Source organism: Lygodium microphyllum, chromosome 5, assembly GCF_053477565.2.
Source record: "Lygodium microphyllum isolate KBCC chromosome 5, Lygodium_microphyllum_v1.1.10, whole genome shotgun sequence".
Classification (NCBI taxonomy): Eukaryota; Viridiplantae; Streptophyta; class Polypodiopsida; order Schizaeales; family Lygodiaceae; genus Lygodium; species Lygodium microphyllum.
This window is the reverse complement of record NC_141139.1, coordinates 171,475,533-171,547,621: the sequence shown is the minus strand read 5'-3', so window position 1 is coordinate 171,547,621 and position 72,089 is coordinate 171,475,533. Positions and strand designations below refer to the sequence as shown.

General features: G+C 40.1%; 2 protein-coding genes across 3 annotated transcripts; both read right to left on the bottom strand.

Annotated features, from left to right (window-relative positions):
• Positions 1-20,297: 20,297 nt before the first annotated feature.
• Positions 20,298-40,607, bottom strand: LOC148036693 (aldo-keto reductase family 4 member C10-like). Of its 2 annotated transcripts, none has more exons than XM_087678746.1 (3): positions 39,554-40,603; positions 39,206-39,469; positions 20,298-20,988 (listed from the first exon to the last, which is right to left on the bottom strand). In XM_087678746.1, exons 1-3 carry the CDS (start codon positions 40,118-40,120, stop codon positions 20,752-20,754), a joined length of 1,068 nt encoding a protein of 355 aa, XP_087534872.1. In that variant the 5' UTR covers positions 40,121-40,603; the 3' UTR covers positions 20,298-20,751. The 2 variants fall into 2 exon arrangements, with proteins under 2 accessions (XP_087534872.1, XP_087534873.1); XM_087678747.1 differs by lacking the exon at positions 20,298-20,988 and adding an exon at positions 21,036-21,227 and having other exon boundaries at positions 39,554-40,607.
• Positions 21,234-39,199, bottom strand: LOC148036694 (uncharacterized). Its single transcript, XM_087678744.1, has 2 exons — positions 26,715-39,199; positions 21,234-26,610 (listed from the first exon to the last, which is right to left on the bottom strand). The coding sequence occupies exon 1, from the start codon at positions 31,883-31,885 to the stop codon at positions 29,708-29,710; it is 2,178 nt and encodes a 725-aa protein (XP_087534870.1). The 5' UTR covers positions 31,886-39,199; the 3' UTR covers positions 21,234-26,610; positions 26,715-29,707.
• Positions 40,608-72,089: the final 31,482 nt, after the last annotated feature.

The following is a 72,089-nucleotide window of genomic DNA, read 5'->3' as shown; positions in this document are numbered from 1 at the left end:
TGTTGTCGCCGCTGCCGTTAAATTTTTGGAGATTAAGCTTTATAAAAAGTTTATTAAGCTTCATAGTCACACTAATTGAAAATTTCTTCTCTTTCTTCTGAAAATAGAAGTCTTAATGAAGAAGCTTCCCGCGTGGTCCTTCACCTGTAGAGGCTGGTCCTTCGCGATCCAACAGCGTAGCAGGGGGTTTTCTGCTAGGAACGCGCTGGTATTGATGGATTGCCGCGAGACTGACTGTAGAGGTCGATTGTTCTAGGAGCTTTGCCTTCGTGCGAGATGGTAAGCGATTGGAAGCCCTTCAATCCCAGCTTCGCTCTGATACCACTAGTGCACAAATCGGATACTGCATGCGTACATAGCAAGCGCCGAAAGGTCCCCAAGAACAAAAGAACTCTACTTTTGCACAAAAAACAAGAGAGAAGACTTGTATGACATGAAGAAAAAGACTAATTGGGTACAATCTCCCCCCATGCCTTGTGTGAGCGCTCCACAAAGTATGTATTTGATATATTATTCATCTCCAAGCTCAAAAAATAGCCCAATTTACAATTAGCACGCTTTAGCTTTTGTGTTTGCTTTTGTCCAACTAAAAAATAAAGCGGTTGGGCGTCCAAAGAGTCAGGTTGTGCCCAAATACAATGTCCAATAACAAATATTTAAATCCTGCACCCATGCGCATATAAAATCATAAATAAATGTCAGGCACTTCAATAAATAAGCGCGTCAAAATAAATATTAGCGCCACGCCTAAGATACGAGTCCATCAAAATGATAATTTCTTCTAAATAACTTGAATACATGCTATCGCCCAGTGCTTCCCAACGCCACCGCTGCCTACTCTACACATCAACTAAAGCATTCACAATTGTTAGAAAATAATAAAATTAAACCAACAAAAGTGAATACCTAGCAGTCTTCAACTACAAAATAAATAAATTGGTTAGAACTCAATCCTAACCTTAATTTATTACGAGTGCGCACTCTAAACTCATAAACGTCCATTAATTTAAATATGCATTTTGCGGAATCACCCGCTATGGAATCACCCACTTGCACATTAAATTAACAAGACGCCTGAAAAGAACAGGCATCCTCATCGACTTTTCGCACAAGGAATCCACCTTGTGTATGAGCTCCGGCAACAAATATACTTTTACGGAATCCACTACAAAACCTCACAGAATCCACCGTGGAATATGCCTCCTAGCATCACTCTTTGTCATGGCGTTCTTGCAACTCCTCCTCATTTACTTCCATGAGTGAATCAACTTCCCATGGATCTATATAATCAAGTGACAATGATGCCACTCTTGGTGGTTAGGCGTATGTGGAAACCTCCTCATGTGGATCAGGATGGGTGCTTAATATTGAAGGTGTTTGAGAGGATGTAGTCATTTGAAATCCCATACCTTAAGTTCCTAGTTCCCATGACCTATTAATTTGAGTTCTCCACCACATTTACTTAGGCTTGTTCATATATGGGCACTTTAACTTCTTGGTCAAAATCATTGAGAATGATGTGGCCAATGATAGTTTGGAATTTATCTCCTCCACATATTTAGAAGATGGTGCAGTGGAAAATGAGGATGGCCTTTATATAAAGCTCTTGTTGCAAGGAGATAATGTGACTAGGCAACTTGCCAAGTTAGAGGCCAACTTTTTAACGAATTCATCCTTGACCTCTTGCCTTTTTTGTGCTTCTTCCTCACAACTTTTTGGTACTTCCACCACGGCAATGCCTACGATGGTTTGTAACCTTGAGAAGGTTCTGTTTCAATTTTTCATGTGCTTGGAAGGTTTCCTTTAACTCTCTTCTCAAGGTGGTTGCTTTGGCATTCTCTTGTTTTATTGAGACTGAGAGATCCACTGTTGTATTTCTTGCTACTTCATTTCACATTTGTAGCTCTTTCATCCCCTCCATGGTGGTTTTCGTTTCCTCCATGGCAGCTGTCATAACCTATCTTCTCTTGTGCTCTCTGGATGATGCAAGGAGCATAGTTGCATTGTGAAGTGCGTGGTAAGAAGAGAACGACTACAATGAAGAGGTAAGCCTATACTCACTATTGACATCAGTTTGCATCTATCTTTTTTGGGATAGGAATGGTACGTGCTAGATTGTTTTTGAAGAGAGTATGTGTCGTGGTTATGTGAGAGGTAGTCACATAATGTATGTGATCCCTTAGCCTCCGCTCTAGCTAGACTTACATGGTAACCTAGGAACACTAGAGCCATGTGGCTTTAGAAGTCACAATAAGCTTGAGTAGAAGCCTCATGTCTACAACTTAGCACATATCCAATCCTAGCCATTTGGGCAACTAGGGTGATGCCTCTTTTACTCTCTTAGAACCCTTATGATTCTCCAACTATACCATAACTCCTAGCAATACATCATTTAGGTTAAAACTACTCTCATAGCAATAACCATATCATGCATTAAGTTAACATAGGCACAAGCCTCTCATCACATAGTCCACTTAGCATCTTGGCATTCTAAATCATTACCACAATATCACCATAGCTAGAGCACCATCACATTTACACTACTCACCATAATGCACTGTAAGGAGCACATAACCTAAGATGAAATTTCTTAGGCTGAAGTGAGATCAATCACTCACCGCCTATAGAATGAGGATGCACACTGAAGGAGCCAACATCAACTAGGTTCACAACCTTAAGACTGCATTGACTTGCATAGGCACTAAGCATAAGATCCAATATCAACTAGGTTCAAAGCCCTAAGTACATTGACTCACATAGGCATTGAGTATAAGAGCACCCACGTTAAGGCATAAAGAGTACTAGGTCAAGGTTACACGTAGAAATCTTCCCATCCAAAAGAAGTGGAGACCAAGAAAAAGATGCCACGACAACAACTCTATGCAAAGGTTGCATTGCATTCAATTGAAAATGTCACTTGAATATCACATTTTCTTGAAAGGAGAAATCTTGATTGTGCACTATCATACCTTCAAGCACTCTTATGCAAATCTTTGTCTTATAAGAAGTATAATGATTGAGTAGAAAGAGAACCATTGCACACAATGTCACTAAGAAAAAATTTGTTTGATCAACTAGATTTGCAACCCTAAGTGCATCGACTTACATAGGTGTTGAGTATAAGAGCACCCACTTTAAGGCATAAAGAGTCTTAGTTCAAGATTACATGTAGAAACAACCTTGTCCAAAAAGAATTGGATACTATGAAAAAGATGCCACGATTGCAACTCCATGCAAAAATTACTTTGTATTCAATTGAAAAGTGAAGGGAGAAGCCCGAGGGGGAGCACAAGCAAGCAGAAGCAATGGAGGTGTGAGATATGGCAAATGGAGCAATTGAGAGAGAGAGAGAGAGAGAGAGAGAGACTCAAAATATGGGAACTCCAATAGTCACAAATGTGCGACCGACCTTTCTAATTATGTTAGTCCACTAAAAGAATAAAGAATGAAGCGATAATGATGGGCGCCTGCCACTTGTAGTGTACAACACTAATACCAAGGTCTATGATGAGACAACCTAATCAAAGAGCCTTCTTGCAAGCCTCAGTGTGGTTGTAACATACTCGACCTCTATAATAGATAGGGCTGTGCATTTTTGCACCCTAGACATCCAAGAAATAGCACCTCCAGCAAAGGTGAAGACATAGCCAAAGGTGGACTTCCCACTTTCTGCATGTCCTTCATAATCAGAGTTGATGTACCCCACGACTCCTATATCCTGGCCACCATAACATATGCACATATCTTTAGCATCCCTAAGGTACCTCATGATACCGTTCACAACATCTAATGTTGCCAACCAAGTGTATCCATATCGTGTGCTGCAACTTCCACTGCAAATGCTATGTCACGATGCATGGCTATCATTGCATATATCAAATTGCCCACCACGGATGCATAAGGAATCTTGGCTATCTCAACCTTTTGCTCATCAGACTACGAACAATCGGCCTAAGTAACCTTCACATGAGAAGGTAAAGGACAACTAATCGCTTAACATCCTACATATAAAACAACTCAAGGACCTTCTGGATGTGTGTTAGTAAAGGAGCCCTTGAGAATGATCACATGTAATACCCGTCCCAAGAATATGTGAGGCTTGTTGTCCCATGTTCTTCATCTCAAAGCTCTTATTGAGCTCACTTTTCAAGGCATCTAGCTCATCATGAGCATTCCCTAGCTACCACATGGTCCTTCTTCATGTATAAACATGGTTTCGTATCACTTTGGGTATATCCTTGTGAATTCATGAAAGTATCAAACTTGTGGTACCATTCCCTAGGTGCTTTCTTAAGGCTATACATGATCTTTATCAACTTTCACACTAGGTGTTCCTTGCCTTTTTCTTAAAGCCCTTAGGTTACTGTATATAAATCTCATCATGCAAGTCCTCATGTAGGAGAGCCGTCTTGACATCCATCTAATAAAGGTCCAAATCTAATTGCACAACCAAGGCCAAAACTAATCATAGTGTAGTCATCTTGACTACAAGAGAGAAGTGTTCATCAAAGTCAACACCATGTTCTTACTTAAAACCCTTACCAACCAATTTGGCCTTATACACTCGCTTGGTGTGTCCAAGGGTACTCTTTAACTTGTACACCCACTTGCATGGCAAAGTACGCTTTCCACTAGGCAAAGGAACATTAGGGGAGATTTGAGATCAATTTTTGGACCTATAAGAAATTGAGGAGAGAAAAAGTGGTGTAATTTTTAAAATACACCATTGGAAAAAAAATCACAATCCAAGAGAAAATTGGCCCTTGTTGGCGGGTGAAAGCATGGTTTGGTGGTATAAGAAAAGGGCAAATTTTTTATGTCCACGGTTGGTGCTTCCATTTAATTCTTAATTTGGGTTTTGGAGGGAGATCCCTAGATAAGAAAATTTTAAGATTTAAAGAATTCTAGGCATGTTGATGGCCCAAATGATGTCAAGTTGTGATGTACATGTATGGTGTTACTATGATCGTGCATGGATGGAGTTCTGTTGAGTAGACTTCAGTTTGAACTACTGAGAAACGCCCTATCCTACAAATGAATCTCATAATCATCCAATTGTGGGGCACAAGAGACATGCTAAAGCTCATTTCCCCCCCCAGATACAACATGAGCCCCTCTAGCTAGTATGCTCTCAATGCAGCCCCCATGACTCTTTGTTGTACTATTGAAACTTTCTTCCCTGGTGCCTTGCACCTAGTTTGCCAGGTTGCCTATTGCCATGAGGACTCTGTCAAGGAAGGGGGCTGTTAAATCCACCCCAATGAAGTCCCCGCAAGACAAAGTGTCAAGAGGGGATGGAATCCCCTTGTAGAATCAATAAGACATTGTGTTCTCAACATCTTGGAGAAGACATGGACCCCAAACATTGGTGCAAGCAAGGATAGTTGCTCCATGGAGCAATTCGAGAAAACGTTAGTGTCATGTTTGGTGATGAAGACAAGTCCTCAACGAAACCTAGATGTGAGCTTCCATGTATTACTTTGTTTGGGATTCACTTTTTTTGTTATGTGTTTTTTCACATTTAGATAATGATATGGTGAATTGTGACATCAAAGCAACATTATTTCTTGATCTCACTTTTTCAATTCCTAAGAGCTTGTTGCTTGGAAAGTGTCATGTGGTTTAAACCCACAATGGGTTACCATGAAGCAAAAGTTGCCCTTGCCAAGGGCAGAGAGTACCATATCGCTCGGTGGTGATCCTTTTGTGAGGTGAGCCTTGCATGGGTCACCACAAGCAAGAGATACCCATGTCAATGGGCAGAAGGCCCTCATATCGCATGGTCACGACCCTTGTATGTGGTGAGGGTGAATATTGTGTTCAGGAGGTGAGAAAATCCTATAGATTGGAGACCTCCTTTTGATCATGAATTTCAAAAAATCTTACGATAGGCTCTCATGATTCTTTCTACTAGGAACCCTCCAAGTGATGGAGTTTGGGGTAACCTTCTACAAAGTGATGGTTTTTGGGGCAACCTTCTACAAAGTGATGGGTTTTGGAGCAACCTTCCATGAAAAAACTACTTCAGACATATGAATACTTGCTATCCCACCTAGCTCTAAAATTAGTAGGGAAAAAACAAAGATAATATTGCTCTAATGGGACCCTCTCTCGAGCTAGCTCATAGAGACCAACTTTAAGGTAGTATAGCCTGAGGAACCATAAGATACCTCGGCTATTCAATGATTGGGGCCAGGCTCATGCTAAAGTAGAAATTTTATTGGTTGTACAATAAGGTTAAACTCAAGATGCAAAGATGGTTCAAGGGTCTCCAACTAGTCCTAAGGATAGCAAAATAATATGGAACTTTCCATTGGACTGTCAACATAAAAAATTACCAATCTATATGGAACTCTAAAGTTTTTGGAAAAATGTTTATGGATGGACAATAACAAGGAATGCTCATCCAAAATAAAAAACAATCTAAAGCACATAATTTATGCTCGATAAATATCTAATATTTTTACTCTTAAGGGTTAAAGTGGGTTCTCTATTGTAACTTTGAACTTCAAGTGGTAAGAGGCACAAATTTACTATGCTTGCCATAGTTCATGTGTACCAATCATTGTATGGGTCAACATCAAGCAAGGGAGGTCCCTCACTATAGCAAAAGGGCCCCCCACCACTTGGTGTATGGGTCACCACCAAGAAAAGGAGGCCCCTCGTTGAGGTGGAGGACCCCCCATCACTTGGTGGACTCTTATGGGACTTTTCAGAGGACCCCCCATCGCTTGGCAAAGAACTCCTCGTTATTTCGTACTTTTTTTAGTATTTTTGGTACTATTTACTAATTTTTATTTTTGAATATCAAATATAGTTTGGTACTCCCCATCTCTTAGCAGAGGATCCCCAGGACCCTCATGACTTGGTACGTTTTTGGTATTTTTAGTACTATTTGATACTTCTTGATATTTTTGAATGTTAAATATTATTAAGTACTCCCCATCGCTTGGCATAGGACCCCCCGTTCCTTGGCGGAGGGCTCTTCATCTCTTGGTGGTGACCCTCATGTGAACTTTTTCGAAGGGGCCCCATTGCTTTGCGGAGGAACCCCCATTGCTAGTACTTTCTAGTATTTTTTATACTATTTGGTTCTTTTTATTTTGAATATTAAATATTAATTGGTACTCCATGGTACTATTTGGTACTTTTGCACATTTTTATTGTCTGTATTATAGTGCATTTTGCACCCAACTATTTGTGCATTTTTATACATTCTAAAATATTTTGATATTTTTAAATGTATTTTTGTGATTTACCTTTTGGTGCTTTTTGATCATATTGATATTGTTTGGTACTCTTTACTGATGACATTTTCATGTTTTTCTTGCAAATGGAATGTGATTTACTCATAGTTGAGAGTCAATACATTGAGTCCCAAAGCAATTTTCTTAAAATGTTGATTACAAAATTGATAGGAGGGGCAGAAAGTTCACATTGTTTCCCAGACCCCAAGTTGTGGATGAAGGCAACACAATCCATGTTTCGGGGACTTGTGTTGCTCATGGGGATTCTTTAGAGTGATTTTCTTAAAATCTTGATTGCAAAATTGGCAGGAGGTAGAAGGCTCACATGGTTTCCTAGACCCTAGGTTGTGGATGAAGGCAACACAATCCATGTTTTGGGGACTTGTCTTGCTCATGGGGAGTCTTTAGACTCCACCAATGTGGTGGGTTCTTTCATGCTGGCCTACATGCACTAGTAGCGTCCCTATGTTTTGCTACCACTCTCACGATAAACGACACTTGTGTAAAAGTTTGATGCAATCATCAAATCTCGAAAGTGGCCAAGAGTTGATGGATATATTCAAGAGAGTAACTATTTGCTTCTTTTTCATAATTTCTACCTTATTCTTTTTTCCTTATTTGTTATGGATCATCTTGCTCAACTTTGTAGATTGTGGGGCTAATATGGCATATGTAGAGAACCATGTTGTAGACAAGGACCTGAAAGGTCTTAGATATGACTCTAGTGATGTCAAGAAAGAGGTGATGGGAGACCCTAAACCCAGCAATGATCGGGCCCCCTCTCGACCATTCAGTAGTCCCCTACCCACTTTTGGTATCAATAGCATCCGGATCCCCCTCGCCTTTTGAATGTGCTTTGGCCATTATGAGTTTTTGGTTATACCCTTTGTCCTGACTAATGCTCTTACCACATTCATGACAATTATGGATAGTGTCTTGTATTCATATCTCAAAAAATTTGATGTTTTTTTTTTCTTGATGATATCGTTATATAGAGTTATTCTAAAGAAGAACATTGGGAACATCTTTGCTTAGTCTTTGAGTTGCTCAAGAAGCACAAACTTTATGCTAAGGAAAGTAAATGTGGATTTTTAAAGATAGAGGCTCACTGCCTTGGCCATATCATATCTAAAGAAGATATTAGACTGAATCCAAAAAAGGTCCAAACTATCCTACAATGGCCTCATCCTACAAATCTAGAGAAGTTACAAATATTCCTTGGTTTGGTAGGATTTTATTGTAAGTTTATTAAAGAGTATGCTAAGATAGATGTTCCTATGAAAAATCAATTGAAAGCTCAAGGTTGTACTTTCTCTTGGGGTGAGGAACAACAATGCAATTTTGATAAACTTAAAGTGGCCATGTGTAGACCCCCCAAACATCTATATGCACAACATCAAGTATATTTCTTCTCACATCTCTGTCATATGAAAAAGGTTGTCGTGCCTACTTACCAAACTGACATGCTTCACACACTTTGTGAAATTATGCAACTCTAAAAGTAGCCAACCTTGTAACTAATCCTTTTTGGACTACATTAATTTCAATCTTTGCACATTTTCATGTCCAATATGTTTGTGCCATATTTCAATATCTACAATTTCTCCTTTTCCTTTAGCATACATGGAAGCATTCATTGCAAGAATTCTAGCATCTAAAGTGAATATGTGGCCAACTCTACTTCCTTTTACAACCAACTTGCACTTATCATTAAATTCTTCTACAAAACAATCTTTTGGATTAAATCACACTTACAACCCTTGCTCTACCATTTGGCCAACAGACACTAAATTCTTTGTTGATTGATTGATGGCACATATAATACATCTAATAGACTCTTTGTCTGGCCATCATGCAAGGACAAGTGAACCTTTTCATGTGTGAGATTAGGTGGCATGAATCATCACTTTTTTGCACATAACTTGGATTTTGTAAATCCCGCATCTCTCTAAACCATTCAACATGACTGGTCGTATGATTAGATGCACCTGAGTAGACATACCATACATCATCATGTATCCCCTTTCCTATAACAATATTCATCATATACTACATAACAACGAGGCACTCATTTTTTTCTTCATTCTATCATGAAGACGATACATAGTTTCCTTGCTACAATTTATACTATGGATATCATCCTTCTTAGCATAGCAATGGACTGCAATATAACTAGTTTTGCCACAATAATGACAAGAAATACTAGAATTGCCAAAACCTTTGTTCTGTCGTCAACCACCTCTTCCTCTAGACCTCCCCCTACCTCTAAAGTTTCCATGGCCTCTTGAAACCTCCATTTTATCGAATTGTTGATTTAACCTATTTTACTAGCTATCACCAGCATGTCCCATACCATGGCTTTTCGAAGAGGATCTATTGTGTCCCCTTCCTGAACTTGAGTAAAATACTTGGACATGTTCACCATTTCTTTTAGATGAGTCACCTTGCATATTGATCTTTCTGGTAATCATAAGAGAAACCAACTCATCAAAATCTAGAAATGGCTTCCATAGAAGTGACAAATGATTTTCAAGCCTTCTCATTATTAAGGCCAATCAAAGTAGATAAAGCCAAATCATCATCATCAGGCATTGCATCAATCACTATCAAAGAATTTGCAATGCTCCTCACCTGCAAAACATACTCATTGACAGACATTTTTCCTTTCTTCAAAGTATTCAACTCTTACTTGAGTTGAATCTTCCGTACCTTTATATTTACTACATGTTCTCAAAAATTATCCAAGCTGCATGTGAAGTTTCTACATTCTTAACATGTCCCAATATAGTATTATCAATAACTGCAAATAGCTAATACATCACATTTTTGTCCTTTGTATTCCATTCTTTCCACACCTTTAATTCATCTGTAGACACATGGTTACTCAGTTATGGTTCCTTTTCTTCACTTGAAATAAACTCATTAAGGCCTTTTCCAATAAGGAAGTTCATCACATAGAACTTCCATGATGGGTAGTTGTTCTTATCCTGCTTCTCAATGATGGGTTTTTCATTGTTCTCTTCCATTATCACAAAAATAATGCAAAACAGTAAGCACGTCTTCTGCAACCTTTCACAACAAGTGCACAGCAATATACCAAGCAGTCTTTTTCATTGAGTCTGCTCAATAGTACAAAAGATTTGCAATGTGTTTGCAAATAAAACTTATGTTTTATTCCTATCAAACACCTCAAAACTTAAAAATTTGAAATCTATAACATATGCACCCACTTTCAGTTGACACAGCCAAAATTGCAGTATGCCCCAAAATTGTTGTTTGCAACCTTGTTGTTCAAAACAGAGCTCCAAATAGGCTTAGATGCCCAAAAAAATTAATGGAAAATCCCTAAAGAGCTTATCTGTAGAATATATAGTTCTCTACTCGCACACCAAATCTCATAGCAATCTGAGATTTTCACTCTACCCTACTTCCAGTGCCTCCACAAGCACTATCGAAGAGAAAGAGTGAAAGAATGGAAAAGCTTCTTACCCATTTCTTGCTTGCTCTAATCCTTTCTTCTTCTCCTTCACTACAGCCTTCAAAATCAACCCCTCTCAATGGCACCGGTTTGATACCATGTTAAGAATCGTATGGTGGGAGGGCTTGCTTGAGTTGTTACACTAAACACACACCATACACATAAGAGGAAGCTCACTCAAGAACACAAGAAGAGAGATGGAGGCCAAAACATTTTCTTGCTGGTTTATTTTTCTTCTTTCACCCACAATACAATGTCCACAAAGGATAGAGAAAGATACAACATAAAGGAAAGTGGCCTACTAAGTCAAATAATGTATAACTGACTATACTAATCAACTATAATTACGGTAGCTTTAGGTAGGTACAACAAACTAAATATAATAAGTGATAAGTCAATGGCCATGTGATGATCATAATAACCATCAACGTACTAACTATAGACGTGCAGACCCATCTAGCTAGGCGGTCCATCATCAATGTCCGCACATGTTGAGCTTGCTATCTCAACACTACCTTCAAGCACTCGATTTTGTTCACTTGACACTTTTGGTATTGAATAACATATTACTCTTGCCTTATGCATTTCAAACCAATAAAAGTGTTTAAGTACACATGCATAGGTATTTCTTATCCCTAGATGACCTGCAGTAGAACTATCATGATACTCATAAAGAATTTGGCATCCTGTGTCCAATGTTACACATACTCTACCTTTATGAAGCAAGTACCCATCATCAATGGTAAAATTCTTCCATCGATTAAGCTCATCACTTGTAAAAGAGGATACCTATGTGGAATTCACATGTTGTGCATGAATTGGTGAATAATCTCTTCTTTTAATCATGTTCCATACATTTTCATAAGATTGATCATGCTCACATTTTCTTTGAAACTTTCAAAGCTTCATTGCACCCAACGTCTTTGTGAAGTTGTCAGTTATCTAATCATGTGTGCTAACATATACCAAGTCAATCTCTCCTGCAAGTACCTTCTCTCTTAGTGCACCTCAATGTGTTTTGTCATAGCATGGAACATGGGGTTCCTAACTAGTTGTATGCTACTCATGTCGTCATAGTGGATGGATAACAATTGCACCATCTCCCTGCACATCTAAATCAACCAATAACTTTTGCAATCATACCACCTCACATGCTTCCATAGCATCACCTCTATACTCAGCATCTGTACTTGATAAAGCAACTGTATGTTGCTTTTTGCTACTCCATATAATTGTTGCACTACCAAGGGAAAACATGAATCCACTGGTAGATCTTCTGTCTGACATGCTACCATCCCAATCTGCATTTGTGTATCTAAACACATGTATATCCTTATCTACCTCATAAAAAAGTCCATAATGTAAAGTGGACTTCACATACTTAAATATGTGTCTAACTATATCCAAATGAGGCTTTCTAAGCATGTGCATAAACTGATTGACAAGGCCAACAACATAACTCAAGTCTAGCCTTGTGATAGTCATGTAAATCAAACTCTCTATTATCCTTTTGAACATAGTAGGGTCTTCTATCTCATTCCCAATATGAGCACTTAACTTTAATTTTTGCTCCAATGGCATTGAAATAGGCTTACATTTTATCACCTCAATACCAAGAAAGTACCTCAGCTCACCCAAATTCTTCATCTCAAACTTCTTCTTCAAAAAGTCCTTAACTTCAACAATCCCACTGTCACTATCACCTGTAATAATCAAGTCATCCACATAGATGACTATGATGACCAATCCTGCATTTCTCTTTCTCACATAAAGTGAGTGGTCACCATCAGAAACATAAAAGCCAATGTTGACAAGATACTCTCTTATCTTGTCAAACCATGCTTTAGGTGCTTGCTTCAACCCATAGAGTACTTTCTTTAACTTGCACACATATGTGGGATGCTCCAAATCCTCATAACCTGATGGCTACTCAATATATACCTCTTCTTGCAATTCACCATGCACGAAGGTATTCTTGATATCCATTTGCTATAAATTCCAACTTGATTGCTGCCAAAGCAATCACACATCTAACAGTTTCCATTCTAGCCAACCGGACTGAATGTCTCTTCATAATCTATGCCATATGTTTGACCATAGCCTTTTGCAACCAACCTAGCCTCATACCTACTAACTAAACCATCTGCATTATGCTTGATTTTGTAAACCCACTTAATTAAAGCCAATAGCTTTCTTTCCCTTAGGCAAGGGTACCAAATTCCAAGCCTTATTGGCTTCTAATGCATCCATCTCCTCATCCATTGTCGTATCCCAATAAACATGACCAACAGCATCCTCAAAACAAGTGTGCTCAACATTCTTGACCACCTTTGCCATATAAGTATAATGGCGAGTTGCATAACCTTAAAAACCAAATCTTTTAACAAGGTATATGACCCTACTAGACTTGCATATCACTCGATCACTCAGTGGAGCCTTTACATTACCATGTGCTCTCTATTCACCTAGTGTCTAGACTGAAGGAATACCAAGCTTATCATCCAAACTCTCTGAACCACTGGGATCTCCATCAAATCTCAAATGACTAGTACATGCATCATTACCATCCAACACTTTTCCCTTTGTCTTTACCTACAACACTTGTAGATGCACATGAAGATGTGGGGCTACTCCTTAGTCTCCCAAAACTATAGATGTTGTACCAGATGATGTTTTTAGTCTACTAAGGCTCTGTGATTCTTGCTTTTATTTTTGCATATAACTATCATGATAATCACATCATCCAATGCATCACCACTAGATGCATACCAACTGCTCATCTCATAAAAAATAATATCCCTGCTCACTCTGAACTCACTTGTGATAGGGTTATAACAACAATATCCTTTCTGCTCTAAAGAGTATCCAATACAAATACATTTTTCAGCCTTTGGATCAAGCTTCTTTCACAGCTCATCTACCACATGAACATATGCAATACATCCAAACACTTTCAAGTGTGACACATCAAGCTTCTTGCCTGTAAAGCATTCTTCGGATGTCATCTCTTGAATTGTAGCTGTGGAAGTTCTATTTATAATATAGACAGTAATATAAACAGCTTCAAACCAAAAATATTTTGCATATTCTTCTCAGTCATCAAGGCCTGTGCAACTTCTGCAATATGTATATTTTTTCTTTCTATAACCCCATTTTGGTATGGGGTATACCTGCAAGTAAACTGTCTCTTTATCCCATGAGACCTCAAGAAGCCACTAAACTCATTAGAGAGGTGCTCTCCCCCTCCATCTGATATCAAGCACTTAACTTTCAAGCTTGTTTCTATTTCAACAGTAGCCTTGAAAGTTTTAAAGTGCTCAAATACATCACTCTTTTCTTTAATGAAATATATACATAGCTTCCTTGAACAATCAGCAATAAACGTGACAAAGTATTTGCTACCACCAAGAGAAAGGCCATTAGTACTAATGATTTCTAGGATGATACATGCAAATGATGTGTACCACATGAGATTATGTAAATAGAGCTAGTTGCTAGCCCCATATTAGTTAAGGCTCTCTTCCAAACTACAAGAGTTCTAATACTCTATGAGAGATGGCATCGAAAGAAGGAAAATAACACTTGAGAAAGGTGAGAATGAAAGTAAGAAGACGATCTCAATTGAATGATAAAGAAACCTAATACAAGGCTGACCCTTGCACATGCTACTGTATGTAGCTATAGTAAGAGCACTGGAATGAAAAGGGAGGAAATGATAATGGCTAATTGACAAGTGTGTTGTAAATGGGCAAGAAAATCTAAAGAAGCCCTACAATACTCTTAGGTGGTGTAACCCTAAAGAAAATCAAAATATTCTTAGGTGGCATCCTAGGCCCAAAATAAGGACAAAATCCAATAAGACCAAAAGTGGTCAAAAGGAATGGACCCAAATAGAGCTCTAATGTCTCTCATCAACTCAATCCTAGGAGATGGCAATGACCATTCACACCCTCTCTCGAATCCTGGCTCTGCCTAAACTCCCAAGACATAAAGGGCAATGGAAGGGCCTTCATTGAAGATATCTACCACATTGTCCATTCTTGAGCAATAAACCAGCTCTAACTTCCTCTCCTCGATACGTTCTTAAGCATAATGATATTGGATCTCAATGTGCTTCATGTGTGAGTGGAATGTTAGATTTTTGGCTATGGCCAAGTAACTCTAACTATCCTTATTAATCATTGTGGATTGTGACAATGAAAATTCAATCACACTTATCATTCTCCTCATAGATTGCATGGCTACACAAGTGGTTTGATATTGTGCCTCTATGGAAGAAAAATCAATATAGGTTTTCACTTTGCTACTCTACCAAGAAATGGAAAATGATCCCAAGGTAAAACAAAAAATGGTAATAAATCTCTGAGAGTCTATGCCATTGACCCAATCTAAATATATCCAATCCATTCAACATCCAATGGATCAATGTGTCCCACAAGTACCATAAAACCTTGTGAATGGGGCTAAAGAGGCCTTTGCATGAATGCAAGATGGTAATGGATGGTAATAGCAAAAGCCATATATAATCATGTATGAATAAGCCATATCAAGGACCTGATACATGGTGATGTTCCTCACATTGCAACTGAGGAATAATGGGACAACTTGGACCCTAGTTCCATGGGGCATATCGGTCTATAATGAATCATATTAAGGTTGTTGAAAACTTAGCTACATGTCTCTATTGTGAATATGAAAATCCCAATGAAGTCTGAAACACCTCTAGCCCAAGAAAAAAGTGAAGAAGTCTAAGATCTATCATCACAAGCTCAATGTTGAGTAACGTGTGCAATATGCTCACAAATAACTCTTAATAATTTCAAATCATTGGGATAGAAAGTGACATATGTGGCAACCCATTAGGAAATAAAAAATAGAGTTTGGGAACTACCAAAATCCATTGTCAAGAAAGAAGTGGTCTATCTGCTAATACTAAGCTCTAGGAACTTGGTTCGGTCCATGGAGGGCCTTCCACAAGTGGTCAACCTAATCCTCTAATCTTGGGACATGGAAATTGGGTGGCTACTCCACATAAATTTCCTCTTGAAGATCACCATTCAGAAGGAAAATTTTACATCCATAACAAGTCATCTATGATGAGTTGCCAATACCAAATTTTACATTGTCCAAGCCAAGCTTTTGAGCAAAACCCTTGGCAAACAAACCTAGCCTTGTGCTTGTCCAAGGTGCCATTAGCCCGATACTTGGTCTTGGAGACCCAACTAACCACAACCGCCTTCCTTGGAAGAGGACGTCGAACCAACTACCATATGTAATCCTTCTCAATGGAGTCAATCTCATCTTGCATGTCATAGCAACAAGTATTTTGTCTCGAAGCCTCCTCAATAGAAGTAGGCTCACTATACTCCATAATACTACGCATCAATTGCAAATGTTTAATCCTCAACAAAATTAGGATGAATATGCTCCAACATATCATTGCTCTGCAAATGTTGAATCCTTTGAGATGTGCAAAGCCCATCTTGACTAGTCTGAGGAAAGACATAAACACTAGACTCCAACAGATGACTAGTAAGGGACTTGAAATTCTAACTATGTGAATAGTGTAGCTCTTTGTGGGCACATGAAACATGTATCTCAATTTCACTCTCCTCAACATCCCCCTTTGGCATTAAGAAATTTATAACTAGTGATTAAGGCTCAAGCCTCAATGGAGAGGGACATGAAACCTAAGGGGATCCTTGCTAGCTAACTTGAGGGGAAGCCTAGGAAGAAACTAGTGGATTAACTTGGCCTATAGGTGGAAGTGGGATAGGATGCCTCTATCAAGTAAGAAGCAAGGGCAGAAGGTGAGGCTAATGGGGTGGCTCTTGAATAGTTAGAGGTTGTGCCTCCATACTAGTAAAACTAGAGGTAGAATGATCACCTAGTGTAATGCTACCATGGAGATTATCCTCAAGAGAGAGAACATTCGGACCAATTAGACCTTATTGGATACACAATCATAGAGGAAATGGCCTCTATGGTGGTTTCGCTATAGCCAATGAAGATGTCAAGCTTGGAGTTAAGACTATCTCCTTAGGTACATGCAAATAAGCATCATAGCCAAAAACACAAAATGAGAAACATCATGTTCACCCATCAAAAGCCTCATATGGAGTCATGCCATAAACAATTGTGGTCAAATGATTCTCCTTAGGTACATGCAAATAAGCATCATAGCCAAAAACACAAAATGAGAAACTTTGTGCTTTCACCCATCAAAAGTCTCATATGGAGTCATGCTAGAAACAATTGTGGTCAAAGAACAGCAATGGATGCAAACCACAAGTACTTATGCACTTAGTAGGGCTAGAGAGGAAGCAAAAATAGAGACGATTGCTAGAAATAGTAAGAAGATTGAATATGGTGCCAAAGAAATAATGACCGAATCACAAGAGAAGATATAGATGGAAGTCGAAACAAACAAGGAAGCAATCAAATAAGGTAGGTATTGTACACACTATCTTTTCAATGGTTACTAAAGCTGCATTGCAAAAGATCTCTCTCCTTGCATGTTTGGGAAGCATTCTTTATGGAGGGTATGAAGAAACACAAGAACTACTAGATGATGAAGACACCAAGAATGTTCAAAGACATACATGCTATAGAACAAACTAAGATCTAGTAGCAAAAGCGTTCAAGTACCATGGAAAATTGTCAAGCAAGGGAAAAAACAACCAACTTAAGATTTTGGAAGTGTGCAAGATACAACCAAAGTATGGAAGCAATCAAATTGTTTCAAGGGAACCAATCAAAATGTTTCAAGGAAACCAAAACTATGGATCAAATGAGCTTACACAAGCTCTACTCTAAGCATTACCAAGTGAAATCGCCAACTTGAAGGCAGTTAGAAAGGAGGCCAATGGGTAGTTTATCAAATTAGCAAAGACATCATAGAGGAGTTCATAAAGTCTAAGCATTATGTTGCTTTTAGGTCGTTATGTATCCAATAACTTTTATAGCTTTAGCAATAGGTTCTATTTTTGTCAATGGCACCCTAAAGTGTGTTTATCTGTCCTAATGGCAACTTGAAGTGGCTTGTAGCTAAAATTTTAATGCGTAAACTTATCATGTACACCTTTAAGGCATCTAAAAGGATGTTAATGCAACTCCTCTCTCTCTCTCTCTCTCTCTCTCTCTCTCTCTCTCTCTCTCTCGTTATCAAGTGGCTACCTTAGTAATAAGCCACTCGTTTTTCCTAACCCACTAACCCAAGTTCAATTCTTCCAATCTATAACACATATACTAAATGACTGTGCAAAATGTGGGAGTTGAATCGAAGACCTTCGGTCATCACCTTGTTCAACTTAACGAATTGTGCTCTCTCTCTCTCTCTCTCTCTCTCTCTCTCATTGAGAAAGTTATTATTTTGCAAAATAAAAAGTGTAGGCCTACAAATTTCTCTTATTAAGATAAAAAGAGTAGGCCTACAAACACTTGTACACTTCTAGAGCATTCACCTAGATGTATGTAGGGTAAAAATCAAGGACCAATTTTAGCCCAATGGCTATTGTTGGGAGGCTTTTTGGGCAACAAGGCTAATTTTAGGGACTTAAAAACTCATAAAACATTCACTCACATGCAAGCTTTCAGTCAAAATGTCTAACATGCAAATATATACTAAAATATTTAGAATATAGATTTTTCAAGAACATTTTTCCCCATTTTCTAAATGATGGGCCTTTGATTGACAAAACATTCACTCACTTTTATAAAGTTGAGAAATCATATGGATCCCTTATTTTTTGCCCCAACTGTATGGTGGCCATGATATAAATTGACCTTTCTATAATTTATAACAACCAAGCAACAAGTGTTTTATATCTAAAATTGATATAAAAATGCAACATGCTCCTCGACAATGTGTTTCATTAGCATTAGACTTTTCTTTCGCTTGTGTTCTATGCACATCTATTTGAGACTACTAGCTAACCTAATAGTTTGAAATGAATTCTTTTGCTTGGGTTCTATGCACACCTATTTGAGAATCCTAGCTAGCTTAATAGTTTGAAATGATCTTATGCTTTCTAATCACCTTGACCTACATTTATCATTTTGGTTCATCTCACTCTCATATCTTATGCATGGCCATCACTACCTTGCTCATTCCATGGTATCTAGTAGGTGCTTCCTAATATCACCTTACCTAGCTCATCCCATGGTATTTAACAAGAGCCTCCTTTTAGGGAGGTGAGGATCCCCCACATTCATCTCTCCCAATCTTGTGCTCTCTTCAATTATTCATACATACAAACTAAGCCTAACAAATTGCACTTGGGAGTATTAACCTATAAGGTTTTGTATATTCTCAAAAAAATTGGAAATTTGATCCAATCTTACATGCACATGCAAATATATACTAAAGTCAATTTCTAAATTACTTGGCCATTGTTATAAACTCAATTGTTGTTAGATTGCATTTTCAAGACCATTCAACCTGTCTTAATGTCAAGAAAAGGCCAAGACAACGGTATTTCTTCAATATTTCTTAAGTCCCCAATAAAATCATTTTTAAAAGATTGATAAAACAAGCCAACTAGCTTGTTTAGGATTTAAGGATCACTTTACGGCAACCTTTACCATGCATAAGTTCAAGTAACAACAGGTGTCTATCATATTTCGTGCATCCAAAAATTTCTCAATAGGAGAGTTTTCTATTTGTACCCTTTATTGCACCATTTGGGCACATTTGTAAAGCCTCATCAAATTTCACAACATATGCACAAACATACTTGAACAAAGCTTGCACCACACTACATACTACAATAGGACTTGTTTATCGAATACCTGTGAAAATATTTCACGAGGATCTCATGTAAATGCCTTACAGACTGCACACCCACAGTCCAATGGTAATTTTTCACCAACCTACAACAATCCAATACAATCAACTACATTCCATTTAGGCACATCTTAACTCTTGAACATTACCTAATGAGATGTCAATATTCCAGTGATATATACACCAAAGGTCATTGAAAATATTAAGGCAAGATGGTTTTGCTACAACTTATTCGTATGGGGACATCTACATCAATCAAAATCCACTAGTACCTCCTCACCTAACTCACAACATCAGCCTAGAGGGAGGCAGACCAACTTACCAGAATGAGATAAAATCATGGTTATATTGCAATACTTAACATTATGAATTGTAACTTGCGATCTAAAAACAAGCAGTCGTTAGATGACCTGGAAAGGCCACCATGGCCCCAAAACCCCCCCCCCCCCCCCCCAAAAAAAAAAAAAAAACAGCCTGGAATTCTGAGCACCTACTAGAGTCCTGGTATACAGCTAGCATACAAAACCCATAAAACTATGGAGATCATCTACTAATGTTGCTTCATCAGTCTTGCCAGAAAAAAAACACGTGACAAGGCTTGGATGCTTATGGCATACTCCTGGGACCGATGCATGCTTAAGCTATATCACTGAACCACTGGACAAATGAACATCATTGCTGTGAAAGATCATTCAGCGTGATTGGGTGTTGAGCTCACGATAGACATTGTTTGTCAAACTTCCACATAACATGATAACTATTATTAAATCATGTGCCCTCATAGGTTCTCTATAAAGCTCTACACCTTGCAACCAAAGGGAGTGATCACGTATGAGTGAATCCACCACCTTAAATTAGTCAAAACCTTACAAAACACAAGATGCCATTGTTATTGTGCCCCAAAAAGACAAGGTCAGTACTACTTTTCTGGAGACAGCATTGCAGTTACAAAGGAGCACATAAGAAAGTTACTTGTATGTTGCTAGTAACAGTGAATTGAAAAGGTTGCAGTAAGACTGACTGTTCACCTATGTACTAATGCAAAAAGTACAGTGGATTACTTTCACACTCAAAACTTTGATGTGTGAACTCAACTGCAAAATACTCCAGAAAGTGAAGATGCTTGGAGCTCAAGAAAACCAAAACAAGCTGACAGTTGTGTACTGATCATTTTTATAGACTAAAAATCTTCCAAATAATGTACAAATTCATTGGAATTCCTTCTGACTGTTGGCAAGGAGTCAGTCACAATGCTCATTATCATCAGTTTCTTCAACTGCTTGTAACAGTGCTGTGCCAGGAAGAAAAGTCTCTCTGCTGTCAATAAGTGGGACCTGTGGCCCCATTGAGTTTATTTCATTCCAATCATCTTCAGACAGTGACCAATTTAAAATATCAAAATTGGATCTAATCCTTTCTGGGTGAAGACTCCGGGGAAGTACACTAGTGCCACGTTGTACTCCCCACCTTAATATCACCTGCATCAAATTATGTTAAGCAGATATCATGATCTTTCCCTTTCTCCCTCCCTCGTTCCTCTCTCTTGCTCATCCTTTCACTCCAACAGAAGAACTTGCTTGATGGCTCATAAGATGAATTTGCAAACCCACTGTGAACAAAATTCGATAGGTGGCAATAAGTTGAACTTTGAATTCTGACTATATCAGCTTTCAGCTTCTGGTCAGGACTTGTCAATTTGTCTTTCTTTCCCTTGTTCCTAGAACCATGGACTACTTAGTATAGAACAGGTGATAGTCAATATAAGGTAAAATGAAAGGCAGCCTGAAACACTTGTAAAAGAAGATAAGCAACGCCACAAAGTGTAGTGAGTGTACACAAGGCGTCTTAATACTGACAGAAATTCAAGCCGTGTTAGTGACCAGGTGCCAACCACTGAAGAGGTAGTCACATCCTTAAGTGGTGGCCCACAGGTGGAGATCCAAGTGCCAACCATTAGGATGTTACATCTTTAACTGGCCCACAAGTGGAGATCCCTAGAAACCTGGTTTCTAAAAACCCCCTGCAGCTCCACAATAATATGTTGTTCTGGAATCTGTGTGAGCTGAGCTGGAGCTGAGAGTGAAGGTGCAGAGAGATGAGAGTAGTAGAGTGAGTGGGTGAGCACTACACAATGGGTATTCGGTACAATGAAGAATGTACCACATTTAAGGTTTTGAATATATATGAAGTACAAAGTGTAAGGGTGTGTTCACACCTGAACACGGTAAAAGGCATGGTGAGCCTTTATTCCCAACAACCTCCAACCTAAAGGCAACGTGCCTGAAGGTAGAGGAAAGAATCAGCTAAGTGTATGTTCCAATAGTTATTTTGAATTTGAGCAAAGCTTTGGGTTTATATAGTTGAGCTTACTTGAGTGAGACTGTGGAACTTAGTTGAGTTATGTCTATGCTCTTTGGATGCTATTTGGATGTAGTTGTTGCCTAATGGGCTGTTTTGATTTATGCTTTGAGCCAATACCTATCTTTGTTAAATTGTTGTGTCAATGATATATTCATCCTACTTGGCTATCTATTATATATCTAGCAGTTCTCTTCTGTTATCTTGAGACCTACTATATGCATAACAATTATGTGTATTGGACGTATCCCACTCTAATTCATTGAGTTTGACAGTTCTCAATATCAATTACATGATCGGTGACTACTAGTGGTTTATGCATCATCTATGAAGGTAGATGTTTTGACTTGACCATCATTCTTTGATAGTTTGATAGTTCGTGGACAACCCTCATCTTTGCTGATTTTATCTATTTAGATACTATCTTGGCCTTGATTTTGGCTTATTTTACTATCATTTAAAGGAACCTATTTGTTACATTAATAAGGTAAATTACGGGAAACAAGCGCGAGGGATGACCGTCCGGGGGCCTTGGGCACCCGAACGGGGTTTAGGGGAGCCTTGAATGGAAGAGAGTCCAAGAATAGTAGGACTCACTAAGAGTTGACGGCTGGCAATCGGATCACGATGGGAGTTGCCAGCAACTATCTAGGCAAGGTTGGGAGGAGAAACAAGTCTCATGCCTTTGTATTCAAGTTCGACTCGTGAGACGTTCTCAATGAGTGAAGTCGAATCTAACTGAGCTTGTTTTCATTTCTGCCCATCGTAGCACTATTTCTCTTGGATTGTGCTTTCATTCATTGCATTATGGCTAGTGGGTCAAATGATAGTACTCTCTTCAACATTGACAACTTAGATGGCACAAATTATAACTATTGGAAAGCACAAATCTGGAAGATTCTAGTGCAAAAATTGCATATTAAGCCATTGAGATATGAGGGTGAAAAGCATGCACGCTTTGATGTAGAGGATTGGGTTGAATTAGATGAGTTATACAAATACATGATCAACAAACCGCTCGGCTGGAAGACCTTTCGTGAGAAGGTCTACAAGATTATCATCTGTATGTACCTTTACAAACTCAATGCCTTTGCTGTCAGGTACATCCCTAATGAGGTGATACTTCACTTGTATGTGCTTTGTCTTTGCGTGAAAGACAGGATTCCGTGCTAGCATGATAGCACTCTGACTGTCACATTGGAGGATAGGAACCTCTGTAATCCCAAGCTCTCTCACCAGACGTGAAAGCCGTAAAGCCTATTTGCATGCCTCTGTGGCAACCACATATTCTACCTCTATGGTAGACACTACAACACACTTATGCAACCTAGATATCCAAGAGATTGCTCCTCCTGTGAGCATAAACACATATCCTAAGTTAGACTTCCTGCATTCAAGATGGCTGGCATAGTCTACATTCGTGAAACCAACAATAGATGACTTCTGCTTACCAAAGCAGATACACAAATCCTTTGTGCCCTTAAGGTATCTCATGATAACCTTCACTACTTCCCAATGCTTTTTGCCAAGAGATGCCATGTATCTGCCAACTCCTCCCACCGCAAATGCAATGTCAAGACGTATAGCAACCATAGCATACATCAACCACCGCAAATGCAATGTCAAGACATGTAGCAACCATAGCATACATCAAGCTGCCAACAACTGAAGCATAAGGTATCTTGGCCATTTTAGCCTTACTATCATCTGATGTAGGATTGTCATCTGCACTAAGTGTCACAAGACTGTGACAACTATTACCTTTTTTGTTGATTTCTTTATTACATATTTTATTTGGTTTTTCTTTTTGGAAGGATCCCTCTTGAAATCTAAACGCCTGAGTTGCATGGCCAGTATGTGAAACAGAAGGAATGTCTAGTGAGTCAAGACTAGACAGTTAAGGTCCAGTACAAGTCTAGAAGAGACCGATGGCACTGTAGATTGACAAGTCTGGAAGAGACTTGTGAAAGTGTATATGGACAAGCGTGTTGAAGAACTAGCCTGGAAGAGACTAGTTCAAAGGAAAGATAGACAAATCTGCAAGAGATTAGCCCATGTGGGGTCATCAGTGGAATTCACTTTCAGTTGAGCTACATTACAGATTTGGATGTAGCCATAGTCTGCAAAGATGGTTAGAAGACTAGTGGGGATGCAATGGAAGCAACCCCTAAACTTTAGGGAGTTACTATTTTTGGACCCCAAAATCTGTTCGCGTCATTATCTTCGTTTTTGTACGAGGATTAATCCTCTGGTCTGTGCCGAGGTCAAATTTTAAACCGAGGATGGAGAATTTTAGACCGAAAGGTTTAAACAGGAAAATTGTTACATGTATTGGACATAAATTCCCAAAAGAGAGACAGAGGGCAACACAAAAACGAGTGTCAATGCATGGGGGGCTCATTTTTGTGAAAGGGAGATGGATTGCTACAGATGGAGAGCTCTTGAGAGCTGGTCTACCCTGTCTATGATGCACAGAGGGCCGAGCTTGCTTCGTACTCTCTTTCTCTCTCCCTGACAGTATGGTTATGCTGCAAAATCAAGGGCCTTTCTTCTGATTCAGGTACAGCTGTGTGGAATATGTTGTTTTTGCATGAGGCAAGAGCCTCTTTTCTCCAGGAACAGGAGCAGTTGTTTGCAGTTCCCAATAGGGACAGGTGAGGGTGGTAATCTCGCCAAGCAACTGTAGGAAACAGCACTAAACCAGAACTGATTCTGGACTGTTCAGAGGGTATTTCAGTGCCCCATTGATGTCAGAATCAAGGGGCACTTGGCCTAGATGATGCAGGACAGTGCAGAGAACAGTATGAGCTGAAAACAGGTCTCAGAACAGGTCTGAACCAGTAATTAGTGGGCAGAACAGTCCAGGGAACAATATGTGTTGTAAACAGGTCTGAACCAGTAATTACAGCAGACTGAAATGGTCAATTCTGCACTCCAACCAGAAGATTCAGTCTTGGGCAAAGTTTCCCCTCTTGGACAACTTGATTTGGGTCAGTAATTGTACTATTATGCTGTCAAATTTCACCCAGAATAGGTGAAAGACAGCCCATTGTATTTTCTCTTTTTAAAATTAAAGAAATACCGCAAGGGGCGCCTAACTTAGGGGCCAACAGGGTGTATGTGTTGCAAGAGGAGCATTCTAGCTTCCTGTATGTCTTCTTGGTTCTGTGTCTTTAAGTTCAGGTAAAGTGAGCGACTGTTAAATTGGGTGAAAGCATTTATATATTTTGGTTGTACACTACCACCCTTCCCAGTGAACAGGCCGGTTTCACTAAGTTTCACATATGGAGGCAATGGTACACTAATAGCTTTCCCCATCCATATTGAAATGTTGCAAAACTTTCATAATATACTCCTACTGTGATAGATAAAGAAGACCCTTTGATCTATCTCTGAGTATACGCATGCCAAGAATGTGATTTGCCTCACCAAGATCTTTCATATCAAAGCTATTGTTCCAAAAAGATTTGGGTTTACCTGTTGAAAAAGAAAAGTGAAGTGTTTGTTGTTTTTAAAACTTTTCATGCATTTGCGACCACTCAAACAAGTAGAAAGCTGAAATGCTTGAGAACTGATAATGGAGATGAGTTCACATCTACTGAATTCAAGTCCTTTTGTGACTTGCATGGGATTAAGAGGGAGCCTACAACTCCTTACAACCCTTCTTCAAATTGGATGGTTGAAAGATATAACAGGGCTTTATGTAAAAGAGAGTGGTACATGCTATCCACTGCTAATCTCCCTCATGAATTTCAAAGAGAGGCACTCAAAACTGCGGTTCGCATTTGCAACCGCTTTCCAAACAGGTCCTTAAATAATGGCATCCCTAAGGAGGTTTGGTCTCGCAAATCGGCCTCATATGACCATTTACGCATATTTGGCTGTGATCCTTTTGTGCACGTTTGAGATGAGCTGAGAAACAAACTTGACCCGAAATCCACCAAAGGCATTTTCATGGGCTATGGTGATGAGGGTGAATTTGGCTATAGAGTGTGGTTGCCTCAGTCCAAGAATATTATTCGCAACCGTAATGTTGTGTTTAATGAGGCAAATTTGCTGAAAGGTACTTTAGCATTAAATGAAGATATGAAAAATATCAAATTTCAAAATTTGCAGCCACCTATTACTTCAAATGATAAGCATCATGGTGTTGTACCACAAGCTGAAACTGATGATCAGCTGGTTATTTTTTTAGCCAAATGATGATGGACAGCAAATAGAAGCACAAGGAGGTCATGGACAGCAAGATAGACTTGCTGATTATGAAAATGCAGGTACTAGTAATGAAAATGAAGATGTTGTACAGCATAAACAACATGCTGAAAATGGCTTACAACAGTCAATCAATGCTGAAAATAACATACCTCCAGATGTAGACCCAATTCCTAAAAATATAGATTATTGGGTACACAGGTCTACATGCGTAAGAAGGCAACCACACGGGTTTGACCCCTCCTTGCATTATGTGATGCTTACAGATGAGAGAGAGCTTCTTACATTCAAAGAGGCCAAGTCATGCCAATTTAGTAGTAAGTGCGAGCTAGCTATGCAGGAAGAGATTAAATCTTTGTATGCTAATGATACTTGGGATCTTGTGTCGTTGCCCAAAGGAAGGAAGCCTCTTCCAAACAAATGGGTTTACAAAGTAAAGACAATTGATGGAAAACCCAAGCGCAAGGCAAGACTGGTTGCTAAAGGGTATGCACAAAAGGAAGGGATTGACTTCCAAGAGGTCTTCTCACCTATTATGAAGATGACCACTCTACATGTGCTTTTTGCTCACTGCTGTATTGGACTTAGAGCTGTACCAAATGGATAGGGATTGACTTCCAAGAGGTCTTCTCACCTATTGTGAAGATGACCACTCTACATGTGCTTTTTGCTCACTGCTGTATTGGACTTAGAGCTGTACCAAATGGATATTGATAGATGACGGAGAGTCAGAACCCCCAAAACGATGAAAAGCACGAGTATCCTTCACCTCCCAGCCACGCCTAGATAAGTGCTGGCCCTCTAAACGGATCCTTTTGCCAGCCGTCAACTTCCTGGAGTCTTACTATTCCTGGACTCTCTTACTCTCTAGGCTCCCCTTAACCCCGTTCGGGCGCCCAAGAGCCCAGACGGTCATTCTCGTGCATGTTCCCCTAGATTTACCTTAATGTGACATTAAATATCACTTTTAATGTCACATTCCATATTTATGACCTTAATGTAACATTAAATATCACTTTTAATGTCACATTTCCTTCCCCTTAAGAATTGGTTTCGTCCTCGAAAACGATACTTGGAAGGTCTAACTATAAATCGGGAAACCTTTTCTTTAAAGTACTTACTCGCTCCCATGTTGAGCTTTCTTCTGAACAATCTTTCCACTTAACCAAATATTCTTGATAAATAGTATTCCTCGTTCGTCTATTACGAACATTTAATATTTTTTTCTGGTTCATGTGGATTAGATTGGTCATAGAATAACTCCTCAATATCATCATTTAAGATTAGATTATCCAAATCACCCAGCTTCTTCCTTAATTTGCTTACATGAAAAACTGGATGTATTTTACTACCAACAGGTAGTTGGAGCTTGTAAGCCAATTCTCCCACCCTTTTAAGTATTATGAAAGGACCACAATACCTTGGTGAAAGCTTTGGACAATGTCCCTTTTTCATAGTTTTAGTTTGTTCAGGCACCTTAAGATAGACCAATTCTCCTTCTTCAAAGGAGATGTCTCTTCGGTGAGGATCTGCATATGCTCTAGCTCGATTTTGAGCTTTTTTAATATTTTCTTGAGCAAATTTTAACATACTATTCATATCCTCCAAAAAGTCTTTAGCTGCCTGAACCTTTTCCTTATGCAGTCCTACTGCAAAAGGAGCTCTGGGCTGAAACCCATACATTAACATAAATGGACTATATCCAGTGGAAGAGTGCTTGGCATTGTTATATGCAAACTCTGCTATCGGTAAATACTCTTCCCAATTAGTTTGCCTTTTACTTACATATGCCCTAAGCATATCTTCAAGAATTTGGTAAACCCTTTCAGTTTGCCCATCTGTTTGCGGGTGATCCGCCGTACTCATGCTAAGTTTAGTATCCAATTTCCTAAATACCGCACGCCAAAAATGGCTATCAAATTTTCTATCCTGATCAGAAACTATATTTGCCGGAAGGCCATACAATCGGTATATGTTCTCTACAATCTAGCCAATTCTGGTGTTTTAACATCAGTTGAAGTTGGAATAAACCTAGCCATTTTGGTTAACCTATCCACAATCACCCACACAGAGTCGTGCCCCCTCTGTGTTCTAGGTAGAGCAACAATAAAGTCCATGGAGATACTCTCCCATTTTCCCGAAGGAATTTCTAATGGATGGAGAAGTCCTCCCATTTTTAATTTTTCAGCTTTATTAACCTGGCATTTATTACATTTGACCACATAGTCAAGGACGTCCTTATTCATTCCAGGCCAATAGAACTGCCTTTTAATAAGACTATAAGTCTTATTAACTCCTGGATGTCCCGCACTAGGGGTATCATGACACTCAAAGAGTATCTGGCGCCTTATTTCTATATCTTTCGGGACACATACCCTACCCTTGTAGAGTAAATAACCATTATCAATGGTAAAATTCTTCCACTTGAATCCAGTTTGAGCAACCCCTAATGCTCCATTTCCTTGTTGAACATCCTCAGATATTCCTTCCTCAGTAGAAGCACTTTCAATTGGATCCCCATTTTTTATTGCTTCCCATATGTTGGAATATGCCGAATCAACCTGGCATTTCCCTTTTAAAGATTCAAGCAAGTTGGAAGTGAACTGAGTAAAACTCAATTCATTAATGATGGGCATTCTGCTGAGTGCATCAGCTACTATATTATACTTTCCTTTTCTATATCTGATCTCATAGTCGAACTCTTGGAGGAGTTTGGCCCATTTGGCTTTACGCCCGTGTAAATCTGGTTGATCATTAAGCCACTTAATGCTTTCATGATCCGATAAAATCAAAAGTTTGGCACCATACAAGTAGTGCCTCCATTTCTTCATTGCATGTACTATTGCATACAGCTCCCTCTCATAAACAGAGTAGTTCTGTTTTGCACAATCTAATTTCTTGCTTTTAAAAGCAACTGGTCGACTTTCGGTGTAATAAGACCGCGCCTATTGTCTTATCACTGGCATCAGCTTCAACCACAAATGGTTTATTGGGATCCACTATTAATAATACTGGAGTTGTAGCAATAGCTACCTTAAGTTTTTGAAAACTTTCATTTTGGTCTGTTCCCCAATTAAAACTTTTCCCTTTCCCTTTAAGTTGGTCTGTCATTGGAACAGCTATTTTGGCATAATCTCGAATGAATCTACGATAAAATCCAGATAAACCTAGGAAGATCTGCAGCTCTTCCAGGTTCCTTGGAGGTGGCCATTCAATAATTGCCCTTACTTTTTCTGGATCCATGTTGATTCCCTCTTTCGAGATTATATGTCCTAGATATTTGACCTCTTGTGCAAAGAATTCACATTTAGTTTTCTTCGCATAAAGGGAATGTGTTCTTAACAGTTGGAATACTAATTGTAAGTGTTCCAAATGTTCTTCTCTTGATTTACTAAAGATCAAGATATCATCCAAGAAGACTACTACAAAATGTCCTAGATAGGGCCGTAAAACACTATTCATCAGCTTCATAAAGGTAGCTGGTGCATTAGTGAGGCCAAAAGGCATCACCAAAAAATCATAATGCCCATATCTAGTACGAAATGCCATCTTCGAAACATCTTGTGCCTTAATTCTTATTTGGTGATAGCCTGATCTTAAATCTATCTTTGTGAAGAATTTTGCCCCTTACAATTGATCAAAAAGATCTTCCATTCTGGGCATAGGAAATTTATTCTTCACTGTTATTTTATTAAGTGCTCTATAGTCAACACAAAGTCGCATAGAACCATCTTTTTTCTTTACCAATAAAATTGGTGAAGCCCAAGGTGAATTACTAGGTTGAATAAATCCTTTATCCAAGTAATCCTTAATTTGTCTTTCAACTTCTTGATGCTGTGTTTCACTTAACCTATACGGTGGTTTCGAAATTGGGTGTGTATCCTTATTTATATCAATTGGGTGATTTATATCACCCCTATCTGGTGGAAGGCCACTTGGTAAATCAGAAGGAAACACATCTTTAAAATCATCTAACAAACTATTCAATTCATTATTAACATTCAACTCACAAACATAAGAAAATTGTTGCTTAATATTACAGAAAGTAAAAGTATTCTGTACAGGAAGAGACCATAACATATATACCTCACAAACTTCCTTCTTTATCAGCTTCTGAACTTCAGTAGAACACAGCAAAGGATTATCAAATACTTCATGTTCACCTTGAATGACAAAAGTCTTACCATCCCTTTCAAATTCCAATGTATTATGGTGATAGCTACGTTTTAAGGATGGTTCCAATCCCCATAGCCACTCCCTCCCTAGAGCAATATCAGCTCTTTCCATATTCATTATTTGGAAATCAAGCTTATCTTTATATCCTTGAATCTCGATTTCCAAATTGGATACCATTGTATCCCATATTTTATTGTCTTGGCCTTGCATCATACAAACAACATATTGATACTCACTGTTTTGTTGGGAAAGTTTCAATTTTTTGACAAGTGCATAATTTATAAAATTATGTGTGGCAGAGTCATCAATCATGACTCTAACCTTTTTTCCAGCTATCAATCCATGTACTCTAAGTAAATCATGTGGCCCAAAAGTAGGCTGCCACATAGAAGTTGACATACAACACTTATGTTGTACATCCATGTGCAAGACCTCTAAAGATTTATACTTTTCATGGCCCTTTAATTCTAAGGTCTGCACTACATGGATTTGTTTTTCTTTTCCTTTGCCCTTGTCCTTATCTTTTCCTTTATCTTTCCCCTTTTTCTTTTGAGGGCAATTCCAAGCAGCATGGTTAGGGGATAGGCAATTAAAACACAACTTTTCTTTTTTTGCCTTATCAAAGTCATCATGACTTAACTTTGGCCTCATATATGGTTTCTTTTCAAAAGGTTGTTTTTTACCCTTGAAAAATGGCATTTTCCTTTTAAATTTGCCCACAAATTTTGAGGTTTTCAATTCCTTAGACTTGGGCTCCGTATCAGTGAGACTAGTGAGTGTACCTGGACGCGTACTATCTTCATAAATTAATGCAAATTTAATTGCCTCTTCAAGCGTCTTAGGTAAACTCCGTTTTAATTCCTTTTTACAGGCTTTATCCAGTCCCCTAATGAATCCTCTTGTTTTTTGGAATTCATCAATTCCTTCTACTTTGAGGATTATCTCACGATATTCCTCCAGATATGTCAGCAGGGGTCTTCCCTTTTGTCTGACATAATCCCAATCTTCCCAATTTCGTTCCATTTCATTTTCAAGAAGAAATTCTTTTAAAAAGACGGATTCAAATTGAGCCCAAGTTTCAGATATTTTATTCGCCTCCTTTAAAGTTCGCCACCACTTATATGCTTTAGGTCCCAAAGTTAAACTAGCCTCCAGTGCTTGGAGATGTGGTGGGGTATTTTTCAATTTATGTAAATCTTCCCATTTTTGGAGGAAATTAAAGATTGTGTCTTTATTCCTATCTTTTTCCTCCCCATAAAATTGAGGTGGTTTCATATCCTTTAGAACTGGATTATCCCTCAATTTATGGTAAGTTTGGGGTTCCTTAGGATCTCGCATAGTCACATCTAAATCTTTCGATGAAGATGGGACATCTGAGATTTCTATCTTATTTTTATCTCTTTCCAACAATAAAGTTAACTGAGATTTTATTTCAGTAAGTGTTTGAGTTAAAAATTCCATTTGAACCCCCTGAGTTTGCACACGAGCAGTAAGATCATCGAATTGCTCTCGCGTGGCAAAAAATTCTTCCCATTGTTCTTCTTGTGTGTCTGGTTTATGGGGATCTACCATAGGTTGATCCCCGGAACTAGAACTTTCCATTACCCTTTCTTTCCCTTTTTCTGCCATTAATACACTGGAATTGGAAAGCAAAAATAAGAATTTTGCATACAAGTAAAGTACTTCCCTGATTTTTAATGGCAGACAGTGGCTTCAGTCGTGTATGATATTTTTCTATCTGTTTCACAGCAGTTGTCTCACGCACAGCAATCGTGACACATTTTGCCTCCGTTGAGCACCATCAGATCATGTTTTGCCTCACGGCTAATGCCTCACGGCTGATGCAGCTAACACCTCATCTTTTGTTGACCAGAAACGGAATCGTGTTGTCTCGCACTGGTTCGTTGTGCAGGCGTTGACCAGAAATGGAATCCCCTTTTCGCCTTTCGCCAGTCGATGGACCCGAAACGAGTCCCCGTTTCTTTTTCGCCTTATATCAGTCGTTTCTCCCAAAAGAAATGTCACTTATGTGACGTGGCACTTCTCCCCTTTTATTTTCCTTCACGACCCGGCCCGTCACGTTTTCACGGCGCCTGGTACTCACGCGATGTGACGTGGCGCTTCTGGCTTTCGTTTTTCTTCACGACCCGTCGATTATTATCGACGTCTCTTATGACCAACGACTCCAGCAATTACTTTTCGTGACGAGTCACGTCACGTCTGGTCCATCGAACTTTCGTCTGAACAAATTACGGGCAAATTCATCACTGCCCTTCCGTTGAAGACCTCCAGGAATCCTCACGGCTCTGATACCAATGATAGATGACGGAGAGTCAGAACCCCCAAAACGATGAAAAGCACGAGTATCCTTCACCTCCCAGCCACGCCTAGATAAGTGCTGGCCCTCTAAACAGATCCTTTTGCCAGCCGTCAACTTCCTGGAGTCTTACTATTCCTGGACTCTCTTACTCTCTAGGCTCCCCTTAACCCCGTTCGGGCGCCCAAGAGCCCGGACGGTCATTCTTGTGCATGTTCCTCTAGATTTACCTTAATGTGACATTAAATATCACTTTTAATGTCACATTCCATATTTATGACCTTAATGTAACATTAAATATCACTGTTAATGTCACATTACTGTCACAGATATGAAAACAGTTTTTCTGCATGGTGACATTGATGAGGAAATCTACATGAAACAATCCGAGGGCTTTGTAGTTCCTGGAAAAGAGCAGATGGTGTGTAAACTAAAACGCAGCCTATATGCCCTAAAGTAAGCACCACAGCTGTGGTACAAAAAGTTTTGACACTTTTATACTATCTCATGGGTTTGCACACAGCCATGCAAATCATTGTTTGTACATGAAAAAGGATACAGATGGCAGCCCCATCATACTTGTTTTGTATGTGGATGATATGTTGCTAGCTAGCAAGAGTAAGACTAGCTTGGATGCTCTCAAAGATCAGCTGAAATCAGCTTTTTTCATGAAAGATTTAGGGAATGCAGAGCATATTTTGAGCATGAGAATTCACAAGGATAGAATGCAGAAATTGTTGTTTTTTTCTCAAGAAAAGTACATTGAAAAGGTACTCGACAGATTTAACATGGCTGAAGCTAAGCCTTTTGGGATGCCTTTACCTCCATACCTTAAGCTTAGTAAAGCCAACAGCCCAAAAGATGTTGTGGAAGTAAATGCAATGAAGGGAGTCCCTTATGCCTTAGCTTGTGGCTCTCTTATGTATACTATGGTTGCTACTCGTCCAAACATTGCTCATGCAGTGGGAGTTGTCACTAGGTTTATATCAAATCCTGGCAAAATACAAGGGGAGGTTGTCAAGTGTATTCTTCAATACCTAAAGGGTACACAAAGAAAGTATATTTGATATGGGCAAGGTACACTTAGTTTGCACGGTTACTGTAACCAGCCTTCCTTCTGTGGATGGATGGTAAATCCCTGATTACAACTTAATTACAATAGCAAACAATTAATGCAAATCTGAAAATACAAATTTACCTACTAATCTTGGACAATGCACACCTGATTGGCCCCAAAATTGGCGCCCATTTCAGTATTTCTTTAGCTTTATTGAAAAAAAAGTTGATTTTGCCCCTTGATTCGAGCACTTAACTGGCCTTCACCCACTTCATGGACGATGGAAATGCCCCAAATTCAATGGTTGGCTAGTCCTCCACTCGAATTTAGCTGAATTTTCACCTTTAGAAGCTGCTAAACCCTAATTTGTGCTGTAAATTAGGGTTTACAGCAGAGAAATTTGCAATTTCTCAGCCTCAAAGGGTCCAAATGCTGGGATCTTCATAGCAAGGCTGAGAAATGGCTGGGAGATGAGAGAGAAAGCTATAGAGAAAGAAAATTCAAAGTTTTATTGCAAAGAATGACTGAAAATCAGTCAAATGCAACTATTGCCCTACCACAACAGCTTGTAGATGCAAAGAACTGAAGAAAATCAATCATTTAATGCTACTGCCCCATCTCAACAGCTTGTAGATGTTGTCACCTACTGTTGATTGGTCTTCTCTTGTCTCTTGCCCTTGTCTGCCTCAAAAGGTCCTCCAATGGCTGCAAATCAAACCAGCAGCTTCTCCTCCCTCTCTCTTACAAACTGAATACACTAAAAATGCCTCTCTCCAACCTCTAAAGACATTTTTCAGTCTCGATGGGCATTTATGACAAGTGGCGACCTTCCCAAATGGATTTTTCAGCATTTTCCATAATTAAATATTAATTTTCAGCCTTTAAATACTGAAAACTAATCTAATAATTATTTCGATGCCCTGAAAAATAATCTGACTGGCCAATAATTAAATTGCCTAGGCAACTTCCATTCCCAAGTGTCCCTACACCATCTTTGACCATCAGATTGACGTTAGGTACCATTAAACACCACTTCTCTAGTGTCACCAACTAACACTTATGGCCAAATGAATGACCTAAGCCAACAACTGGCATCAAATACTACCAAGTACCTGTGCGGCATAACTTAAAGCAACTTTTGCCTTTAACATCTCGTGATTTCTTCAAGTCCCAAGCTCGTAAATTTACTTTAACCCCAGTTGCACCTCACATATGCATCATTTACTTAATCATGTGATTAAAAATTAATCCACATGTTAAGTGAGGTTTCAAAAATACATGTCCTCATGACAGTTACTGTGATGCCGACATGGCAGGTGACTTGGACACTCGTAGATCCACTAGCAAGTATGTCAAAGAGAAAATTCAAACTTTCTTCATGAAGAAATGAAAAAAATCAATCATTTACTACTGCTACCCTGTCTCAACAACAAGATGTTGTCGCCTACTATTGGAAACCCTCTCCCTACATTCACTTGCAATGAATGCTGCCGCCAGCAGCCCAAATGCTATCACCTGTAATTTGGGGTCCTCAGTAGTTGTTGCATGCAGCCAACCTACTCTTTCTTACTGAAAAATGGAGGAAAAAACAATCCCAATCAGCTCCCCACAATTCCAACAACAAAATGGTTACGTTTTTCCTCTTCTTCAACCTCCCACTAGCCTTCATGAGCAAGTTTGCCAAATGGCAACCTTCCCAAATGGCTTTCCCAACATTATCCATAATTAAATATTAATTTTCAATCTTTAAATACTAAAAATTAATCTAATAATTGTTTCAGTGTCCAAAAAAATAATCTAACCGACCAATAATTAAATTGACTAGGCAAGTTCCATTCCCGAGTGTCTCTGTGTCATCTTTGAACATCAGATTGGCATTAGGTACCATTAAACACCACTTCTCTAGTGTCACCAACTGACACTTATGGCCAAATGAATGACCTAGGCCAACAATTGGCACCAGATACCACCAAGTACTAGTGAACGACATCCCATGATTTTCTCAAGTCCTGAGCTCGTAAATTTACCCACATCAAATCTTATGATTACCTTTTTTCAAAAGGATTGTAGAGTCAATAAACCTTTGACTCTTCACTATACCCAAAAAATGTGCATTTTTTACTCTTTGCCTCCCACTAGCACAAAACATTCACTTCTAAAGATTCTAAAGTGAGCAACTAAAGGTTTCTTACCAATAAAAGCTTGTAGAGAAGTCATTCATTTCACAACTTCAATATATCTATGATTTAAGATGTAAGCAACAATGTCTACAACTTCAACTCAAAACACGTTTAAAAGATTTTTTCCTTTGAGCATAGTCCTTGCCATCCTTGCTATGACACAATTATTTCACACCGCTACAACATTTTGTTGAGATGTATGAGCCGCAATAGATTGAAGCTTAAACCCATAATCCTTGCAATATTTTGTGAATTCATTTGAAGTGAATTCGCTCCCTCTATTTGAACTAAGTTTCTTCAGCTTGTTTCCAAATTCTTTTTCTATTAAAGCATACCATTGTTTGAATTTTACAAAGGCTTGATCTTAAGTCTTCAAGAAATATGTCCTTATCCTCCTACTGTAATTGTCAATCAGTGTCATAAAGTAAGAGGAACCACCCAAAGCTATCATCTCCATCTTTCCACAAAGATCTGTGTGTGCGAACTCTAGAGGAGCTTGTGCTTTACTTACTTCTTATGGAAGGGCTACCAATACTGCCTACCCTTCATGCAAGCATTACATGCATTTGGCAAATCTGTTATTGGAGGTAATCTACAACCAATCCAAACTTAAACATTTCTTTTAGAACAAGAATACTCAAATCCACGATAACCACAATGTCATCTCCTACTAGTTATAGCAAGGAATGCAAAACTTTATGGCCAGTCATGCGCTGAGCGGCACCATTGTCAATGATCCCATTGTACAAATCTCTTCAATAGCAACCCACGATTCAAGCTCTACTTGAGCATTATTACTAGACACTTTCTTGGTTAATCCAATGGATTTGACTGTGCCAGTCTTCTAATCTACAACTTTTTTTCTAAATTCACTCTAAATGTGTCCACTCTTCTTGCAATAAAAGCACTTTACGTTTTTTTTTTAATCTTTATATAGGCCATCTCATTAGCTACACGTTAATACACTTTGATCCATGGTTCGGGCTTCTAAGCATTTAAATTGTGATTAAACGCAATTGTTGCCCCTAGTGTCCTAAACACTAAGTGACTCTAGGATTAGGGCTTTATTTAGGGTTTTCTATGACGATTAAGTCCTTAGATTATAAAAAGGCACTTTATGACTCACTAGCACATAAGTGTGACTTTATTCATTGTAATCACCTTAGGCATTGTATTCTCTCTCACTCATTAATACATGGCCTCTAAGTTTGTGATTGAGTTATTGTGCCTTAATTAATCTATTCATTATCTTCTAGACTCTTATCAATTAATCGCAATATTACTTCACACCTAAACCAACAATGGAACATCCTAGAGTGACTCTATTCATGACTACTCTATGTGACTCATTTTGAGAAAGAAAGCTTTAGATGGGTTATAACTATACTCTCTAGATTAGTCTATTTTTGCTAAGGCATTTCCACATTTTGGCTTAGACTAAGGATTCAAACCTTGGTTGTGGCCAACCAATCACCAAGTTGTGTCAAGTGTTAAACCTGGCCTTTGACATGATATTTATTAGAATACTTTGCCTTAGTCTTTCTTTAGTCATAGACTTGGATATGTAAATGGACTTTATCTTTCATTAGATAAGTTAATTCTATGGGATGTAACAAGCGTAGATTGCAATTGAGAGAATCATTCGTTCTTAATCCTACTTTGTTTGAGAGAATGAGAGTATGGATAAAAGAATGATCAAGACAATTTGCACCCTAAATTTCTGTATTGATTCCATGTTCTTTCTTCATTTTGTGTTGTCATTCTTATTATCTATTCTCTTTCTATGGTTCTACAATCATGTTGATGTATTATCTTTGAAGTTCATGATATAGTCATGCAATTTTTGTTATAATGCCTCAAGTAACAATACAGCCCTTTCACACATTCTGTATAGAATTAGGGCTATAAAACTAAGTGATCTAAAGTGTGTGAGACAACCACTACGAATTAATTCTTGAATCATAAAAAAGGTTTCTAAAGTCGTTTTCGCATAGACAAATGTACTTGGACACAAAGACAATAAAATGGCAAGCACGTAAGCAAGCTCCTTTCACATGAACATTTTTTTCACGTTGTCAATCCCTTAGTATTTTCTACCATGAAAGCCTTGGCTAACTTTAAGCAACATACCACATTACAACCCTCAAACTACATATCACAACTAAAGCTAAACTCTTATTACTTGAGAAATTCTCTCTATCTACGCAAAATTGCAAAGTTATAGGCCATATCTAAAGCTAAACTTCTATTAGCCCAAAAATTCTTGTTACCTAAAATAAATTATCAATTGACTTGCACCTAAGTGATACAAGAATTCTTGTATAAAAACGAGCTTTGGGATGCTAGCAATTAATAAAAACCTATTCTTCTGGCAAATCCAAATGGGCATGCACCATAGTATTAGAATATGTAATTTTCACCAATCATATATAACAACTTGAGTGACCTCTTGAGCCATCTTTACAAACACATCAACTATGGCTCTTGATTCTTGTACTCTTAAGATCGAGGGATCTCTAACAGAAAATAAATGTTCTATTCCTAGGTCGATTGGCTCAACAATTGGCCACTCTAAAGAGCAATTGAGCGCTAGAGTGAAATCATCTTCATACACATCGTTCGCTTGTTAAGCAAAACAAGCATAGAGCAATCACGCATCACTAAATTTAAGTCTACATTTCAAATGATATACTAAATGTTGGAACAATTGACTTGAAACATTGGATATACAAGATCAACTTAAAAAACAATAAAAGTGACATGAACTCTCAATGCTTTACAAGTAAAAATGTGTTTTCTTCTTTCACATTGCAATTATGAAGCTTAGGGTATGCTCAAATGTGCCTCCAATCTTCAGCCCTCTGTCATTAAATGGAGGTAAAGTTTGAACTTCTTATTCATATAAAAGCATCACAATATACACTTTGGATCCACCACAACATGCTCCTCACCCTACTCACTCAAAGTACCATTGCTTCACTTGCAACGAGGTGCCCCGTTGTACAGACATGTGACCTAGAGGAAGACAAAACAAGAGTCTGAAAATGCAACAGCTAAGGCATCACCAGATTCCCATCCATCTTCATCCACCCTGGGTGGTGTATCCTCTACTTTACGGCAGCATGACTTCCATCATATACTCCAATGAGTCATCCTGCCGTAATTTCAGGATGTTACTTGAGTTACGTGGGGCACTTTTATAAGTTTTGTGAGTCTTCCTGCCATGATTTATGAAGGTGGTGCTTTTATACAAGGCGAAGATGGTATCGAAAACTACAAGGCAAAGTACTCTGGAAATCGTCACTCATATTCAACATAAGGCATCATCGCTCATATTCAACATGAGAAATTCTTTTATAATTTACTCAAAAGTAGTGTTTCATTGCTTTCCTTACCTGTGCAGAGGTCTTGTGGATTCGTTTCGCAATGAACTCAACAACTGAAGTTTTCAACATTGGGGCGTGTCCTGATCTTGACCTTGTAAACACACTAGGAACTCCAGATGACATCAATTCATGTTCCCCTCCCAACGCATCATCTTGCATATTTTTAAGGCTGCTCCCAGGTACTCCAAGAGGGGTGTGAGCTGAAACATGAATACCTTTTGATTGACAGAACTTCACTAACTCATCTTGCCGCCAAAAAGGATGCAGCTCCACCTGAAATACAACAACATATTAGAGGTCACTAAAACAATTAATCTAAACCACGGCCCCAAATTATTGAGGATTTGAAGATGGCACCTGATTGACAGCCGGTACAATTTTGGCAAAGCTTAGCAATTCTTTAATCTGACAAATCCCAAAATTGCTAACACCTATCGCTCGCACAAGCCCTTTCTCAACTAATCTTTCCATTGCTTGCCAGGCCTCTTTAATGCGAGGAGGCTGCTTGTTTTGCTTCTGAGGCGGATCCGTGGCATCACCAATATTCGTGGGGACTGGCCAGTGTATCAAATATAAATCTAGATATGTCAGAGAGAGATTTCTGAGAGAAACTTCAACTGCAGATTCCACACGCTTAGCAGTATTTGTAGTACACAGAAGCTTGGAAGTCACAAACAGGTCCTCTCTCTGGAGGCCTGGGACATCTCCGTCCAATGCTTCCTTGAGGGCCTGTCCAACTTCTGCCTCATTACCGTAGAGATGAGCACAATCTATATGGCGGTAGCCAACTTCTAAGGCTGTCCGCAAGGAAGATTTACAAGTATCTCCACAGGTCTGCCATGTTCCCAGGCCAACAGCAGGAATTTTAGCTCCAGTATTGAGAGTAAAATGCGTGATGATGGCCTGTCCTCTTTTATCCTTCATGGCTTTGAAAGTTCAAAGAGTCCTGCGAGGCTTTGGCAGCATGCCCTTTGCAGCAATGGATGGCTTACTGCCTTGACTAAACCCTATCTGTGGAAGGTAACCGGTTCTTGATAGCAGCAAGCAGATGCGTCTCTGGGAGTGAACCCTAACTGTGGAAGGTAACCGGTTCTTGATAGCAACAAGCAGATGCGGTCAGGCACCTGTGCACCTCTACCATAAACTTTGCGATACGAAGCCCCGATCCAGGAAGCTGTATCTCCTTCTGATTTCAGCCAAATATTAGGATGAAATTTCCTGAGAAGCTCCGCAAGGAGAATCGGTGAAAGAATGATGGAGAGGCAGAATACTTCCTGGTCAATGACGATGGAGGAAACGTGCGCCGGAGGAGGACGGGTGTATTATGTATAATTGTACACAGTCGTCGAGAGACTCCAGCCGCCACAATAATGGACTCTCGGCGGGCGGCTTTGAAGTTGCAGTATTTGATGCGAACATAAATTACAATTCATTTGCCGTGCCAAGTTTAATCTTTTACACGTTCAGCCGATTGCGCTATTTGGCTCGAAATGTTTTTTTTTTGTTGATCGAATTTAATGTGTATATATGCTCTAAACTAGGAAGGGTACTAGCTAGGCGTTCACTACCTAGGTCACATAAGTCGGTACTTCGCAGCAGTGTTACCGATACTTAGGGCGATTTGCATCCTAAGACATGCTTCATGCAGAAGAGGGTTCACACATAAGCATCATAGTTCGATTTCCTAGCTCACACCCTGAATCACACTCTATGCTTCCTGGTTGTTGCAAACTTTTTTCCTCTTTGTAATGCGCTTGCTCATGTATTATCAAAAGTAAAAAGTACAGCATCTTATCAATGTTGCAAGAAGGGGCACTATGCCTTACAACTTAGCTTTTTGTAGAGTAGCTTGTAGCTCCAGTGATTTTTCTTAGTAGCACTAAGGATAGTCAAACACTCCCAACTCTAATTGGCTTATGCATCTATCTAGCATCTTCCTTTTGGAATTTCTACAGATCATATTGTTCCTTTTTAACCAAATAGACTTGACATTCACCCCACAAACTAAGCCATATAGTTCTCCAAGTATTGTCATCTAGTCTTGCTTGATATACAAAGAAGGTTGTCGTCATTCTAAAGTTGCTTTTCAGATTTTCTTCCTTGAACCATCTCCTTACAACTTGCCAAACTAGGACCACATGCAAGCAGTCCTAGAATACGTGTTTCTTTGTTTCTTTAGTATGTGCACAAAATGGAAAGAGGGGTGAGATTCTAATTATTTTGGTGAGCTTTGTGTGCATGGGGAGTTTCCTTATCATTAGTCTCCAACATAAGACATTGATCCTATATAATGGAAAAGCCTTACACACTCTCTAGACTCTTCTCTTCCACATGGCTAGCTTTGCCATCTAGCATTCCTTCTTCCTTTTTTGATGCAAACTCAACAAAATTATTGGAGAGGGAAATCTGTTATCATGGGTTGTCCTACAATGGGGAGAGTTGTTTGCCAAAGGGACTAAGTAAGTCCAAAAGGATTGAATCATCCTTCTTAACAATAGAGGTGGGCCAAACTTGTCTTCATGATTGGATTGATGTGTTGAGCCATGAAGCCTCTTGATCTAAGAGTCAATGTTGGTTCGTAATCATTTCCAAGGGGTACCATCTAGAATGCTTGCCATAATCATTTCCAAGAGGTACCGTCTAGAATGCTAGCCATACCAAATGTCATCCTAGGTGGAAATACCTTTACAATGCAAGGTTCTAGCTAGCTTAGGATTCTTATGCACTATTGCATGCACCAAATCATATGCAAAGGGGGACAACCAAATGCTTCTACTCAATGAGGAACTACCCTTTATTGGACCCCTTGAGTTCCAATTAGAGCTAGTCATGATTTTCTCCTAATTAGAGACCAATCCTAGGGATCTTGATCACCAAGTGTGGACAAGAGGTGACATCCTACCAGCAAAGATGGTTCCAAGCCATTCCTTTCACCTTAGCTATAGGAATCCATTCCTTCATGATGACTATCCATGGTTGAGAGCCATCCATCCTCTCGAGTAGAGCCATGTAAAGACCTTGAGCTTTGAGCAACAGGCTCTCTAGACCTACTCCTCTAGCCTCCTTGCCTTCAATTAGTGTGTCCCAATTGATTTGCGGTTGGAGCTCTTTATCTTGATAGGACCAAAGAAATTGTCTTAGGAGTTTTTCTTTGACCCAAGCCGTAATGTTAAAGGGTAGCAATAAAGCAATATAGATTGTTGCTGAAGCTAGTAGGCTTTTAACTATAGTAAGTTTCCCTACTAGGGGAAGGGGGCACCCATTATTCCTTTCATATTTTATTGGAACTTGTTCAAGAACCACATGAACCTCTGGTCCAATTGGAGCCGTGAGATATCAAACCGGTTATTTAGGCTTGATGATCTTAAAGCCTAGTTGGACTCAAGCCCCTTCCATGAGAGAAACAAAAGTTTAGTTTTGACTTGATTGAACAAGAAGTGAGCTAGCAGAATTCAAAGTAGACTTCCTTGAGCTTTGAGACCAATGCTTTGTCAACCTCAAGAATGGATGCATTGTCATCATCAAAGAATTGCATTGAGGTTTCAGATCCATCCGAGAGTAATACACCCTTAATAGAACCATCTTGCATAGCTTTGTCAAATCTTTGGAGGAATGGATGTGTGATTACAGCAAACATGAGAGCTGGATTTTGGGACCCATTTTTGAAGCATTTGAGCCCATTCTTGGAGCGAACAAGTGGCAGGGATGCGTCAAGAACCAAATTTTAATGTAAAATTGAATGGTGGAGAATGGTTGAGTTAGAGTTTTCCTAAGTGGATTTCGACGTTAGGAATCCAACACAAGTCTTTGTTCGTCGATCGGAGGTCATTTGACCCCCATTTAATCCCTGCAAGGTTTAGCACTCTAAAGCAGCTATGTGATGCAGGAGCCAAAAAGTGTGCGACAAGGTCAAAGTTTACAGCTTTTGACGTCACAGAGCTAGCTGTCTAGTCAAATCGCAATTCCGAGTTCATTTGCCTCTCCAAACAGGTTGAAAACCCTCGTGGAGTAGTGTGAAAGTGGCTTTTTCAAAGTGGACATTTAATAAATGACATGAAATGATATGTAAATGAAAAACAAACATGCAAATTCTTGCCCAACAAGAGGAGGGGGCGCTTTTTGTTTTGTGCCCCATTTTTGGATGGATTTGTGTCTCTTCAATACACCACGATCAAGAGAGAGAGAGAGAGAGAGAGAGAGATGGAAGCTTGATCTACATGCCAAGAGCAAGATTTTGATTGTAAGCATGTGAAATATGATAAAGGAAATGAAATTTTGATTTCTTAGCCTTTCTCTCTCCTCACTCCTCTTGATGCCCGTTCATATGCTTGATTCTATGAGAGAAGGGGGTGGGGTTTTATGAAAGATGCTGATGGAATGATGGTGCTGGAGCACAAAGGATCATAAATCGGGTTGTGGAAGAGCGTCAACGGCCAAGAAAGAGCGCCAACGGCCTCATAACCTTGAAATACGAGTCTCAAAAAGCATGTTTTTATACGTAAGCGATCCGTTCTCCTTGTTTTATGATAGATTTTGGTTGAAATTGTTTGGAAATAGTTGTCTTTGGTTGTTAATGTTGTAATCTATCAAAGATGCTGAAGGAAATAAGAAATTTCAATCACATAATAATTTATGCATAAACCCGCAAAACCCGAGATTACGCAATTTAAAGGAAAATGATCAAAATTGCGATTTTTGTGGTGTTTATGGTTTTCGTGTGGAATAAAAAATAATATAAAAATATTTCTCGGTACACACCATCAATCCATATTGGAAATTTATAAAGTATCATATTTTATGCATAAATAAATAAGGAAATTGGAAAAAAAATAAGTTTTTTGGATTCAAAAAATAAAGAAAAAATAAGATCTACACGTGTGGATGTGTGACATGGCTAGAGCATGAGGGATGAGCCTCAATTCAGCCTTGCCTTTGTGTTAAAGTGGAGTCTTTATCACTTTTATAAGGAAAAACACATTAAAAATGCTTCCTACACCTATCAATGCATGCATAACCTAAGCAGTAGGAAAAAGAGGGGTTTTGAGGGTGACTAATTGCTAATAAGATTCTAAATTCTAATCTTTTGTTGATGCATGGCATATAGATTGTTTATGGTTTAAGTTTAAGAGGATCTAATAGCACGAGAATGCTGGGTGCTAACCCTCAACAATGCAGCATTACATGTAGATTAAAACCATTGAAAGAAATGCCTTTGCACCTCACAATGCTGATTTCCAAATGATAAATGATTGATCACTATGGTTCATACACAATTGCATTGCATGCAACTCATGATATCATTACTGGATACATTGCGATTGTATTCGTGCATATGACCTATGTTGAGCATGTGAGATATCCTAAGATGTAGGTTTAGACGATCGATTTCTTTGGGGACTATTTAGTGAGGAAAAGATCTATATCTCTTGAAACATTTGAAAACAAGAGTGAAGTTTGTGATGTACATGATATTTGTGTTAGCAGCACATCGAGGGGCCAATCCCTGAGGTGTAGGAGAGCCGTAGTGGGGCCACAGCATTCAGTCGAAGGGTACCTCCTTTGTCTATACTTACATGGTGTTTTACACAAACATGTGTAGGAACTCCCTCTAAGGAGTGTGAAGAAGGCTTTTAACCATTGGATTACAATCCAAAACAAACGCAAAATTTATGATAGAAGTTAGGGCAATGCGTCCCTAAGATGCTCTTGGCCGCGAGGCCAAGAGGGTGTGTTCTTTAAGTGTAGAGAGGCCCAGCTAGTGCCTAAAGAGTCAGTGTCCGGCCCATTTTGGGTCCCGACATGTGGTGCATTTGCCAGGAGCCGCTTATAAGTGGCGGTCCTCGAATATCGATTGTCTAGCGGCCATTTAGCCAATTTATGCCAAAGGACACTAAGATTGATTCATTATTTACTGATAAACATCATCTAGCTTGAATCCAAAAGTAAGAAAAAGTTGAAAGAGCTAGGCGACATGCCGAGATCTTGAGGAGGTATTTCCCTCAACGTAGTAGTCCAATGTTCCTATGAGGGAGTGGATCTAGTGGTTCTAGAGTCACAAGTAGTCCATTGGGAGGAGGAAGCTCTAGTGCTCTCCTTTCCCCAATAAGTCAGCCTACATCAAGTGTGGGTGTAAACCCACCTTCATCAAATCCTATTGCAAATCCAATTGTCATTATGACACAGGCTATCACAATGGATGAGCCTTAGTTCAGTCTTGTCTTTGTGTTGAAGTGGAGTCTTTATCACTTTTATAAGGAAAAACACATAATAAATGCTTCCTACACATAATAACGCATGCATAACCTAAGCGGTAAGGAGAAGGAGGGGTCTTGAGGGCGACTAATTGCTGATAAGATTCTAAATTATGATATTTTGCTGATGCATGGCATATAGGACATTTATGGTTTAAGTTTAAGAGAGTCTAGCAGCACGAGAATGCTTGGTGCTGACCCTTAGCAACACAGCATTACGTCTACATCTAAATCATTGAAAGAAATGTCTTTGCACCTCACAGCGCTGATTTCTAAATGATAAAATGATTGAACACTATGGTTTATACACAATTGCACTCCACACAACTCACGGTATCATTATTAAATGCATTGCAATTGTATTCATGCATATGACCTACGTTGAGTATGTGAGATATCCTAAGCTATAGGTTTAGATGATCTATTTCCTTGGGGACTATTTAGTGAGGAAAATATCTATATCTCCTGGAACGTTTGAAAACAAGAGTGGAGTTTGTGACATACGTGTTATTTGTGTTAGCAGTGCGGCCAATCCTCAAGGTGTAGGAGAGCCACAGTGGGGCTGTGGCATTCGACCGAGGGGTGCCAACTTTATCTATGCTTATGTGGTGTTTTATACTGATATATGTAGGGATTCCCTCTGAGGACCGTGGGGAAGGCTTAACCATTAGATTACAATCCAAAACAAATGTAAAATTTATGATAAAAGTTAGGGCAGTGTGTCCCTTAGATTATCCTGGCCATGAGGCCAAAAGGGTGTGTTATTTGAGTGTAGAGAGGCAGCTAGTACCTAGAGAGTCAGTGTTGGGCCCATTTTGGGTCCTGAAAAAACAAAAAGGGGGCAAAGGTGCATCCATGCCTAATAGATCTCTAGAGAGGAAAGGGGGAAGTTATGGCATTATTGATATTGATAGTAGTTGTAGCTTCCTTGAAGAGTGTTGCCACCATATTGATGAACATTGGACCAAACTTCATGATTAAGAGGACTGCCAAGATGAAGGACCGGTCGACCCTATCATAGGCTTCATCCCAATCCATGTTGATCAATATATGAAGTCTATTTGTAGCTTGAGAGCATGATCCATCGATACAGTCTAATTGAAGATTGTGTTGTGTATTCTTCAACCGTAGATAAAGCAAAATAGCTTGCCATGAATGATCTTAGCAAACAAGAATTTTATTCAGATTGCTAGTGCCTTTGACATGGCCTTATACAAGAAATTTAGCATGATCAAGGGTCTCCAATTGGAGAGTTTGACCTTAGCAAACAATAACTTTATTATGATTGCCAATGCCTTTGACATTGCCTTATATGAGAAATTTAACATGGTCAAGGGTCTCCAATTGGAGAGTTTGATACAGTCCTAAGCTTTAGGAATCATCTTAATAACTTCTTCATTCACGAAGGATGGCATCAAGCCAGAGAATCTAATGTTGTTTATTAAGGCTATTAGGTTGGCTCCACGTGCAAGCCATACTTTTTGGAACATCTCTACTGGGAGGCCATCTAGGTTACGAGACTCGCCCCTAGCTTCATGCAATACACTACTTCCTTGATTTCTTCTAGGAAAAGGGTGTATCTAGGAGAAGGGCTTGATCAAAGCTCATTGGAGTCATAGCTTCATTCCAAAATGCATTGGCCCTTCTATCATAGTTAGGTATCGCGGGTGGCTTGGTGCCTACAATGGAAGCCACATGATCTATGAATGCTTGGCCTATTGAAGCTCAGTCCAGCTTGTTGGTCTAGCACACAAGCTATTAATTCTTCCCCTCTACTTCACTTTCAACTTGGAGAGGTAGAAGGAATTGGGGCCATCTCCTAGTAACTCTCATTGCTCTCTCAATTTGATTTTGGCTACTTTAATTGACTCGTCTTCATGGGTTTTGAGGAAATCTTCCACATCCTTGAGGCACCATTGGAGAACCTCATCTTCAGGGTGCTTGACCAGGGCCACCAAATGTTGTCAAAGACCCAAAGATGTTAGGTTTTTAAATGCAATCCCAAGCAAAAGAGTAGTATGTACATAAGCCAACTTTACATAAGAGATCTCCAAAAGCAACTAAGATCCACTAATCTACAAGTAACTTATTGTATACGAAGAAAAATTCAAGTACATAACCAAGCATGCATCCAAAGCTATCAAAGCTAATAGGAGGAAGTATTAGGTGTACAAATCAATGGTCAATCAGCCCATGATCATCAATGTTTACAAGGACAGTGTACAAATCAAAGGTAAATTAGCCCACAATCATGAATGTCTACAACAAGAAAAGGGTATGCCAAAGCAAATTAAGCATATATACATAAGCAAGAGATGCCCACTCTCTCGAATAAACCAATCTCTACAATGCAATGTCAAACTACTCCCACTAGAATAAAATTTGGAATGGCAAAGAGTAATGCAAGTTCAAGACATAGTGTCATAACATTGTGAAATCCAAGAGGCATCAAATGTACATTCGGGAGCATAAGCATAACATAAGTGACCAAGTCCATAGTAATCAATAAAGATTCAAAGCAAGTAGCCACTACAAATATGTAGATATCCAAGCTCAAGTTCAAATCTTAAAGCTCAATGAGAGCATATCCAATTATGTACATCAGCGGCGGCAAGAATCCATGAGTCTGTATAACTTCCACCTTTCAACTGGTATTAGAGTGGGCATTTGAGGAGCTTCATCAACATTCACTTTAGCCTAGGAAGAGAGCTTCATTCTTAGCTTCCATGGCAACCACTCATTGAGGTATGTATCAGTCCCATTGCTCCCGAATTAGCTCCCCACCTTCCTACCTTATTTCCTAGCCTTCCCAAGGTTATTTATCAGTGCTGCCAAGAGCTAGCTCTAGCTTGATTAGTAGCAACTAGAAGTACCCCAGGAGTAGCCCTCCGGTGCAATTTTAGGGCTACTCCTGACTTGTCCTACATTGATTGATTGGATCGTGCTAATCATTTCCCTTCATTTCAATTTCCTTTGCCTCTATCTTGAGCATTATTTGGAAAGTTTTAAATCAACTGTTGCTTCACATTTCACGATAGACAGTTTGGGGTAGCTAGTATTTGATTGTTTAATGCTTTACTAATGCTTGTAGGGAAAGTTTGTGATGCTTAGATGATGTATTAATGCTCACGAAATCTTTTTGGATCGATTAGAACTTGTTTAGCTTAGCATTTGGAAGGTTCCTTGCTATAATACCCTATGGTGGGAAGCAAGCATGCATGTTTATGTTTTGATGTATTTGATGCCTACATGCTAACCACAGAGGTGAGCAAGAGTGAGAGCACAAGTGGAAGCATAAGCTATGGAGGTTGGAGCAAGAGAGAGCGAGGATGTATATGGAAAATCCAATAGTCACCATCTGTGGCTTGCCTTCCCTTATTCTATTGTTATAGAAAGAATAAAGAATAAAGTGATAGAGATGGGTAGCCACTATAGTGTACAAATGCACAGGCAATAAGTACAAGATAAATATGGGTGGCTAGGCATAGGTGATCTTTAACCCCCAACACTTACTTGAGTGTGCCTTCCTAAAAGTATGCCCCTTCTTTTGGCTTATTTTTATCTTTCTCTATTTTTGTGGAAGATACAATCTTGATTTCCATTTACCATCCAAAATGTATTTTCTCATTGTCCCTTATCTTATATTCTAAGACCGCTTTTACATTGTATCTTGCAAATAACCCCTAATATGTACCCAATATGGGACTCAAGTGCTATAAATTTGTAGAGTGACTAATTTTTCAAAGGCAAACACATCTATGCCAATCATTTTTTCCGTCTGAAGTGTCACCTCTAAGAGTAGTCTAATGTCCACCTAAGAAGATTACTTTATAATTAACCAAAAATAAGAGTAAGATTAACACCACACTTGGTTCAAATGGAGTGAGAGACAAGGAAGAGTATAATATGATCCTGCTATCCATAAGGTAAAATCTTAGCTTCGGCCCCCATAAATAATATGGAACTTATAGTAACTAATCCTACCAACTTTGGGAAGCTTATGAACTAAACCACTTTATCTAATATGGAAAAGTTACCTGACTTATTGAGTCAACCAACCATAAGCATTCAATTGTTGGAATCATAGTCCCCTTTTTTAAAAAATTTGGATTTTCTTTAGTTTTAAAATTAAGATAAGCATGTTATCACATTGTTTTGACATATAAAAACAACTTTATTTTATGATCTTGTTAAACATGGTTTGTTAAGATTAATTTTTTAGCACATGATAAACAATTGAAAAAGTAATACATTATTCAATAATAATAAGATAAAAAACTTCATTCCATAGAGTGGTACAAAAATCCTCTCTCCATAGAGAAAACATAACAAGTTATAGGCCACATACCGATGTTCAAAGTAATACAAATATTCAACAAAAGAATTTCCCCCATCATTGCTAAAAGCGTTGGTATATACATCTCTATAGATCCGTCACAATTTGCATCGCTAGTAGCATAAACGTGATGCTAATAGCAATGCTTTTCGATGCATATATTGATTCACATAGCAACGCATGCAGTAAATTAGCTGCCTCCCAATACCATGTACTGAATAATGCTCCATAAATTACATATTGAATATACAATCGTCATCAAGATAGGTGCATCATGAGATACTGGAGAAAAACAGTCTTTGATTCAATATTCAAATAAGTACAAGATTGATGATGACAACTCATAAAACTACATGGAACCATGGAGAGAAAAGTCCAAAACAAACATGGAAATGTATCTATAAATATCGCAAAATGCGAGTTTATAGAAAGGATGAGAAATATATCTAAGGAATGCTACATAGAAAAAGCTTGCATAGATCACATGGCCAAAAAAGGAAATGATATGTGCTCCACAAATCCAAGCACATGCTATAGCTCCTCACCAACCAAATGCTTGTCCCAATGCAATGGAGCATTGAACGGACTCTGCAATATAAACAACTAGATATTAATCCATGATACATAATGCATCACAAAAAAACTAATGACTGCCAACAATAAGAAATAGGATTGACTTACTGGGCCACTGCACACATACAATCTATTGATGAGTGTAGTGAGACCATGTCTCTCTGCATATTGAGACTCCAAACCTATAGGATCACGGTTTGTGATATTAGGAATAAAGGGCAATGTACTTGATCATTGGGCCTGCCCACCCAACATTGTACTCTATGTACTATATACATATCCAGAAAACCAAAAGTGGTACACTATTGTACCCACACATTATCTAATTCACACACACACACACACACACACACACACACACACACACCTGCATAACATCCACCATTGAAGTTCCATTCTCTCTTCAATCCACACACTTCAAACTAGTATCAAATCTTAGGATTCGGGAGAGCAGGAGCTTGCATAGTAGAGTAACAACAGTTGCTTGAAAGCTCGCAACTATGGTAGCCATGGCAGCTCTTCATTGAGGTTTCCCTTGATCTCATTTACTTTGGTATCTATTAGGTCACCTCTAAACCTCACGAGGGAAAAGCTTGGGAATTATTGAGTATATCTTGAGCTCTTTTGGAAGAGCACTTCAAGCTGGAAATAGGACAACCATATCTCTTTGCTTCTTGTGAAGCATAAGCATTACCATTGCCTTTGAGATTCAAGAGGGAGCTTGGAAGGATCATTTGGGAACCCCTTGTTGAGATGACAAGCTCAACACATGCGGACATTGATGATGGACCGCCTGGTTAGATGGGTCCACACGTCTACACTTAGCACGTTGGTGGTCATTATGACTCTCACATGGCCACTGACTCATTACTTATTATATTCAGGTTGTTACACCTATTTACAGATGGCATAGTTATAGCACCAGTCGACTAGTGTAGTCGGTTATGCATTGTTTGACTTAGTAGGCCACTTTCCTTTATGTTGTATCTTATCTATACTTTGTGTACATTGTGAAGTGTGTGAAAGAAGAAGAAGAAATCAGCAAGAAAACGTTTTGGCCTCCATCTCTCTTCTTGTCTCTTGAGTGAGCTTCTCCTTGTGCATTCTGTGTGTGTTCGATGCATCATCTCGAGCAAATCCCCCCACACCATGTGATTCTTGACATGGTATCAGAGCCACGCCACTGAGAGACACTGATTTCGAAGGTTGAAGCGAAGGAGAAGAAGCAAGGTTCGAGCAAACAAGCCACGGGTAAGAAGCTCTTCCATTCTTCCACTCTCTCTCTTGGATAGTGCCTGTGGAGGCACCGGAAGCAGGGTCGAGCAAAAATCTCAGATTGCAGTGAGATTTGGTGTGCGCGAAGAGTGCTGTACATTCTACAAATAGGCCCTTTAGGGCTTTCCCGCAGTTATTTTGGGCAATCTGAGGCCGTTTAAGGCCCCGTTTTAGAGCCGCAAGGTTGCGGACAACAGTTTCAGGGTTCACTGTGACTTCGACTGTATTGACTGAAAGTGGGTGCGCAGGTTACAGATTTCAGATCTGTAAGTTCAAAGGTGTTTACCAGCGAGTAAACACAAGGTTTATTTGCAAATTGGTTGCAGATTGCATGTATTGTTGATGAGCAGACAGTGAAAAAGGCTGTCTGGTGTATTGCTGTGCACTACAGGTCGAGGGTTGCAGAAGATTTGCTTGCTGTTGGTATTAATTTTGTGATAATGGCAGAGAATAGTGAAAGCCCCATCATTGAGAAGCTCGACAAGAACAACTACCAATCATGGAAGTTCCGTGTCACGAACTTCCTTATTGGAAAAGGCCTCTACGAGTTTGTTTCAAGTGAAGAAAAAGAGCCGGAGGTGAGTGATCCTCCAACTGCAGAAGAGACAAAGGCACGAAAGGAATGGAATGCAAAAGACAAGAAGGTCGTGTATTGGTTGTCTGCAGTAATTAACAATAATATGCTGGGACACATTAGAAATGCAGATAATTCATATGCAGCTTGGACCATACTTGAAAGTGTGTTTTCTGTAAATACAAAGGCACGAAAGATTCAACTCAAGCAAGAGTTGAATACATTGAAGAAAGGGAAGATGTCTATCAATGAGTATGCACTGAAGGTAAGAAGCATTGCATATGCATTGGCAGCGATTGATGCAATGCCCGATGATGATGATTTGGTGTCGTCTACCTTGGGTGGACTTAACAATGAAAAGGCTTGGAAGTCTTTTGTAACTTCCGTATATATGTTAGAAAGCCATTTCCAGATTTCGATGAGTTGGTCTCCCTTATGATCACTAAAGAGATCAACATGCAGAGTGAGACATCTAAAAAAAGTGGTGAATAGGTCCAAGCTTTCTACTCCAGTTCAGGAGGGGACGTGGCAGGTTCTCTTCAAGAGGCCGTGGTAGTGACAACCAGCAAAATAGATTGAATCAGCAATTTGGTGATATGCAGGTTTCAGGAGGTCATCGTAACTTTAGAGGCAGGGGGAGCTTTAGAGGAAGAGGTGGATGGTAGAACAGAGGCTTTAACAACTCTGGTATTGTGTGTCACTATTGTGGCAAAACATGTCATATTGCAGCCCAATGTTATGCTAAGAAAGATGATATTCGCAGTGGTAAGTTGCAGCAAGGAAACTATGCATCGTCTTCACGACAGAATGAAGACAAAAATGAATGAATGTTTGTTATGCAGCATATGCTGAATGCTATTACAGGAAAGGGAACACATGAAGATGTTTGGTATGTTGATTCAAGTGCATCCAACCATATGACCAGCCATGCAGAATGGTTTGGAGAGATGTAGGATTTGCAAAATTCAGGTTATGTGCAGACGGGTGATGATTCATGCCACCCAATTTCACACATTGGAAAAGTTCCCTTGTCCTTGCATGATGGTAAGACAAAGAGTCTTTCAGACGTATTACATGTGCCATCTATTACAAAGAACTTAGTGTCAGTGGGTTAGATGGTAGAGCAAGGGCTGCAAATTAGATTTAATGCAAAGGGCTACTTTGTAGAAGACTTCGATGACAAGTGCAGGTTAGTTGCAAAGGGAAGTAGAGTTGGGCGTATGTTTACTCTGGATGCTGGAATTCCTACTATGAATGCTGCTATGTATGCTAAAGAAAAAGGTGTTGTTACAGATATTGAAATTTGGCACAAACGCATTGGGCATGCAAATGTACAAAGGCTGAAATTAATGCAGTCCAAAGGGTTGGTGCCTACATTCAGAGTTGCAGAATTTCATAAGGTATGCGAAGCATGTCAGTTTGGTAAGCAGGCAAGACAACCCTTTTCACATGACAGAGATGTAATAAAAAATATCCTTGATGTTGTGCATACAGACATTTGGGGGCCTGCACAAAATGTATCTCTTAGAGGCAGTTCATACTTTGTCACATTCATTGATGATTGTTCTAGAAAGCTGTGGGTATATTTTATGAAGGAAAAGAGTGAAGGGTTTGAGCACTTTAGAACTTTCAAGGCTGCAGTTGAAAGAGAAACAGGCTTGAAAGTAAAGTGCTTGAGGTCAGATGGAGGGGGAGAGTACCTCTCAAATGAGTTTAGTGATTTTCTAAGGTCTCATGGGATAAAGAGACAGTTCACATGCAGGTATACCCCACAGCAAAATGGGGTTGCAGAAAGGAAAAACAGGCATATTGCAAAAGTTGCACGCGCCTTGATGGCTGAAAAGAATATGCCTAAGCATTTTTTGTCTGAGGCTGTTCATACTACTGTTTATATTATAAACAGAACTCCCACAGTTGCAGTTCATGGTATGACCCCCGAAGAATGTTTTACAGGTAAGAAGCCTGATGTTTCACACTTGAAAGTGTTTGGCTGCATTGCGTATGTTCATGTGCTAGATGAGTTGCGGAAGAAATTGGATCCAAAGGCTGAAAAGTGTGTGTTTATTGGATACTCTTTAGAGCAGAAAGGGTATCACTGTTATAACCCTGTCACATGTAAGTTCAGAGTGAGCAGGGATGTCATCTTTGATGAAATGAGCAGTTGGTATGCATCTAGTGGTGATGCATTGGTTGATGATGATGATCATGACACTCATGTGCAGGCTGAAAAGCAAGAATCACGGACTCTTAGTGGACCAGAGACATCATCTGGTAGTCCTTGGTCTGGGAGACTAAGGAGTACCTCTACATCTTCGGGTGCATCTAGTAGCACTACAGGTAAAGACAAATGAAAGAATAAAGTGTCAGAAGGCATTGATGCAGTTCTTGATGGAGACTCCAGTGGCTCAGAGAGCTTGGATGATGAGCTTGGCATTCCTTCAGTGAGAGGACTCCAGGTGTGCAGAGAGCACACGTTAATACAAAGACTCCATTGAGTGATCCAGTGGTACACAGGTCTAGTAGGGTCAGATACCCTGTTAAAAGATTTAGTTTTGAAGGTTATGCAGCTCACCATTATGCTTATATGGTGAAACTAGTTGAGGATGTTGAGCCCACATGTTTTGAGGAGGTTGTTGGTCATGCTCATTGGGATGCAGCAATGGATGAGGAGATGGCTGCATTAGAGGCCAATAAGACTTGGGATCTAGTATCATTGCCGAAGGGCAAGAAAGCCATTGGATGTAAGTGGGTTTATAAGATTAAGCACAATGCAGATGGTTTTATTAGCAGGTACAAAGCTAGGCTGGTTGCAAAAGGCTATGCCCAGACATATGGCATAGATTATGATGAAACCTTCAGTCCAGTTGCTAGGATGGCAACTATCAGATGTGTGATTACTTTGGCAGTAGCCAAAGGTTGGAGATTGCAGTAAATGGATGTGAAGAATGCCTTCTTGCATAGTGATTTACAGGAAGAAGTGTATATGGATCAGCCAGCAAGTTATGAAGATTTAGAGCATCCCATGTATGTGTGCAGGTTGAAGAAGGCGCTCTATGGGCTCAAGAAAGCACCTAGAGCATGGTCTGACAAGATCAGAGAGTATCTTGTCAATATTGGCTTTTATGTTTCTGATGTTGATCACTCACTTTATGTGAGAAAGGGAGATGCAGGTTTGGTCATCATAGTCATCTATGTGGATGACTTGATTATTACAGGTGATAGTGATAGTGGGATTGCTGAAGTCAAGGATTTTTTTTGAAGAAGTTTGAGATGAAGGATTTAGGTGAGCTAAGATACTTCCTTAGCATTGATGTGATCAGATGTGATGATGGTATATGGCTGTCCCAAAGACAGTGTGGCTTGGATATGTTGTCCAAGTATGGTATGACATCATGCAAACCACTTTCAGTCCCGTTGGAGCAGAATGTAAAGTTGAGTGCTGATGTTGGGGATGAGATAGAAGACCCTACTATGTTCAGGAGGATAGTGGGGAGTTTGATCTACATGACCATTACAAGGCCAAACTTGAGCTATGCTGTTGGTCTTCTGAGTCAGTTTATGCAAGTACCTAGAAAGCCACATTTGGATGCAGTCAGACGCATATTGAGATATGTGAAGTCCACATTACGTTATGGACTTTTCTATGAGGCAGGTACAGATATACAGGTGTTTGGATACACAGATGCAGATTGGGCTGGTAGTATGTCTGATAGAAGATCTACCAGCGGATACATGTTCTCTCTTGGTAGTGCAGCAGTTGCTTGGAGTAGCAAAAAGCAATCTACAGTTGCCTTGTCGAGTATAGAGGCTGAGTATAGAGGTGCTGCTATTGCAGCATGTGAGGTAGTATGGTTGCAAAAGTTATTGGCTGATTTGGATGTGTAGGTGGAAGGTCCAGTTGTCATTTACTGTGACAACATGAGCAGTATACAGTTGGCTAGGAACCCTGTGTTCCATGCCAGGACAAAACATATTGAGGTACACTACCACTTTGTGAGAGAGAAGGTACTAGCAGGTGAGATTGACTTGGTGTATATGAGCACACAGGATCAGATAGCTGACATCTTCACGAAGGCATTGGGTACAGAGAAGCTTCAAAAGTTTCGAAGCTTACTTGGAGTCACAGAGATGTAGTTGAGCTTGAGGGGGAGTGTTGAGATGACAAGCTCAACACATGCGGACATTGATGATGGACCGCCTTATTAGATGGGTCCACACGTCTACACTTAGCACGTCGATGGTCATTATGACTCTCACATGGCCACTGACTCATTACTTATTATATTCAGGTTGTTACATCTATTTACAACTGGCATAGTTATAGCGCTAGTCGACTAGTGTAGTCGGTTATGCATTGTTTGACTTAGTAGGCCACTTTCCTTTATGTTGTATCTTATCTATACTTTGTGTACATTGTAAAGTGTGTGGAAGAAGAATAAGAAATCAGCAAGAAAACGTTTTGGCCTCCATCTCTCTTCTTGTCTCTTGAGTGAGCTTCTCGTTGTGCATTCTATGTGTGTTCGGCGCATCATCTTGAGCAAGTTCCCCCACCACACGATTCTTGACACCCTTCCACATTAGCATTGAGTCATTGTAGCCTTCTAGCCCTCCCAAAACCATCCAGGTGTCATCACATGAGTAGCCATGAGTATGTCCTAGTTCTGGACAGATTGACGACAGGTCACTATTTTCCTCATAACTTGAGCTAGAAAACTTGGATTCAAAAAATTATTTTTATGAAAATGAACCTCGCTTTGAGCTCTATGATTTGTAAAGATCTCGTGAGCTGATTTGGAGTGGGGGTATGTCTAAAATTGAAAACACATAGGCTATTTTCTGAGGATAGTGTATACAAATCTTGGCTGCATGCAGATCAACCCACTATCTTGATCATCTCCTTCATCATTGGCAAATCTAGGACCATAATTGGATACTTGAGAGTTCACTCTTGAGCTTGGCATTGGCATTGGCATTGGGATTGTTTTACTTAATTTCTTGGACTGTTCATAATAGTTTACAGGGAAGCATTGACAGTTCATGCATATGCTTGAATAACATTGGTTGTTTGATGCTTACACATGCCCAAATGGATGCCTACTTGTCATGGGATGTTATGCCTACCATTTGATACTAATTTGAAGCTGACACTGGCACTATCATTGCTCATTTTGATAGTGAATTCACTGTTGTAATAGCAGGGGATGAATGCAATTTTGTCAGTGAATGACATGTCTATTGGTTGTAGGCAATATCTTGGGTACTCAAAGTGATGTCTAAATGCTTATATTGGATGTCATATACCTAGGAATAAATTTAGGGATGCTTTGAGCTTGGGGCATTTTGTCTTGGCTGGAAATTTATAGTTTGTAAGTACCATAATAGAGAGAGTATTTTGGACAGATGGATGGTTCCCATTGAGGTCCTTATGTATTATTTTGGTACTGATATTGTTGACACATGCTTGGACATTGGGTGCACATGCTTTGTGCCTCATTTTTAGGCTGAAACAAATCAATCTATGCATGCATTTTGGTGTTGTTTATAGTGAATAGTAGATCTTGCTGGTCAATTTTGCATCTCTTCTTGGTCACTTGTTTTCTTGACAGATTTGGCTTGTCTTCTCATCATTTGAGTTGCAATTATGGCTAGTAGCAGTGATAGTAGTCATCTTATGTACATCAAGAAGCTTGAAGGGGCACATAACTTTGCAATTTGGCAAAGGCAATGCTACAATGTCTTGGTGCAAAAGAAATAGGTGAAGCCTTTCAAGTTGTTGAAAGGAGCACGACTAGGGGACATAGAGCAAGAGGATTGGAATGAGCTGGCTCGTTCAACCATTGAGCTTTCAATTTTTGATGCTTTATTATTCAACATAGAAGGGCTCGATTCTACCCATGCCATTTGGAAGCGACTGAAGGAATTGTATGCTCAGAAGAATGTTGCAAGTCAAGTCTATTGGCTAAAGAAATTGATGGATTTATGCATGAAGGAGGGGACATCCATATCTACACACCTTAGTGAGTTTAATTCCATTTTTAGCCAGTTGGTTGCCTTGAAGTTCAATATCGATGATGAGTTCTAGGCTACTTTTTTGTTATGTACTCTACCTAAAAGTTGGGATACTTTTAGGACAGCCATGAGCAACTCGAATGTTATGTTGTTGTACTTTGATGTAGAGAGTTCTTTGCTTATGGAAGAGATGAATTGGCAAAATAATGCATCTAAGAAGTCACCGAGTGCTTTGCATATACTAGAGGCAGGTCTTAGCAAAGGGGAAAATTTGAAAGCAAAGGATGCAGTAAATCTCATGGGAAAGATGTGGAGTGCCACTAGTGTGGTAAGAAAGGACACTTTAAGTAGGAATGCTTTAACTGGAATAAAGAGAAAGGAAAGAGTAAGAAGACTAATGATAGCAAGGATGAGAATAAGGATAGTCAACTAGCTAAGAAGAGTAGTGTCAAGATTGAAGAAGTGAATGTAGTCAGCCACCATGAGAGCGAGAGTGGCAATGATATACTCCTTGTCTCTTCTTGCTTGAGCACACATGCCTTGGTAGCAGATACGGATGATGACATGCATACTTCAATCTTGGATTCAGGTGCCTCATTTCATGTCACTCATCATCATGAGTGGTTCTCAGACTATATTGGGGGTAGACATGGTGTTGTCCACTTGAGGGACAACTATGCATGTGACATTGTGGGCATTGGTAGTGTGCAACTGCAGTTTCAGCATGGATTTGCCTTTACTCTTTAGAATGTACGGCATGCACCCCAACTCAAGAAGAGCTTGATCAGTAATGTGTAGCTAGATGATGATGGTTTTCATATCACCTTTGGTGATGGGAAATGGAAGATCTGTAAGGGATCTAGAGTTATTTCTAGAGGCTCAAAGAGTGATAGTTTGTATCCACTACATGTATCTAGTGTGCGTGACCATGTTGTTGCCATGATTGAGTAGCCAAGTGTTTCCTTGTGGCATGGCCGGTTGGGACACATGAGTTAAACTTGAATGAAAGTACTTACTCATTTGGGTTATTTGCCTTGTCTTTGATATGTTGATTTTGAGCACTTGATAATTGTATTAATGGTAAACATGCACATACTTCACATAATGAGTCTCTTTCATTGAAATCTTTGCCTTTTGAGTTAGTACATTCAAATGTATGTTAGATGCTAGGGTTATCTCTAGGGGGAAAGAAATGCTTTGTCACCTTTGTCAATGATGCTACATGGAAAGTCTGGGTGTACCCTATTGGTAGTAAGACTAAGGTTCTTGACAAATTTAAGAAATTTCTGGCATTGGTTGAGAACATGACTGGTAAGACACTTAAGTGTCTTTGCTCTGACAATGGTGGGGAATACGTGTCCAAAGCCTTTCGGGACTTTTGTGACAATAAAGGGATAAAGATGGAGCTCACTGCCCCTCATAATCCACCCCATAATGGAGTTGCAAAGCATATGAATTGGACCATTCAGGATAAGGTCCATACTATGCTGTCTCATACTGCATTGCCCCATGGTTTTTGGGTAGAGGATGTTATGACAGCTGTTCGCTTGATTAATCGATCATTGAACATGTCTTTGGGGGGGGGGAGGGGGAAAGTCCCTCAGGAAGAGTGGTTCGGGCAAGTCACCTTCATATTCTCATTTGAGAGTGTTTGGCTGCAAGGGCTTTGTGCATATCCGTTAAGGGGGAATGTAGCAAACTTCAGCCAAAGTCCTGTAAATGCATTTTCCTAGCATATGGTGATGAGGGTGAAATGGGGCACAAGTTATGGGATCCCGAGAAAAGGAAAATAGTATGCAACAATGATATAATATTCTGTGAAGATCTCATGGATAAGTAGCCCGAAAAGACTGAGGAGGCTAGAATGAAGATCTCATGCATAAGTAGCGCGAAAAGACTGAGGAGGTTAGGAAGATTGTTTTCAGGGAAGATATACTTGTTGGACAACAGATTGTGCCCAGTAGACAATAGCGATTACCTATTGTAAATGGCCCTAAAATTGTAGGGAATGACGCTAAAAATGGTCAGCAAGGTATTGTCCATGATGCCCCACAGTCTCAGCCAGAAAACATGCAAATTGGATAGCCTGATGTGGTAGGACAACATGTTGAAATTTTAGGAAAGCAAGCTATAAATGTAGATTTGCAAACCCCGTAGCCTGCAAATGCTGAACCTTCACTTGCCACATCGACCCCTGGCCTTCAAGACCACCTGATAGGTTTGTTCTTGGTGCTTAGTGTGCTACTAATTATGTCATGGTAACAGACTGTGGTGAGCCATCATGCTTTAAGGAAGCAACGACTAGACAGGACAGCAAGAAGTGGTTCAAAGCTATGTTGTCAAAGATGGAATCTCTTGAAAACAATGGTGCTTGGGATTTGGTGCATTTACCTAAAGGGCAGAAGATTCTTCCATGCAAGTGGATTTATAATATGAAAGTCACTTCTAGTTCATTGCCAAAGTACAAAGCATGATTGTCGCAAAGGGATACAAGCAGGAACATGGAATTGACTTTGATGAGATCTTCTCTCCTATAGTCAAGATGACTACTTTGAGAACCATCTTGGTCTTGGTTGTAGTTGAAGATATGGAACTCATCCATATGGATGTAAATATTGCATTCTTATATGGTGATCTGCATGAGGACATATATATGTTGCAACTTGAGGGTTTTGTGGCAAAGGGCAAAGAGAAGATGGTATGTAAACTCAAGAGGAGTTTGTATGGACTGAAACAAGCACCTCGAGAATGGTATCACAAGTTTGATACATTCATGCAGTATCAGGACTTTCATAGGAGTTAAGTGGGTCATTGCTTATATACCAAGAAGGCAGCAAGATGGCAGCTTGATTATCTTGGTCTTGTATGTGGATGACATGCTGATTGCAGGCAGGGATGTTTATGACTTAGACTCTCTGAAGCAAAGTCTACATGGTAGCTTTGACATGAAGGATCTTGGTGATGCAAATCATATTCTTGGGATGCAAATACTTAGGGATAGACTAAAGGGGCTTCTCTATCTATCCTAACAAGAGTATGTATCCAAGGTTTTTCAACGTTTCAATATGGAGGTGGGAAAAAAATTGGGGTTCCATTGCCTCCATATGTGAAACTTAGTGCAAAGGACAACCCTACATTTGATGATGAGAAGGTTGAAATGGCCAATATTCTCTATGCTTCAACTATTGGTAGTTTGATGTATGCTATGGTTGCTACATGTCCTGACATTGCCTTTGCATTGAGAGTGATTAGCAGGTACATGGCAAACTCTAGCAAGAAGCACTCAGAAGCATTGAAAGGTATTATGAGGTACCTTAAAGGCACAAAGGATTTGTGCATCTACTTTGATAAGCAGAAGGCATTTGTCGTTGGCTTTACGGATGTAGACTGCAAAAAGTCCACTTGAGGGTATGTATTTACCTTCACGGGGGGATTAGTCTCTTGGACATCTAGGTTGTTGAAGTGTGTTGCATTGTCTACTACAAAGGCAGAGTATGTGGCTATCATTGAGGCATGCAAAGAGGCCTTATGGCTATCACGTTTGAGGTTGTTGAGCTTGGTATTACCAAGGTTCCTATCCTCCACTGTGATAGTCAGAGTGCTATCATGTTAGCACAAAACCCTATCTTTCATGCAAAGACAAAGCACATATATGTGAAGTATCATTTCATCAGGGAGGTACTTGACAACAAGAGCATTGAGTTGGTCAAGATACACACTAATGATAACCTTGCAGACCTTCTCACGAAGGGTCTTCCAAACATAGTGGTTTGCCCATTGTTGCAGATGATGGGGATTGGATATGTATAGTCTCTTCAGCTTTGTACATACTTAGACTTAGTTGATTCTTTTTTCTCTACCTTTGGGCACATTGCCTTTAGGGGGGAGGTTGTTGGGAATAAAGGGCAATGTACCTAACCATTGGGCATGCCCACCCGACATTGTACTTTATGTACTATATACCTATCTAGAAAACCAAGAGAGGTACACTATTGTATCCACACACTATATCATTTTCTCTCTCTCTCTCTCTCTCTCTCTCTCTCTCTCTCTCTCTCATGCATAGCATCCACCATTGAAGCTTCGTTCTCTCTTCAATCTGCATAGTTCATGTGATGGAGTGTTGCGAAGAAAACAAAGTATGATTGTTAGAAATAAAGTTGTTAGTACAAGTGATATCCAAATAAGAAAGTAAGAAGAATCAAAAGAAAACAAAATTCTCCAAATAAATCCTATGGTTGCCACTCCCTAGATGATGCATGACCCCTGCCTCCAATCATGCCCTCACTACCTCCCGCTACTACCACCATTGTCTTCGAGAGTCTGTGGACTCCTCTTTAAGTCTCTACCAATCCTTTGCATCCAACCACTTGGGCTTTGAGACGCCACTCTTGATTGCCTTGCATACATTTGATCATCTATGTGATATGTATGCATGCATACAATCCATCATCCACCCATTTGGAAAACCTCTTTGTCGCCATAGGTACTAGAAACTCCTTGTGTAAGGATACTACTACATAGTCCTTACTCCTCTTTGGTATATTCTTTCAATGGTCTAAACATTGTGTCTAAGTACTTGTTGGCACAACTGTCTCATGTAAGCCATCACCCTCCTCCCCTCATCATTCATGATCATAGCACCTGTTTTCTCATCTATGAGGTATATGTACCCTATTGGGGTATGTCTAAGGTGTGGCCTCTCTCACTTGCGACCACGCTCTTGGGCATAACCAGGAGATCCTTGTACATTTGGCATACTTGCAGGGGTGGTATCTCTTAGAGTAGCACCCATAGGGGTGCCACTTGTGGATGGTTGAGCAAAACCTGGAGTCATAGGAGTAGATGTCCCTACAGGTGTGACAAAATCTAGAGGTGACAAGTGTCCACCAGATCGACGAGACGATCGGGACATTGCATCGGTGCCTCCATAACACCCACTTCAGCCACCCTCTCTGGAACTAGTACAAGAGCAAAGAGTAGCAACTAGCCATGGACTCACAACATCTACATCTGTACATCACCTCCTAGAACCACTCCCTCCCTCTAGAGCTAGAGTCTAGAGGGTTGACTCTGCCTACTAGAGATCAAAGCATCAGAACATATTGCGATAGACATTACAAAATGACCAACCAACTAGGAACAACTCTTAGTCTGCAATATATCTAAAGCAGACCATTTGATCCGGAGACATACACATGAAGATCTCCTGCAGCTCCTCATTTGTCATCCCTCGACTCATCCTACTCTCAAGGTATCATCAAAGATAACCTACACAATCAGAAAACAATATTAGCATAATCAATATAAGGATTTGGGTAAAGCATGACAACATAACTCTGCAAAAAAGGATGTTAATTAAAATGCTATACTAAAGTACCCTTAAATGTGAATTATTAATGAATTGAGCAAGTGGAAGCAAATATGATTGGGTCTATGACTCCATGTCAAGCTCTTGGCATAGCTTGGTATACATTAAAAGGTCTATACATAGGTCTCCATAGAAAAAGAAGTCCACTTCATTCTCGAAAAATTATTGGCCTCTTTGTTTCTTCGTCTACATTACCTATGCATGTCTCCTCCACATGCTCCAAGCCCTCCTTGCCCTCCTCCCCCTAGGGACATTGCTTTCATTATACACTCGTGCGCTTTGAGGTGTTGACGGCACAACATACCACCATTGAGGTTGCCAAGGATTTAGATAGAAGATTACCTGTTCAATATCACATATAAGTGTGTCACAAAGAGTGAATCAATGTCTGTGATTGTTTTATGTCATTGAAAAATTAATTAAAAAGGCCATCCATATATTCACAATAACCCGACAAGACAAACATATCTCGTAGATCGTTCCATCTTTTCTCAAAATTTACGTCTAAAAATTCAAATGGATCTCATTGAACGGTTGCCCTAGCTCCTAATATCACTTTAAACCATCATATATCAAATATGATCATGGAGAAGCTACCACTTTAAACCACAGCATAGACATAAATTGCAGCATCTCCTCTATGCCCTCGGGATATCGAATTGGTTGATGGCATATGTTGCATCAAATTTTTGATCGCACTCCCTCCCACTCTCTTCTGGCCTACTTGTACCTATCGAGCCACTTCTCCATGGATGCATGATGCAATATACAAAAACGATTTACCTCCATGGCACCATCTATCCTCTTTTCTATTCCATTTCCAACTACCACATCTCGGGTCAGTCTATCATCATCCTTTAGTATCCATAGCATACTGTTGTCTGAATCCACTTTCAGCAGCCACTCCAAAATATGCACTAATGCCTCCGACATTAGCCAACCTTCAGCCATGTTGCCTTCTGGCTGAGCTCATTGTTGCACAAAACCCTTCAAGGTTTTCATAAAGTGCTCCAAGAAGAGCATCCATTGTATATGGATCGGTCTTGCAATCTCCACTTCATCCATGAGATGTCCTAAGAGGTGAGTTTGTATCGTGAGCATGCTCGTGGACAAGTACTTCTCAAAGAGACAGACTGTCTCCACCGCTCTTTGCCTTGCAAATTCAATAAAGAATGTCTTGATCTCCTTCTGTTAGATCCATTGCACTAAATTTGACAACTTATAAATCACCGAACATATTTCTAGAATGAGACACCTCACAATCGTGATTGGTAGTATGAATTGCGAGAAATTTAAAGCATTACAAACATTGAATTGACACAAAATAGTGAAATATTGAGGTTACTTGCTACCAAGGCTAAGACAAACCTGGCATATCTTGTGCCAATCATGGGATTTTAGTCTTGTTAGTTGGTCATCTTTAGAAAAAGCAGACTTGAGGGAACACATTATACCCATCGTAGTAGACCTGATAATTTGCTTCACCATGCACTCTTCTTTAGTTGGACAGGACCAAAGGAGCACGAGGTAGTTGCAAGTGACCATAAGAGCTCGGATTTTGGTTTTGGCCAAAGCGCCTCCATCTTGTATGCCTTCTTAAAATCCATTCGTATCCCTATAGTGTCTTTCTTTTTCTGTGATATGGTCCCATAATAAGTTGCCCACATTTTTGAAAATGTGCATAGGATCCAATAAATGGCTGATCTATAAGTGGGTCCAATATGGCAACTCATAGAAATTTGAGAACTGTCACATTCCGCTTGGATGTGACTCCTCATGGACCATTTCAACTCATACCAGCTTTGGACATTCATTTGTGCTGGAGGTCGTCCAAGAAAACCTTTCCTTAGTTCATGACCCTCTGGCAAGAAAGTGGTGTGTCCCTGATATACCATCTTCTTCATGGTCTATGATCTTTGGGAGTCTAATTGTGGCCCACACAATAAACATGCATGATAACATGAGGTAATCAGGCCTGCCGCAATATCCATATCTAGTCAACACAAACTTGAATGAGCCACGCTAGATATTAGCAACAATGACAACGGAAGCCCACTTACCTGAGCACTCCCCCAATTTAGAAAAGTCATGCATGGTCCACATAAGAATGGCTCATATATTAGTAGACTATCGACCATCATGCTTGCTTATGTCATTTGCAGGACCCTTCGCACAAAATCTTGAGCTCATCAACCTTATGGATGGAGGTAGACGTCCATGTTCTTAACTTTGTAGCACTTAGGAACAAGCAAGCTGGAGCCCCAAGAGACACACCAAGGAAAAGGGGTTTCTACTGCAAGAAAATCTATCTTGTAACATCAACAAGCTTTTGTTTCATTCTTTTGAGAACCACAACAAGGAAAATAACAAATCTTCATGCAACATCATAGTAGATATCTCCCACGGATTTAACAGAATTAACTATAATCTTAACATCTTCATAGAATCCATCAATAGAACAAGAAACACAAAAGAAAGACACCACTTTTGAATGAAAATAATCACATAGTATTCATCTTCATTGTCTTCATAGTTCTCTCTCTCAATCTCTTATAGATAGATACATTGTTTTGATAGAATTGGCTATCTCTGACTCTCTCTCTCTCTCTCTCTCTCTCTCTCTCTCTCTCTCTCTATCAATAATACATCATCTCCTCACTAAAATACTCAATAATTACTCTAAATAATCCTTCTTAGGTCATGGATGCACCTTTCAAGAGGTATGGGAGGTATGAAAGGGCACCAGAGCCACTACAGTGTCTCTTCATATCTCGCTTCTGTCTCTATCACTCCAGTATGCACTTGAGCCTTCAGCAGCTACTTCTTCCATTTGTTTTAGCTATTTTGAACTTAAATTCATCCTTTCCAAAAGTTAGAAATTTTTTTCAAAGTACACCCTCATACCACAAAACACATACAGAAGATCTACAGAGGATTTACAGAATAGAAACAAAGCAGAAATAGAGGTTGTATAGAAAGTCTACAGAGGGTAATAGAAGATCAATAGAGAACATCAGAACCTCATAACTCATACTAAAACCATCCCCAACTATCAAAAAATATTCAATAAGCTTTCAAAAGACCTAAGCCTTCATCAATCATCAATCCATGTGTTAACCCTCAAACGAACGAAGGTGGAAAATCTAGAAAAGCTAAAGCAGAAGACAAAGAAAAAGGTCAAGGGAAAGAGAAACGGAAGACAAAGACGCACAAGGAGAAGAGTCCTAAATAAGGGAGAAAGGCGCACAAGGAAAAGCGCAAGTTAAAACTTTTGTAAAAGAGTGCAAGCGCATCATGGTTTAATTCAAGGAGCGCCGGGCTCTCACCTGTGCAATTTGTAAATGTAGATGGGCGGTGGAAAAGAAGCTAGGAAGATAGAAGGACAATGGGAAAAAGGGCCTAGGCTACGGCCGGCCATGTAAAAAGGGGAAAAGGGGATGACTGCCCAAAAGGGATTTAGGGTTTATAAAGTTGAAAGTGAATGAGAAGCTCATTCTTGTGTGTGGCCAAAAGTAGCTCTCTTCTTCTTCTTCTTCTTCTTGTTCTTGCTTGCTTGAGCTTGTGCTTGAGAGAGGGAGTGTGAGAGTGTGAGGGAGTGAGTGTGTGAGGGTGAGGGACCGAGGAGGAGAAGCTCTCCATCTTCTCCTCTCTTCTTCTCTTCTCTTCTCTTCTCTTCTCTTGTCTTGCTCTCGGACATGGAGCTTGGAGTGTGGAGCTTGAGGATGGAGCTTGCTTGAAGCTTGCACTTGGATCATGGAGCTACCGGAGTGCACGAGAGAGGAGGTAACTCGAACGGCATCAAGGTAAGCTCACTACACCCATAAGATAGGCATTGTGCGTCGGCTATGTGAGAGGTAGCCATTAGTGCTCGGCTTGGAATGCTTGAAACAATAAGCGGTCCGAGGGTCTTGGCGGTTGAGTGAAAGCCCCCACATTTTGGTTCCGTCCGGGACCAACGGATTCAAGCCTTGAGCGCTTGCGCGCTTCGAATCGAGCATTGGAGTAGGGTTTTCCCCGAACCGGTGCTTGAGGTAGATAGGTAGGAAGCGAGGGGGTTGAAGAGGGTATTCGATCTCCTTGGCAAGTAGTTTTTTTTGCTTTTCTGAGATTTATGTTGTGAAATGGAGTAGTATAGGTATTTATTTTGTGATTCGGATGCATTTAGGATAGGAAAAAACAAAGAAAGAAACAAGCAAACAGTAGGGTTTTCTGTTGCTGTATAACAGGCTAAAATAGGGAAACAAGGGACCAGATTCAAGTTTCTGGGTGAGACAGGGACAGGGAACTAGTTGTAAGGTTCTGCAACGCTGGGAAAGGACCTTAAGAGGCCTGGGAGGCCAGGGCAGACCACATTTCCTCGGTTGGCCTTGTGTGTGTAAGAGAGAGGGAGAGAGAGAGCTTCTGGTTCACAGGACGAGGAAGCACTACCCCGAATTCTAGGCGCCAGTGATTCGTGCTACTCCAGGTGAGTCTGGTGTTTTCCAATAAGTGCTCTAATCAGATCTAGGAAGTCTATGGTGATTGTGTGCATCAGACAGTAAGGAGGGATCAAACGTGCTGAAATCGCGGCTCAAACGCGCGGGAATTGCGCCCGCCGCCGATGCAGTCGAACCAACTCACAGTGGTCCGATTCCCAGAATCGGACCACCCGAGTTCTGGATCGGACCTCCGATTCCCAGAATCGGACCGTCCGACTGAGAGTGAGTCGGACTAGTCTGGCCCGTTTCACAGAATCGGACCAGCCCGATTGGACGTGCCACATGGCACTCGGATCACTCAGATTCGGACCAACCCGTCCGACTCAGACACTTGGACACTCGGACCAGTCCGCAATCGGACCAGCTAGAATCGGACCACCTTGACCGATCCGATTCCCAGAATTGGACCTGACCAAAATTGGACCACTGGTCCGATCGGATCAACCTAAAATTGGATGTCCGATTCTGATAATCGGACTCCTGAAAATCGGACATCTGAGAATCGGACAGAAAACTGTCAAAATCGGACAGGGATCTAGAATATGAATTCTTACCCCAAGATTGACCCCAAAGACCGTATAGAGCTAAAGGTACATCACAGATCCTCACTGGGCTAAAATTTAGAGTACGTAGTTCAAAATTAAACGGTCCTCCAAATTGCATATGGCATCTACCGTAACGGCCCTGCGGGCTGGGGGGACTACCCCCCCGGATCCCCGCAGAGGGGGGCTCTGCCCCCTCCGCACCTCCCCCAAGTAGGTTGGAGGGAAAATGCGCGCCAACAGGCCCTCCAAATTGGACCCTAGTGAAGTAAGGGCTCTATACGAGCATGGATTCTCACTTGCAAAAGAGCAACCAAAAGCCCATACCCAAATAGAGAGAAACAGAGACCCTAGAACATCAATGGGCCAACCTAGCCATCAAGGGCAAAAAGGCCACACCACGAGAACGCAAAGACACTGTGTTCAGACCATGTCTAGTCAGGGCGAAATGCAACATCAGCAAGCTACAAATGCCAAGATGATTAGACATGACACTCTAGACGAGAGATGTACCTTGAGCAACACTGCACAGAAAACCCAAGACATTGGTGGAGAATCCACGTCTGGTCATGCAAGTGGGGACTCAAGGGCATCTGTCAGAAGGCTTAAGTTTACGAGCCAAGACCCGGAAGATGAAGACATAGTACCACCTGCTTATCTTAGGGTCAAACTCACCGCGAAAAGAGAGCATACTATTGATGCTCTAATTGATGAAGGAGCAAATTTTAACATCTTGACCTATGAATCATGGACCCTACTAGGCCAACCAGAGCTCACTCCGACTAGTGCAACTCTTAGCCCTTATGGGGGACACCCACAAGCACTCATAGGGAAGTGCAAAATCCTTGTGACAATTGAAACGGAAAGCTTGCCTATCCTATTTTAGGTTCCTCCAAATAGTGCTAGCTACGGGAAAGAAACCCTCTTAGGAAGACCCTTCAAAAGGGCGACCAAGTGTGAGGCCGACTATGTGGCATAGAGGATACACCTGACACTACCGGGTGTGAGGATAGTCACAACCTTTAGCAAGGGTGACCTCATCAAACCTCAAGGGAAAGGCAAGGAAGGAGCTGACGTAATAGTCAAACCTACTAACGAGAGCAAGGACTTGTTGGAAAAACTGATACAAGCACAGGTCGAACAACAAGAACCAGTGAGTGAGGCGAGGCCTGAAAAAAGAAGGTCAAGAGACTGCCAAGGACAGGCTTTGGACTTACAAATATCGTAGAAGACCCCAAAAGAAGCCCAAGCCTTATAGACACAGGCATCGATGGAGGGTCAGCACAACGCCACGATGGATATCCAAAGCGTTGCTACGTGCTTAAGGGTACTATGCAGGTAACCGATGGATTTGGGTACCAAAATCCCCTGCTAAACCGCCTCTATCAGCTGAAGGCCAGAGTGCATCAAAAGCAATGAAGCACAGGAGAAAATCTAAGAGAAAATTTAGGTCTCGAGGCAAGAAACCAAACATTATTGTTCAAAGGAAAGAGCCTCAGCCTAGTATGCTAAATAGACAGATGTCATATGTAGCCATTGAGCATGCACAAAAATCATTAGTGCCCAAAGAGCCTTTGATTTCCCAAGGGGAGAACAAGCATCATAGGCACAACATTGCTCAAGGCAAGGCTGATCGCTCAACAAAGCAAATGGCACAATCGTCTAATAGCCTTGAGCAAATCATTCAGCGAGTGCCAAGTCTACCTAAGAGTCCTAGATCTCCTACACCCTCTTTTGCCAAACGAGCACAGGAAGCACAACAACAGTCGTCAAGGGCGGCTGCTCAATCTCAATCTCCATTTCCATCTAAGCTTCCAAATGTCCAAGAGGTGGGACATGACGCCATCTGTAGCTCTCGGCCCAAGGATATGCTTGTGCAACCTATTGTGACTAGATCAACTCATGCTCGATCTACATAGATGAGTGCTCAAAGGGCAACAAAAGACACGACCACTTCCGATCACCCTAGGGACCTCATACCACAATCCACTAAGAGTAGCCAGCCCAATGGACTAGCCGCTACTACTTCCACGTAGGAATCACAGCAGTCACAGCCCTTGGCCGTAACAATGCCCCTTGCAGAACGTGTCCTTAGTAGTCTACCTGTGGAGGAGGAGGTGTCGCAACCAAATCCCTCGACAACTCCAGCACTCTCAAAGTGCCTAAAGACTAGGTTGAAGGAGCTAGACATGAGGGAGTCGCCTGAAGAGCTAGACTCTTCGAAAAGGGAGGTAGTTGTGCTCTCACAACCTAGCGAGGCTATTCAGCACGCCACGGCCATGTCCCGTAAGGACACACTAGAGAAAGAGAATGCTGAGGCCCGGCCAAGCACATCAACGGCCGATGTAGCCCAAGGTCCTGAGACGTTAGATGCACCTGTGCTGACCAAGAAAAAGAAGAGGAAACAACGAAAACAACAACAGTTGCAGGTGGTTGTGGACCCCAAGAACGTTGAGACCAAGAGCACCGGAGAGCCAATGAATAAAGCATCGAGTCCATCCACCAATGAGCCCACTAATGCCTCTCCTAATAGCGGTGAAACCTCAGACACATCCGTGTGCTCTGAAAAACCAAAGCAGTCGTTGCCATCAACGGCTTCTTTCAACACTCAATCCACTGACAATAGAACCCACATCGACCAATCAAGAGTGGATACAACATGGTCACAACAAGGTGACGAACTCACACTAGTCACATCCAAGAAGAACCATAACGCAACAACAAAGCCTCTAGAGAAACAAGGAAACCCCAAGAGCATGAGTAATCCTCGCTTCGACCAATCTTTCTCATACAGGCCTGAACCCCCAGATATGCTAAAGCCCAAGCAAACTCCTAGAACCTTGCATGAGATGGCAACCGAGCAAGCCCTCGCTGAACATAGAAGTGTCGCAGAATGCTTAACTGAGTTGGATGCTAAGCTCAAAGTGTTCGCACGTATCTACGTCCTTGCGGACATGGGCGCATGCCCTAAGGAGCAACTTGAAGAATACTTGCTATTCCCCTTATCTTGGGAAGAGCAAGAACATCTTGACGAGCACTATAACAAGCTCTTACATGAATGCAGGCAACTCATCTCAGGCGAGGAAGCTGATGAACTGCGTTTAACCGTCACATTCAATGAAGTGCTCTACTGACCGAATCTCATAGACATAGAGCAACTAAAGCGACTAACAGAGGGCCGAAGTCAATTTGAACAGCGTTGGTGTGAACACCGCGTTGCAATGGTCGAACTAGGGGCTCAGATCATGACAGTCTTTGAGGAGCGATTGGCCAAATGGTGGTCTCAAAGAGACCCAACCTATGTGGCACCAACTTCCCTACAAGTGCTGACTACAATTCGGGGTAGGGACTTGGCTGAACCACCTAGCCAAGAAAACCCTCTATTTGATAAGGTTCTCACAGAGGAGGAGTTACATGTTGCGAGTAGACTCAGACAAGGGTCCATGCTGCTCGACGTGGCAAAATATCTATTGGTACTAACTAA

What these genes read in the sequence shown, in the direction of transcription:
- LOC148036693 (XM_087678746.1), bottom strand. Translation starts at nt 40,120, where the DNA reads ATGAAGGATAAAAGAGGACAGGCCATCATCACGCATTTTACTCTCAAT. An exon ending in TTGTACCGGCTGTCAATCAG is followed by an intron (nt 39,470 to 39,553) that starts GTGCCATCTTCA and finishes GTTGTATTTCAG; the next exon opens with GTGGAGCTGCATCCTTTTTG. An exon ending in TCCACAAGACCTCTGCACAG is followed by an intron (nt 20,989 to 39,205) that starts GTAAGGAAAGCA and finishes AATTTGATGCAG; the next exon opens with GTGATATTAAGGTGGGGAGT.
- LOC148036694 (XM_087678744.1), bottom strand. Translation starts at nt 31,885, where the DNA reads ATGGCAGAAAAAGGGAAAGAAAGGGTAATGGAAAGTTCTAGTTCCGGG.